This window comes from Procambarus clarkii, chromosome 46 (assembly GCF_040958095.1).
Source record: "Procambarus clarkii isolate CNS0578487 chromosome 46, FALCON_Pclarkii_2.0, whole genome shotgun sequence".
NCBI classification, from domain to species: domain Eukaryota; kingdom Metazoa; phylum Arthropoda; class Malacostraca; order Decapoda; family Cambaridae; genus Procambarus; species Procambarus clarkii.
The window spans coordinates 13,725,209-13,796,563 of NC_091195.1; the positions used below are offsets into that span (position 1 = coordinate 13,725,209).

General features: G+C 50.7%; 1 protein-coding gene across 2 annotated transcripts; it reads right to left on the reverse strand.

Annotated features, from left to right (window-relative positions):
- Positions 1 to 33,133: 33,133 nt before the first annotated feature.
- On the reverse strand, positions 33,134 to 60,629 carry LOC138350648 (uncharacterized). 2 transcript variants are annotated; one of them, XM_069301706.1, is made up of 3 exons: positions 57,472 to 57,640; positions 53,633 to 54,565; positions 33,134 to 34,585 (listed from the first exon to the last, which is right to left on the reverse strand). In XM_069301706.1, exons 1-3 carry the CDS (start codon positions 57,509 to 57,511, stop codon positions 34,422 to 34,424), a joined length of 1,137 nt encoding a protein of 378 aa, XP_069157807.1. In that variant the 5' UTR covers positions 57,512 to 57,640; the 3' UTR covers positions 33,134 to 34,421. The 2 variants fall into 2 exon arrangements, with proteins under 2 accessions (XP_069157807.1, XP_069157806.1); XM_069301705.1 differs by lacking the exon at positions 33,134 to 34,585 and having other exon boundaries at positions 54,431 to 54,565; positions 57,472 to 60,629.
- Between the last annotated feature and the right edge of the window lie 10,726 nt (positions 60,630 to 71,355).

Consider the following 71,355-nt stretch of genomic DNA (forward strand, 5'->3'; position numbering starts at 1 on the left):
GATGCCTTGAGAGTCACGTTGAATTTTGATTACAACAATTGGGATGATTTTATACCCTTAATTCAGTGTGCTATAAATTCTTCAATTAATGTTTCTACTGGTGACACACCTCACGCTATTCTTTATGGTACAGATAAGATCCTCCCTAATGAATTGATTAACGTACCTCCTACTCCCTTATATAACGTAGATGATTTTGTTCAAGTGAAGCGTAGACAAATGCAACTAGTATTCAAGAAAATACGAGAACAACTGTCCAAAGCAACAGCCGAGTTCACTCTAGCAAGGAATGCACGAGCTAAACCCAGTAAAATAACTATTGGATCTGTAGTAATGATACTTAACCAACACAGGTCTGGTCCTATGTACAAGTTAACTAAGAAATTTTTGGGTCCATATAAGGTAATCGAGCTTATTAAAGGTAACAAATACAGACTTAAGAACTTGTTAACAGGAGAGTATATAAATGAACATTTAGACCACATGAAGTTAGCTAAAATGACTGTTGACGAGACTGATGAGGAAGATGACAATGAACTTACCCAGACAGATACTCCTACTCGGACACCACCTTCTGTGGTTGACAGACCACTTGATGTTCAGCAACCCCATACTAGCAATTATAATCTTAGATCTAGACCTCTCGTTTCAACCGTGCACTCACCACATGTCCATTGGCTAGATGTTAACGAGGATATCTCTCAAGATGATAGTTTGTCGCATGAAGTTTCACCTGTTCCGGACCTTCAGTCAGAGCCAGAGTTGTATAGTGCTCTGGATGAGCTAGGTGTAGATATCCGCAGAATTTATAATTGAGTGCACTCTGCAGTTATTCTGTTGTTTTGAAAAAAAAAAAAAAAAAAAAAAAAAACTCATTTGCAGTATTTCTACCACATGTGTCTTATTATTACCATTATATATAATGTATAATTTTTCTCAACTTTATTTGGTTATAAATTAGATGCCATTGTTAAGTCTACTACCATTTGTATTTTTACAGTGCTTGTCATAGGAGTTATCATTGTTCTAGCAACCACATTGTGGCCAGTGAATCCTGACTGCTATCACGCAGATGTTAGTCTTCTTGATCCAGGTCTTGTATATGCTTGTAAATATATTGCACATTATATATATTGTACATTGGTCTTGTAAATATATTGTATATTTCAGAGAAAAAAAAAATGAGAAAAAAAAGAAAATAATTATCTATCTTGAAATTCATTGTGGTTGTTAGGTCAGAACTTTGTTCCATTAATGTAATAATTGTTTAATTTTGTATGGTTTTCAAGCACATGCCATTGACACATGTTAATAATTTTGTTTAGGCAATACCTTGAGTTGTATTGTTCATATCTGATCAGTAGACATACACATGTTCTTAATACTCTGGTTTAATCAAAGCATTGTTACCATGATTTTCACCTATTATGATGAATTTTTTTTTGGTGCATATATGCCGAGTTGTTAGTATTACGCACACCTGATCTTTCAATGTTTTATTATGCAAATTTCACATGTAAGCCATTATTGAATGCCACCGAGGTCCTTTCAGTATCATTGTAACTATATAGCTAGCCAGAGCTTGTCGACAAGGGACGTCGACTTGGTAGCGTGTCCGAGCGGTGTTATACTCAAATTCTGTCAGTTGAAATGTAACCAATAACAGGCGAGTAGGCCTCTGACGTCATGCCAGACAGAGGAGCATCAGCGATGCTCCCAGCAGCCTCAGTTATCCTAACAGACTCAGAGTAGAAGGACCTCGGCTAGGCAGATATATACCTTGCTATCTCAGTCAATAAATATATACAGAAGCGACTACTGTGTCTACCTTTTACCCCGAAAAAGGCAAACGAATACGTTGGTGTATGTCTCACACAAGGTGACCGTTGGTGTATGTCTCACACAAGGTGACTGTTGGTGTATGTCTCACACAAGGGGACAGTTGGTGTATGTCTCACACAAGGTGACCGTTGGTGTATGTCTCACACAAGGTGACCGTTGGTGTATGTCTCACACAAGGTGACCGTTGGTGTATGTCTCACACAAGGTGACCGTTGGTGTATGTCTCACACAAGGGGACAGTTGGTGTATGTCTCACACAAGGTGACCGTTGGTGTATGTCTCACACATGGTGACCGTTGGTGTATGTCTCACACATGGTGACCGTTGGTGTATGTCTCACACAAGGCCACCGTTCGTGTATGTCTCACACAAGGTGACCGTTGGTGTATGTCTCACACAAGATGACCGTTGGTGTATGTCTCACACGAGGCCACCGTTGGTGTATGTCTCACACAAGGCCACCGTTGGTGTATGTCTCACACAAGGTGACCGTTGGTGTATGTCTCACACAAGGTGACCGTTGGTGTATGTCTCACACAAGGTGACCGTTGATGTACGTCTCACACGAGGCCACCGTTGGTGTATGTCTCACACAAGGCCACCGTTGGTGTATGTCTCACACAAGGCCACCGTTGGTGTATGTCTCACACAAGGCCACCGTTGGTGTATGTCTCACACAAGGTGACCGTTGGTGTATGTCTCACACAAGGCCACCGTTGGTGTATGTCTCACACAAGGTGACCGTTGGTGTATGTCTCACACAAGGCCACCGTTGGTGTATGTCTCACACAAGGTGACCGTTGGTGTATGTCTCACACAAGGCCACCGTTGGTGTATGTCTCACACAAGGCCACCGTTGGTGTATGTCTCACACAAGGTGACCGTTGGTGTATGTCTCACACAAGATGACCGTTGGCGTATGTCTCACACAAGGTGACCGTTGGTGTATGTCTCACACAAGATGACCGTTGGTGTATGTCTCACACAAGGTGACCGTTGGTGTATGTCTCACACAAGATGACCGTTGGTGTATGTCTCACACAAGGTGACCGTTGGTGTATGTCTCACACAAGGTGACCGTTGGTGTATGTCTCACACAAGGGGACAGTTGGTGTATGTCTCACACAAGGTGACCGTTGGTGTATGTCTCACACAAGGTGACCGTTGGTGTATGTCTCACACAAGGCCACCGTTCGTGTATGTCTCACACAAGGTGACCGTTGGTGTATGTCTCACACAAGGTGACCGTTGATGTATGTCTCTCACGAGGCCACCGTTGGTGTATGTCTCACAGAAGGCTACCGTTGGTGTATGTCTCACACAAGGCCACCGTTGGTGTATGTCTCACACAAGGCCACCGTTGGTGTATGTCTCACACAAGGTGACCGTTGGTGTATGTCTCACACAAGGCCACCGTTGGTGTATGTCTCACACAAGGTGACCGTTGGTGTATGTCTCACACAAGGCCACCGTTGGTGTATGTCTCACACAAGGTGACCGTTGGTGTATGTCTCACACAAGGCCACCGTTGGTGTATGTCTCACACAAGGCCACCGTTGGTGTATGTCTCACACAAGGCCACCGTTGGTGTATGTCTCACACAAGGCCACCGTTGGTGTATGTCTCACACAAGGCCACCGTTGGTGTATGTCTCACACAAGGCCACCGTTGGTGTATGTCTCACACAAGTGACCGTTGGTGTATGTCTCACACAAGGTGACCGTTGGTGTATGTCTCACACAAAGTGACCGTTGGTGTATGTCTCACACAAGGCCACCGTTGGTGTATGTCTCACACAAGGCCACCGTTGGTGTATGTCTCACACAAGGCCACCGTTGGTGTATGTCTCACAAGTGACCGTTGGTGTATGTCTCACACAAGGTGACCGTTGGTGTATGTCTCACACAAGGCCACCGTTGGTGTATGTCTCACACAAGGCCACCGTTGGTGAATGTCTCACACAAGGCCACCGTTGGTGTATGTCTCACACAAGGTGACCGTTGGTGTATGTCTCACACAAGGCCACCGTTGGTGTATGTCTCACACAAGGCCACCGTTGGTGTATGTCTCACACAAGGTGACCGTTGGTGTATGTCTCACACAAGGCCACCGTTGGTGTATGTCTCACACAAGGCCACCGTTGGTGTATGTCTCACACAAGTGACCGTTGGTGTATGTCTCACACAAGGTGACCGTTGGTGTATGTCTCACACAAGGTGACCGTTGGTGTATGTCTCACACAAGGCCACCGTTGGTGTATGTCTCACACAAGGCCACCGTTGGTGTATGTCTCACACAAGGCCACCGTTGGTGAATGTCTCACACAAGTGACCGTTGGTGTATGTCTCACACAAGGTGACCGTTGGTGTATGTCTCACACAAGGCCACCGTTGGTGTATGTCTCACACAAGGCCACCGTTGGTGAATGTCTCACACAAGGCCACCGTTGGTGTATGTCTCACACAAGGTGACCGTTGGTGTATGTCTCACACAAGGCCACCGTTGGTGTATGTCTCACACAAGGCCACCGTTGGTGTATGTCTCACACAAGGTGACCGTTGGTGTATGTCTCACACAAGGCCACCGTTGGTGTATGTCTCACACAAGGTGACCGTTGGTGTATGTCTCACACAAGGTGACCGTTGGTGTATGTCTCACACAAGGCCACCGTTGGTGTATGTCTCACACAAGGTGACCGTTGGTGTATGTCTCACACAAGGTGACCGTTGGTGTATGTCTCACACAAGGCCACCGTTGGTGTATGTCTCACACAAGGTGACCGTTGGTGTATGTCTCACACAAGGCCACCGTTGGTGTATGTCTCACACAAGGTGACCGTTGGTGTATGTCTCACACAAGGTGACCGTTGGTGTATGTCTCACACAAGGCCACCGTTGGTGTATGTCTCACACAAGGTGACCGTTGGTGTATGTCTCACACAAGGTGACTGTTGGTGTATGTCTCACACAAGGTGACCGTTGGTGTATGTCTCACACAAGGCCACCGTTGGTGTATGTCTCACACAAGGTGACCGTTGGTGTATGTCTCACACACGGTGACCGTTGGTGTATGTCTCACACAAGGTGACCGTTGGTGTATGTCTCACACAAGGCCACCGTTGGTGTATGTCTCACACAAGGTGACCGTTGGTGTATGTCTCACACAAGGCCACCGTTGGTGTATGTCTCACACAAGGTGACCGTTGGTGTATGTCTCACACAAGGCCACCGTTGGTGTATGTCTCACACAAGGTGACCGTTGGTGTATGTCTCACACAAGGTGACCGTTGGTGTATGTCTCACACAAGGTGACCGTTGGTGTATGTCTCACACAAGGCCACCGTTGGTGTATGTCTCACACAAGTGACCGTTGGTGTATGTCTCACACAAGGTGACCGTTGGTGTATGTCTCACACAAGGTGACCGTTGGTGTATGTCTCACACAAGGCCACCGTTGGTGTATGTCTCACACGAGGTGACCGTTGGTGTATGTCTCACACAAGATGACCGTTGGCGTATGTCTCACACAAGGTGACCGTTGGTGTATGTCTCACACAAGATGACCGTTGGTGTATGTCTCACACAAGGTGACCGTTGGTGTATGTCTCACACAAGATGACCGTTGGTGTATGTCTCACACAAGGTGACCGTTGGTGTATGTCTCACACAAGGTGACCGTTGGTGTATGTCTCACACAAGGGGACAGTTGGTGTATGTCTCACACAAGGTGACCGTTGGTGTATGTCTCACACAAGGTGACCGTTGGTGTATGTCTCACACAAGGCCACCGTTCGTGTATGTCTCACACAAGGTGACCGTTGGTGTATGTCGCACACAAGGTGACCGTTGATGTATGTCTCTCACGAGGCCACCGTTGGTGTATGTCTCACACAAGGCTACCGTTGGTGTATGTCTCACACAAGGCCACCGTTGGTGTATGTCTCACACAAGGCCACCGTTGGTGTATGTCTCACACAAGGTGACCGTTGGTGTATGTCTCACACAAGGCCACCGTTGGTGTATGTCTCACACAAGGTGACCGTTAGTGTATGTCTCACACAAGGCCACCGTTGGTGTATGTCTCACACAAGGTGACCGTTGGTGTATGTCTCACACAAGGCCACCGTTGGTGTATGTCTCACACAAGGCCACCGTTGGTGTATGTCTCACACAAGGTGACCGTTGGTGTATGTCTCACACAAGGCCACCGTTGGTGTATGTCTCACTCAAGGCCACCGTTGGTGTATGTCTCACACAAGTGACCGTTGGTGTATGTCTCACACAAGGTGACCGTTGGTGTATGTCTCACACAAGGTGACCGTTGGTGTATGTCTCACACAAGGCCACCGTTGGTGTATGTCTCACACAAGGCCACCGTTGGTGTATGTCTCACACAAGGCCACCGTTGGTGTATGTCTCACACAAGGCCACCGTTGGTGTATGTCTCACACAAGTGACCGTTGGTGTATGTCTCACACAAGGTGACCGTTGGTGTATGTCTCACACAAGGTGACCGTTGGTGTATGTCTCACACAAGGCCACCGTTGGTGTATGTCTCACACAAGGCCACCGTTGGTGTATGTCTCACACAAGGCCACCGTTGGTGTATGTCTCACACAAGTGACCGTTGGTGTATGTCTCACACAAGGTGACCGTTGGTGTATGTCTCACACAAGGCCACCGTTGGTGTATGTCTCACACAAGGCCACCGTTGGTGAATGTCTCACACAAGGCCACCGTTGGTGTATGTCTCACACAAGGTGACCGTTGGTGTATGTCTCACACAAGGCCACCGTTGGTGTATGTCTCACACAAGGCCACCGTTGGTGTATGTCTCACACAAGGTGACCGTTGGTGTATGTCTCACACAAGGCCACCGTTGGTGTATGTCTCACACAAGGTGACCGTTGGTGTATGTCTCACACAAGGTGACCGTTGGTGTATGTCTCACACAAGGCCACCGTTGGTGTATGTCTCACACAAGGTGACCGTTGGTGTATGTCTCACACAAGGTGACCGTTGGTGTATGTCTCACACAAGGCCACCGTTGGTGTATGTCTCACACAAGGTGACCGTTGGTGTATGTCTCACACAAGGCCACCATTGGTGTATGTCTCACACAAGGTGACCGTTGGTGTATGTCTCACACAAGGCCACCGTTGGTGTATGTCTCACACAAGGTGACCGTTGGTGTATGTCTCACACAAGGTGACCGTTGGTGTATGTCTCACACAAGGCCACCGTTGGTGTATGTCTCACACAAGGTGACCGTTGGTGTATGTCTCACACAAGGTGACTGTTGGTGTATGTCTCACACAAGGTGACCGTTGGTGTATGTCTCACACACGGTGACCGTTGGTGTATGTCTCACACAAGGTGACCGTTGGTGTATGTCTCACACAAGGCCACCGTTGGTGTATGTCTCACACAAGGTGACCGTTGGTGTATGTCTCACACAAGGCCACCGTTGGTGTATGTCTCACACAAGGTGACCGTTGGTGTATGTCTCACACAAGGCCACCGTTGGTGTATGTCTCACACAAGGTGACCGTTGGTGTATGTCTCACACAAGGTGACCGTTGGTGTATGTCTCACACAAGGTGACCGTTGGTGTATGTCTCACACAAGGCCACCGTTGGTGTATGTCTCACACAAGTGACCGTTGGTGTATGTCTCACACAAGGTGACCGTTGGTGTATGTCTCACACAAGGTGACCGTTGGTGTATGTCTCACACAAGGCCACCGTTGGTGTATGTCTCACACAAGGTGACCGTTGGTGTATGTCTCACACAAGATGACCGTTGGCGTATGTCTCACACAAGGTGACCGTTGGTGTATGTCTCACACAAGATGACCGTTGGTGTATGTCTCACACAAGGTGACCGTTGGTGTATGTCTCACACAAGATGACCGTTGGTGTATGTCTCACACAAGGTGACCGTTGGTGTATGTCTCACACAAGGTGACCGTTGGTGTATGTCTCACACAAGGGGACAGTTGGTGTATGTCTCACACAAGGTGACCGTTGGTGTATGTCTCACACAAGGTGACCGTTGGTGTATGTCTCACACAAGGCCACCGTTCGTGTATGTCTCACACAAGGTGACCGTTGGTGTATGTCTCACACAAGGTGACCGTTGATGTATGTCTCTCACGAGGCCACCGTTGGTGTATGTCTCACACAAGCCTACCGTTGGTGTATGTCTCACACAAGGCCACCGTTGGTGTATGTCTCACACAAGGCCACCGTTGGTGTATGTCTCACACAAGGTGACCGTTGGTGTATGTCTCACACAAGGCCACCGTTGGTGTATGTCTCACACAAGGTGACCGTTAGTGTATGTCTCACACAAGGCCACCGTTGGTGTATGTCTCACACAAGGTGACCGTTGGTGTATGTCTCACACAAGGCCACCGTTGGTGTATGTCTCACACAAGGCCACCGTTGGTGTATGTCTCACACAAGGTGACCGTTGGTGTATGTCTCACACAAGGCCACCGTTGGTGTATGTCTCACACAAGGCCACCGTTGGTGTATGTCTCACACAAGTGACCGTTGGTGTATGTCTCACACAAGGTGACCGTTGGTGTATGTCTCACACAAGGTGACAGTTGGTGTATGTCTCACACAAGGCCACCGTTGGTGTATGTCTCACACAAGGCCACCGTTGGTGTATGTCTCACACAAGGCCACCGTTGGTGTATGTCTCACACAAGGCCACCGTTGGTGTATGTCTCACACAAGTGACCGTTGGTGTATGTCTCACACAAGGTGACCGTTGGTGTATGTCTCACACAAGGTGACCGTTGGTGTATGTCTCACACAAGGCCACCGTTGGTGTATGTCTCACACAAGGCCACCGTTGGTGTATGTCTCACACAAGGCCACCGTTGGTGTATGTCTCACACAAGTGACCGTTGGTGTATGTCTCACACAAGGTGACCGTTGGTGTATGTCTCACACAAGGCCACCGTTGGTGTATGTCTCACACAAGGCCACCGTTGGTGAATGTCTCACACAAGGCCACCGTTGGTGTATGTCTCACACAAGGTGACCGTTGGTGTATGTCTCACACAAGGCCACCGTTGGTGTATGTCTCACACAAGGCCACCGTTGGTGTATGTCTCACACAAGGCCACCGTTGGTGTATGTCTCACACAAGGTGACCGTTGGTGTATGTCTCACACAAGGTGACCGTTGGTGTATGTCTCACACAAGGCCACCGTTGGTGTATGTCTCACACAAGGCCACCGTTGGTGTATGTCTCACACAAGTGACCGTTGGTGTATGTCTCACACAAGGTGACCGTTGGTGTATGTCTCACACAAGGTGACCGTTGGTGTATGTCTCACACAAGGCCACCGTTGGTGTATGTCTCACACAAGGCCACCGTTGGTGTATGTCTCACACAAGGCCACCGTTGGTGTATGTCTCACACAAGGCCACCGTTGGTGTATGTCTCACACAAGGTGACCGTTGGTGTATGTCTCACACAAGGCCACCGTTGGTGTATGTCTCACACAAGGTGACCGTTGGTGTATGTCTCACACAAGGTGACCGTTGGTGTATGTCTCACACAAGGCCACCGTTGGTGTATGTCTCACACAAGGCCACCGTTGGTGTATGTCTCACACAAGTGACCGTTGGTGTATGTCTCACACAAGGTGACCGTTGGTGTATGTCTCACACAAGGTGACCGTTGGTGTATGTCTCACACAAGGTGACCGTTGGTGTATGTCTCACACAAGGCCACCGTTGGTGTATGTCTCACACAAGGTGACCGTTGGTGTATGTCTCACACAAGGCTACCGTTGGTGTATGTCTCACACAAGGTGACCGTTGGTGTATGTCTCACACAAGGCCACCGTTGGTGTATGTCTCACACAAGGTGACCGTTGGTGTATGTCTCACACAAGGTGACCGTTGGTGTATGTCTCACACAAGGTGACCGTTGGTGTATGTCTCACACAAGGCCACCGTTGGTGTATGTCTCACACAAGTGACCGTTGGTGTATGTCTCACACAAGGTGACCGTTGGTGTATGTCTCACACAAGGTGACCGTTGGTGTATGTCTCACACAAGGCCACCGTTGGTGTATGTCTCACACAAGGTGACCGTTGGTGTATGTCTCACACAAGATGACCGTTGGCGTATGTCTCACACAAGGTGACCGTTGGTGTATGTCTCACACAAGATGACCGTTGGTGTATGTCTCACACAAGGTGACCGTTGGTGTATGTCTCACACAAGATGACCGTTGGTGTATGTCTCACACAAGGTGACCGTTGGTGTATGTCTCACACAAGGTGACCGTTGGTGTATGTCTCACACAAGGGGACAGTTGGTGTATGTCTCACACAAGGTGACCGTTGGTGTATGTCTCACACAAGGTGACCGTTGGTGTATGTCTCACACAAGGTGACCGTTGATGTATGTCTCTCACGAGGCCACCGTTCGTGTATGTCTCACACAAGGTGACCGTTGGTGTATGTCTCACACAAGGTGACCGTTGATGTATGTCTCTCACGAGGCCACCGTTGGTGTATGTCTCACACAAGGCTACCGTTGGTGTATGTCTCACACAAGGCCACCGTTGGTGTATGTCTCACACAAGGCCACCGTTGGTGTATGTCTCACACAAGGTGACCGTTGGTGTATGTCTCACACAAGGCCACCGTTGGTGTATGTCTCACACAAGGTGACCGTTGGTGTATGTCTCACACAAGGCCACCGTTGGTGTATGTCTCACACAAGGTGACCGTTGGTGTATGTCTCACACAAGGCCACCGTTGGTGTATGTCTCACACAAGGCCACCGTTGGTGTATGTCTCACACAAGGCCACCGTTGGTGTATGTCTCACACAAGGCCACCGTTGGTGTATGTCTCACACAAGGCCACCGTTGGTGTATGTCTCACACAAGGCCACCGTTGGTGTATGTCTCACACAAAGTGACCGTTGGTGTATGTCTCACACAAGGCCACCGTTGGTGTATGTCTCACACAAGGCCACCGTTGGTGTATGTCTCACACAAGTGACCGTTGGTGTATGTCTCACACAAGGTGACCGTTGGTGTATGTCTCACACAAGGTGACCGTTGGTGTATGTCTCACACAAGGCCACCGTTGGTGTATGTCTCACACAAGGCCACCGTTGGTGTATGTCTCACACAAGGCCACCGTTGGTGTATGTCTCACACAAGTGACCGTTGGTGTATGTCTCACACAAGGTGACCGTTGGTGTATGTCTCACACAAGGCCACCGTTGGTGTATGTCTCACACAAGGCCACCGTTGGTGAATGTCTCACACAAGGCCACCGTTGGTGTATGTCTCACACAAGGCCACCGTTGGTGAATGTCTCACACAAGGCCACCGTTGGTGTATGTCTCACACAAGGTGACCGTTGGTGTATGTCTCACACAAGGCCACCGTTGGTGTATGTCTCACACAAGGCCACCGTTGGTGTATGTCTCACACAAGGCCACCGTTGGTGTATGTCTCACACAAGGTGACCGTTGGTGTATGTCTCACACAAGGTGACCGTTGGTGTATGTCTCACACAAGGCCACCGTTGGTGTATGTCTCACACAAGGCCACCGTTGGTGTATGTCTCACACAAGTGACCGTTGGTGTATGTCTCACACAAGGTGACCGTTGGTGTATGTCTCACACAAGGTGACCGTTGGTGTATGTCTCACACAAGGCCACCGTTGGTGTATGTCTCACACAAGGCCACCGTTGGTGTATGTCTCACACAAGGCCACCGTTGGTGTATGTCTCACACAAGTGACCGTTGGTGTATGTCTCACACAAGGTGACCGTTGGTGTATGTCTCACACAAGGCCACCGTTGGTGTATGTCTCACACAAGGCCACCGTTGGTGAATGTCTCACACAAGGCCACCGTTGGTGTATGTCTCACACAAGGTGACCGTTGGTGTATGTCTCACACAAGGCCACCGTTGGTGTATGTCTCACACAAGGCCACCGTTGGTGTATGTCTCACACAAGGTGACCGTTGGTGTATGTCTCACACAAGGCCACCGTTGGTGTATGTCTCACACAAGGTGACCGTTGGTGTATGTCTCACACAAGGTGACCGTTGGTGTATGTCTCACACAAGGCCACCGTTGGTGTATGTCTCACACAAGGTGACCGTTGGTGTATGTCTCACACAAGGTGACCGTTGGTGTATGTCTCACACAAGGCCACCGTTGGTGTATGTCTCACACAAGGTGACCGTTGGTGTATGTCTCACACAAGGCCACCATTGGTGTATGTCTCACACAAGGTGACCGTTGGTGTATGTCTCACACAAGGCCACCGTTGGTGTATGTCTCACACAAGGTGACCGTTGGTGTATGTCTCACACAAGGTGACCGTTGGTGTATGTCTCACACAAGGCCACCGTTGGTGTATGTCTCACACAAGGTGACCGTTGGTGTATGTCTCACACAAGGTGACTGTTGGTGTATGTCTCACACAAGGTGACCGTTGGTGTATGTCTCACACAAGGCCACCGTTGGTGTATGTCTCACACAAGGTGACCGTTGGTGTATGTCTCACACACGGTGACCGTTGGTGTATGTCTCACACAAGGTGACCGTTGGTGTATGTCTCACACAAGGCCACCGTTGGTGTATGTCTCACACAAGGTGACCGTTGGTGTATGTCTCACACAAGGCCACCGTTGGTGTATGTCTCACACAAGGTGACCGTTGGTGTATGTCTCACACAAGGCCACCGTTGGTGTATGTCTCACACAAGGTGACCGTTGGTGTATGTCTCACACAAGGTGACCGTTGGTGTATGTCTCACACAAGGTGACCGTTGGTGTATGTCTCACACAAGGCCACCGTTGGTGTATGTCTCACACAAGTGACCGTTGGTGTATGTCTCACACAAGGTGACCGTTGGTGTATGTCTCACACAAGGTGACCGTTGGTGTATGTCTCACACAAGGCCACCGTTGGTGTATGTCTCACACAAGGTGACCGTTGGTGTATGTCTCACACAAGATGACCGTTGGCGTATGTCTCACACAAGGTGACCGTTGGTGTATGTCTCACACAAGATGACCGTTGGTGTATGTCTCACACAAGGTGACCGTTGGTGTATGTCTCACACAAGATGACCGTTGGTGTATGTCTCACACAAGGTGACCGTTGGTGTATGTCTCACACAAGGTGACCGTTGGTGTATGTCTCACACAAGGGGACAGTTGGTGTATGTCTCACACAAGGTGACCGTTGGTGTATGTCTCACACAAGGTGACCGTTGGTGTATGTCTCACACAAGGCCACCGTTCGTGTATGTCTCACACAAGGTGACCGTTGGTGTATGTCTCACACAAGGTGACCGTTGATGTATGTCTCTCACGAGGCCACCGTTGGTGTATGTCTCACACAAGGCTACCGTTGGTGTATGTCTCACACAAGGCCACCGTTGGTGTATGTCTCACACAAGGCCACCGTTGGTGTATGTCTCACACAAGGTGACCGTTGGTGTATGTCTCACACAAGGCCACCGTTGGTGTATGTCTCACACAAGGTGACCGTTAGTGTATGTCTCACACAAGGCCACCGTTGGTGTATGTCTCACACAAGGTGACCGTTGGTGTATGTCTCACACAAGGCCACCGTTGGTGTATGTCTCACACAAGGCCACCGTTGGTGTATGTCTCACACAAGGTGACCGTTGGTGTATGTCTCACACAAGGCCACCGTTGGTGTATGTCTCACACAAGGCCACCGTTGGTGTATGTCTCACACAAGTGACCGTTGGTGTATGTCTCACACAAGGTGACCGTTGGTGTATGTCTCACACAAGGTGACCGTTGGTGTATGTCTCACACAAGGCCACCGTTGGTGTATGTCTCACACAAGGCCACCGTTGGTGTATGTCTCACACAAGGCCACCGTTGGTGTATGTCTCACACAAGGCCACCGTTGGTGTATGTCTCACACAAGTGACCGTTGGTGTATGTCTCACACAAGGTGACCGTTGGTGTATGTCTCACACAAGGTGACCGTTGGTGTATGTCTCACACAAGGCCACCGTTGGTGTATGTCTCACACAAGGCCACCGTTGGTGTATGTCTCACACAAGGCCACCGTTGGTGTATGTCTCACACAAGTGACCGTTGGTGTATGTCTCACACAAGGTGACCGTTGGTGTATGTCTCACACAAGGCCACCGTTGGTGTATGTCTCACACAAGGCCACCGTTGGTGAATGTCTCACACAAGGCCACCGTTGGTGTATGTCTCACACAAGGTGACCGTTGGTGTATGTCTCACACAAGGCCACCGTTGGTGTATGTCTCACACAAGGCCACCGTTGGTGTATGTCTCACACAAGGTGACCGTTGGTGTATGTCTCACACAAGGCCACCGTTGGTGTATGTCTCACACAAGGTGACCGTTGGTGTATGTCTCACACAAGGTGACCGTTGGTGTATGTCTCACACAAGATGACCGTTGGCGTATGTCTCACACAAGGTGACCGTTGGTGTATGTCTCACACAAGATGACCGTTGGTGTATGTCTCACACAAGGTGACCGTTGGTGTATGTCTCACACAAGATGACCGTTGGTGTATGTCTCACACAAGGTGACCGTTGGTGTATGTCTCACACAAGGTGACCGTTGGTGTATGTCTCACACAAGGGGACAGTTGGTGTATGTCTCACACAAGGTGACCGTTGGTGTATGTCTCACACAAGGTGACCGTTGGTGTATGTCTCACACAAGGCCACCGTTCGTGTATGTCTCACACAAGGTGACCGTTGGTGTATGTCTCACACAAGGTGACCGTTGATGTATGTCTCTCACGAGGCCACCGTTGGTGTATGTCTCACACAAGGCTACCGTTGGTGTATGTCTCACACAAGGCCACCGTTGGTGTATGTCTCACACAAGGCCACCGTTGGTGTATGTCTCACACAAGGTGACCGTTGGTGTATGTCTCACACAAGGCCACCGTTGGTGTATGTCTCACACAAGGTGACCGTTAGTGTATGTCTCACACAAGGCCACCGTTGGTGTATGTCTCACACAAGGTGACCGTTGGTGTATGTCTCACACAAGGCCACCGTTGGTGTATGTCTCACACAAGGCCACCGTTGGTGTATGTCTCACACAAGGTGACCGTTGGTGTATGTCTCACACAAGGCCACCGTTGGTGTATGTCTCACACAAGGCCACCGTTGGTGTATGTCTCACACAAGTGACCGTTGGTGTATGTCTCACACAAGGTGACCGTTGGTGTATGTCTCACACAAGGTGACCGTTGGTGTATGTCTCACACAAGGCCACCGTTGGTGTATGTCTCACACAAGGCCACCGTTGGTGTATGTCTCACACAAGGCCACCGTTGGTGTATGTCTCACACAAGGCCACCGTTGGTGTATGTCTCACACAAGTGACCGTTGGTGTATGTCTCACACAAGGTGACCGTTGGTGTATGTCTCACACAAGGTGACCGTTGGTGTATGTCTCACACAAGGCCACCGTTGGTGTATGTCTCACACAAGGCCACCGTTGGTGTATGTCTCACACAAGGCCACCGTTGGTGTATGTCTCACACAAGTGACCGTTGGTGTATGTCTCACACAAGGTGACCGTTGGTGTATGTCTCACACAAGGCCACCGTTGGTGTATGTCTCACACAAGGCCACCGTTGGTGAATGTCTCACACAAGGCCACCGTTGGTGTATGTCTCACACAAGGTGACCGTTGGTGTATGTCTCACACAAGGCCACCGTTGGTGTATGTCTCACACAAGGCCACCGTTGGTGTATGTCTCACACAAGGTGACCGTTGGTGTATGTCTCACACAAGGCCACCGTTGGTGTATGTCTCACACAAGGTGACCGTTGGTGTATGTCTCACACAAGGTGACCGTTGGTGTATGTCTCACACAAGGCCACCGTTGGTGTATGTCTCACACAAGGTGACCGTTGGTGTATGTCTCACACAAGGTGACCGTTGGTGTATGTCTCACACAAGGCCACCGTTGGTGTATGTCTCACACAAGGTGACCGTTGGTGTATGTCTCACACAAGGCCACCATTGGTGTATGTCTCACACAAGGTGACCGTTGGTGTATGTCTCACACAAGGCCACCGTTGGTGTATGTCTCACACAAGGTGACCGTTGGTGTATGTCTCACACAAGGTGACCGTTGGTGTATGTCTCACACAAGGCCACCGTTGGTGTATGTCTCACACAAGGTGACCGTTGGTGTATGTCTCACACAAGGTGACTGTTGGTGTATGTCTCACACAAGGTGACCGTTGGTGTATGTCTCACACACGGTGACCGTTGGTGTATGTCTCACACAAGGTGACCGTTGGTGTATGTCTCACACAAGGCCACCGTTGGTGTATGTCTCACACAAGGTGACCGTTGGTGTATGTCTCACACAAGGCCACCGTTGGTGTATGTCTCACACAAGGTGACCGTTGGTGTATGTCTCACACAAGGCCACCGTTGGTGTATGTCTCACACAAGGTGACCGTTGGTGTATGTCTCACACAAGGTGACCGTTGGTGTATGTCTCACACAAGGTGACCGTTGGTGTATGTCTCACACAAGGCCACCGTTGGTGTATGTCTCACACAAGTGACCGTTGGTGTATGTCTCACACAAGGTGACCGTTGGTGTATGTCTCACACAAGGTGACCGTTGGTGTATGTCTCACACAAGGCCACCGTTGGTGTATGTCTCACACAAGGTGACCGTTGGTGTATGTCTCACACAAGATGACCGTTGGCGTATGTCTCACACAAGGTGACCGTTGGTGTATGTCTCACACAAGATGACCGTTGGTGTATGTCTCACACAAGGTGACCGTTGGTGTATGTCTCACACAAGATGACCGTTGGTGTATGTCTCACACAAGGTGACCGTTGGTGTATGTCTCACACAAGGTGACCGTTGGTGTATGTCTCACACAAGGGGACAGTTGGTGTATGTCTCACACAAGGTGACCGTTGGTGTATGTCTCACACAAGGTGACCGTTGGTGTATGTCTCACACAAGGCCACCGTTCGTGTATGTCTCACACAAGGTGACCGTTGGTGTATGTCTTACACAAGGTGACCGTTGATGTATGTCTCTCACGAGGCCACCGTTGGTGTATGTCTCACACAAGGCTACCGTTGGTGTATGTCTCACACAAGGCCACCGTTGGTGTATGTCTCACACAAGGCCACCGTTGGTGTATGTCTCACACAAGGTGACCGTTGGTGTATGTCTCACACAAGGCCACCGTTGGTGTATGTCTCACACAAGGTGACCGTTGGTGTATGTCTCACACAAGGCCACCGTTGGTGTATGTCTCACACAAGGTGACCGTTGGTGTATGTCTCACACAAGGCCACCGTTGGTGTATGTCTCACACAAGGCCACCGTTGGTGTATGTCTCACACAAGGCCACCGTTGGTGTATGTCTCACACAAGGCCACCGTTGGTGTATGTCTCACACAAGGCCACCGTTGGTGTATGTCTCACACAAGGCCACCGTTGGTGTATGTCTCACACAAAGTGACCGTTGGTGTATGTCTCACACAAGGCCACCGTTGGTGTATGTCTCACACAAGGCCACCGTTGGTGTATGTCTCACACAAGTGACCGTTGGTGTATGTCTCACACAAGGTGACCGTTGGTGTATGTCTCACACAAGGTGACCGTTGGTGTATGTCTCACACAAGGCCACCGTTGGTGTATGTCTCACACAAGGCCACCGTTGGTGTATGTCTCACACAAGGCCACCGTTGGTGTATGTCTCACACAAGTGACCGTTGGTGTATGTCTCACACAAGGTGACCGTTGGTGTATGTCTCACACAAGGCCACCGTTGGTGTATGTCTCACACAAGGCCACCGTTGGTGAATGTCTCACACAAGGCCACCGTTGGTGTATGTCTCACACAAGGTGACCGTTGGTGTGTGTCTCACACAAGGCCACCGTTGGTGTATGTCTCACACAAGGCCACCGTTGGTGTATGTCTCACACAAGGTGACCGTTGGTGTATGTCTCACACAAGGCCACCGTTGGTGTATGTCTCACACAAGGTGACCGTTGGTGTATGTCTCACACAAGGTGACCGTTGGTGTATGTCTCACACAAGGCCACCGTTGGTGTATGTCTCACACAAGGTGACCGTTGGTGTATGTCTCACACAAGGTGACCGTTGGTGTATGTCTCACACAAGGCCACCGTTGGTGTATGTCTCACACAAGGTGACCGTTGGTGTATGTCTCACACAAGGCCACCATTGGTGTATGTCTCACACAAGGTGACCGTTGGTGTATGTCTCACACAAGGCCACCGTTGGTGTATGTCTCACACAAGGTGACCGTTGGTGTATGTCTCACACAAGGTGACCGTTGGTGTATGTCTCACACAAGGCCACCGTTGGTGTATGTCTCACACAAGGTGACCGTTGGTGTATATCTCACACAAGGTGACCGTTGGTGTATGTCTCACACAAGGTGACCGTTGGTGTATGTCTCACACAAGGCCACCGTTGGTGTATGTCTCACACAAGGTGACCGTTGGTGTATGTCTCACACACGGTGACCGTTGGTGTATGTCTCACACAAGGTGACCGTTGGTGTATGTCTCACACAAGGCCACCGTTTGTGTATGTCTCACACAAGGTGACCGTTGGTGTATGTCTCACACAAGGCCACCGTTGGTGTATGTCTCACACAAGGTGACCGTTGGTGTATGTCTCACACAAGGCCACCGTTGGTGTATGTCTCACACAAGGTGACCGTTGGTGTATGTCTCACACAAGGTGACCGTTGGTGTATGTCTCACACAAGGTGACCGTTGGTGTATGTCTCACACAAGGCCACCGTTGGTGTATGTCTCACACAAGTGACCGTTGGTGTATGTCTCACACAAGGTGACCGTTGGTGTATGTCTCACACAAGGTGACCGTTGGTGTATGTCTCACACAAGGCCACCGTTGGTGTATGTCTCACACAAGGCCACTGTTGGTGTATGTCTTACACAAGGCCACCGTTGGTGTATGTCTCACTCAAGGTGACCGTTGGTGTATGTCTCACACAAGGCCACCGTTGGTGTATGTCTCACACAATGCCACCGTTGGTGTATGTCTCACACAAGGTGACCGTTGGTGTATGTCTCACACACGGTGACCGTTGGTGTATGTCTCACACAAGGTGACCGTTGGTGTATGTCTCACACAAGGTCACCGTTGGTGTATGTCTCACACAAGGTGACCTTTGGTGTATGTCTCACACAAGGCCACCGTTGGTGTATGTCTCACACAAGGTGACCGTTGGTGTATGTCTCACACAAGGCCACCGTTGGTGTATGTCTCACACAAGGCCACCGTTGGTGTATGTCTCACACAAGGTGACCGTTGGTGTATGTCTCACACAAGGCCACCGTTGGTGTATGTCTCACACAAGGCCACCGTTGGTGAATGTCTCACACAAGGCCACCGTTGGTGTATGTCTCACACAAGGTGACCGTTGGTGTATGTCTCACACAAGGCCACCGTTGGTGTATGTCTCACACAAGGTGACCGTTGGTGTATGTCTCACACACGGTGACCGTTGGTGTATGTCTCACACAAGGTGACCGTTGGTGTATGTCTCACACAAGGCCACCGTTGGTGTATGTCTCACACAAGGTGACCGTTGGTGTATGTCTCACACAAGGCCACCGTTGGTGTATGTCTCACACAAGGTGACCGTTGGTGTATGTCTCACACAAGGCCACCGTTGGTGTATGTCTCACACAAGGTGACCGTTGGTGTATGTCTCACACAAGGTGACCGTTGGTGTATGTCTCACACAAGGTGACCGTTGGTGTATGTCTCACACAAGGCCACCGTTGGTGTATGTCTCACACAAGTGACCGTTGGTGTATGTCTCACACAAGGTGACCGTTGGTGTATGTCTCACACAAGGTGACCGTTGGTGTATGTCTCACACAAGGCCACCGTTGGTGTATGTCTCACCCAAGTGACCGTTGGTGTATGTCTCACACAAGGCCACCGTTGGTGTATGTCTCACACAAGGTGACCGTTGGTGTATGTCTCACACAAGGCCACCGTTGGTGTATGTCTCACACAAGGCCACCGTTGGTGTATGTCTTACACAAGGCCACCGTTGGTGTATGTCTCACTCAAGGTGACCGTTGGTGTATGTCTCACACAAGGCCACCGTTGGTGTATGTCTCACACAAGGCCACCGTTGGTGTATGTCTCACACAAGGTGACCGTTGGTGTATGTCTCACACAAGGCCACCATTGGTGTATGTCTCACACAAGGCCACCGTTGGTGTATGTCTCACACAAGGCCACCGTTGGTGTATGTCTCACACAAGGTGACCGTTGGTGTATGTCTCACACAAGGCCACCTTTGGTGTATGTCTCACACAAGGGGACCGTTGGTGTATGTCTCACACAAGGCCACCGTTGGTGTATGTCTCACACAAGATGACCGTTGGTGTATGTCTCACACAAGGTGACCGTTGGTGTATGTCTCACACAAGATGACCGTTTGTGTATGTCTCACACAAGGTGACCGTTGGTGTATGTCTCACACAAGGTGACCGTTGGTGTATGTCTCACACAAGGGGACAGTTGGTGTATGTCTCACACAAGGTGACCGTTGGTGTATGTCTCACACAAGGTGACCGTTGGTGTATGTCTCACACAAGGCCACCGTTCGTGTATGTCTCACACAAGGTGACCGTTGGTGTATGTCTCACACAAGGTGACCGTTGATGTATGTCTCACACAAGGTGACCGTTGGTGTATGTCTCACACAAGGTGACCGTTGATGTATGTCTCACACGAGGCCACCGTTGGTGTATGTCTCACACAAGGCTACCGTTGGTGTATGTCTCACACAAGGCCACCGTTGGTGTATGTCTCACACAAGGCCACCGTTGGTGTATGTCTCACACAAGGTGACCGTTGGTGTATGTCTCACACAAGGCCACCGTTGGTGTATGTCTCACACAAGGTGACCGTTGGTGTATGTCTCACACAAGGCCACCGTTGGTGTATGTCTCACACAAGGTGACCGTTGGTGTATGTCTCACACAAGGCCACCGTTGGTGTATGTCTCACAGAAGGCCACCGTTGGTGTATGTCTCACACAAGGCCACCGTTGGTGTATGTCTCACACAAGGCCACCGTTGGTGTATGTCTCACACAAGGCCACCGTTGGTGTATGTCTCACACAAAGTGACCGTTGGTGTATGTCTCACACAAGGCCACCGTTGGTGTATGTCTCACACAAGGCCACCGTTGGTGTATGTCTCACACAAGTGACCGTTGGTGTATGTCTCACACAAGGTGACCGTTGGTGTATGTCTCACACAAGGTGACCGTTGGTGTATGTCTCACACAAGGCCACCGTTGGTGTATGTCTCACACAAGGTGACCGTTGGTGTATGTCTCACACAAGGCCACCGTTGGTGTATGTCTCACACAAGTGACCGTTGGTGTATGTCTCACACAAGGTGACCGTTGGTGTATGTCTCACACAAGACCACCGTTGGTGTATGTCTCACACAAGGTGACCGTTGGTGTATGTCTCACACAAGGTGACCGTTGGTGTATGTCTCACACAAGGCCACCGTTGGTGTATGTCTCACACAAGGTGACCGTTGGTGTATGTCTCACACAAGGCCACCGTTGGTGTATGTCTCACACAAGGTGACCGTTGGTGTATGTCTCACACAAGGCCACCGTTGGTGTATGTCTCACACAAGGTGACCGTTGGTGTATGTCTCACACAAGGCCACCGTTGGTGTATGTCTCACACAAGGTGACCGTTGGTGTATGTCTCACACAAGGTGACCGTTGGTGTATGTCTCACACAAGGCCACCGTTGGTGTATGTCTCACACAAGGTGACCGTTGGTGTATGTCTCACACAAGGTGACCGTTGGTGTATGTCTCACACAAGGCCACCGTTGGTGTATGTCTCACACAAGGTGACCGTTGGTGTATGTCTCACACACGGTGACCGTTGGTGTATGTCTCACACAAGGTGACCGTTGGTGTATGTCTCACACAAGGCCACCGTTGGTGTATGTCTCACACAAGGTGACCGTTGGTGTATGTCTCACACAAGGCCACCGTTGGTGTATGTCTCACACAAGGTGACCGTTGGTGTATGTCTCACACAAGGCCACCGTTGGTGTATGTCTCACACAAGGTGACCGTTGGTGTATGTCTCACACAAGGTGATCGTTGGTGTATGTCTCACACAAGGTGACCGTTGGTGTATGTCTCACACAAGGCCACCGTTGGTGTATGTCTCACACAAGTGACCGTTGGTGTATGTCTCACACAAGGTGACCGTTGGTGTATGTCTCACACAAGGTGACCGTTGGTGTATGTCTCACACAAGGCCACCGTTGGTGTATGTCTCACACAAGGCCACCGTTGGTGTATGTCTTACACAAGGCCACCGTTGGTGTATGTCTCACGCAAGGTGACCGTTGGTGTATGTCTCACACAAGGCCACCGTTGGTGTATGTCTCACACAAGGCCACCGTTGGTGTATGTCTCACACAAGGTGACCGTTGGTGTATGTCTCACACAAGGCCACCATTGGTGTATGTCTCACACAAGGCCACCGTTGGTGTATGTCTCACACAAGGCCACCGTTGGTGTATGTCTCACACAAGGCCACCGTTGGTGTATGTCTCACACAAGGTGACCGTTGGTGTATGTCTCACACAAGGCCACCGTTGGTGTATGTCTCACACAAGGCCACCGTTGGTGTATGTCTCACACAAGGGTACCGTTGGTGTATGTCTCACACAAGGTGACCGTTGGTGTATGTCTCACACAAGGTGACCGTTGGTGTATGTCTCACACAAGGCCACCGTTGGTGTATGTCTCACACAAGGTGACCGTTGGTGTATGTCTCACACAAGGCCACCGTTGGTGTATGTCTCACACAAGGGGACCGTTGGTGTATGTCTCACACAAGGGGACCGTTGGTGTATGTCTCACACAAGGTGACCGTTGGTGTATGTCTCACACAAGGGGACCGAGATCATGAGGCACAAGCCGTCATATACAAACTTGCAACCCTCGCATGTGGTTGGATGTTTGGACCTGGGCCCCACAGCACAATTACACTGGTCACATTTATCATAACTTCCTGCCATCTCTGCTACATAGCTGGCGCTCTGGGAGGATACTCACCCAAAAGAATATATCTTACTTCTCTGTTTATATATATATTTTCTTTATTGTTTGTTGATTAATAATATTAGTACACGATAATATTCATGTTGCCCAGCACACTAATCCACTTAGCTATAAATACTGGGAAAGGCCTTGAGCCTGTAGTATAGCCTTCTATTCCTCCTTTAACTCTTTGAATGCCCCTGAATAGGGCCTAACAGCTGGGTGGACAGCGCTTCGTAATCGTAGTCTTAAGGTTCGGTGTTCGATCCCCGGTGGAGGCGGAAACAAATGGGCAGAGTTTCTTACACCCTGATGCCCCTGTTACCTAGCAGTAAATACGTACTTGAGAGTTAGACAGCTGCTATGGGTTGCTTCCTAGGGGAGTATAACATAAAGGAGGCTTGGTCGAGGACTGGGCCACGGGGACACTAAGCCCAGAAATCATTTCAAGATAACACCAAGATAGCCGCCAGCTATGGTTAGCACCACACTTGAATTCCAAAACGTAGGCCTCCTTCTACCACTTGTATATCACTTCTGCAACCCGTTCTCGCACTTGCTTATAGTCAATATCTTGCTTATGAATAAGTGCATATGTGACATACTAATTTATTGTGAATAATTGAGTTTACCTTGAAAAGCTGAATATATATCCACAACCTAACCTAACCTTCTTAGTATGTTAAGATATACAATTAGTACTGAACCTGTACCTATATTGATATTACAGTTTTATAAAAATAATAAAACAAAATTAAAATATTTAAATAAATTTTAAAGTAACCTAGGATATAGTAAAATTTTTTTATAAAATCTCTATTGTTTAATAAAACTGAGAAAAAGTTAGTCCCTTGAAAGGAAAAAATATGGCTTGGAATATATCACATATGTATTTATTTATAAGCGAAATAGTGACTATAAGCAATAAGTCATATAGGTGCTGTCTTGTGCGAGAGTATTTTGATTTCTGATGATATTGTGTTGCTGTGTCGCAGGTTCGTTAGTTACGCTTTAGTCTGCCACTTAATATTTGTGTCGTGCCCTTAACACCCGGGAAATTGGAACTCTAACTATGAGCTCTAGCACCCACCACCTACCATCTCATCAGTATGATGCTTACATCAGTAGCATCATAATATGATACTTAAGATGCACACTCATGTAAGCCACAAAGAGGTCTACACTGCTACACTGAGGTGTGGAGGCAACCAGACTGGGATATGTCTACCAACTGATGTCCTCACTTACTCTGTTGATGTACCCTCGGCTTCCATTGGATCACCGCCCAGTCTGACGTGCAGGACAGAACTACCTTCCGTCAATTGCTCCAGCCAAATGTCAACTCCCAAATCCACATCTGTCATATATGTCCTCTGGCCCTCCACACAACCAGCCCTTGTGCGCTTCCGGCCACCCTGTGTCCTTGAAGTACCGCCTTCCTTATTGCAGCCATAACTGGCGGATGATTCTTAGATGGTACCGACATTCTGGCGTCCCAGATGTCTCCACTAGCTTGCTTCCACACACACACACACCCATTCATACACATAAGGTGGATATGTGATAGGGTAGTGTTATGATCCCAGGTAGCCGAAAAACGAGTCTCCCCTTTGAGAATTATTCTATCAAGCCTGACCTGACTAGAAGGTCCAGGAAATATAGAGGTGAAGATACAGATGTAAAATAGTTGGTTGGATATGATGAACAATTTGAGATTATGGGCAGTGAATAAGAAAATAGATAAATGACTGGTTAGGAGATGTGGATAATTTGCTGGAGGCATGAGGCTCGCTTCTGGAGGGCTTTGAGTTCACTTGAGTGCCAGACATCACAGGGGGAAGCCGTGCCCCGTTTGAGCTCCCGTCAGTAAGGAACCCCTAGTGATATATCTCCAAGAGAGGAGAAGTGTGCAGACGTTCCAGCTGTGGAATGGAGCTGGGAGCGTTGTGGTCTCAACTCCTGGACGGCGAGGAGTGTTTATTAAGCCACCCAGAGACGTTATCGTGGGCCGTGGGAGCACCCTGACCAGGCTCTGTCAGAGGGAGGAGCGCCCTCGACCAGACAATCTGTGGTAAGCACGATTTAAGCCAGTTCATAGTGATTACTTGTAGTTGGTCGTGTGCCCAGCGACAGTAGCAATGTTTATTAATAAGTTAGACATGTTTTGATAAGGCAGAAGGCCTAAAATAAGAGTGTGGAGAGGGAGGAACATCCTGGAGGACGGAGAGACGTCCGTCTACTCTGAGCGGTGGCAGGTGACTGAGGGAGCCCAGCTCCTGACAGCTGAGGATTCCTCCCAGAGTGAGGACCACCGGGCGAGGCGGAGCATGGACCAGCCCAAAACGGGAGAGTCCACTCTCACAGTATGTAGAGAGCAGATAGATGTTGGAGGCAAACATATTGTGTGGTTATTTTTGTTTATGTGTTTAAGGGGAAACATTTTTATTGGAGTATCAGTGGGTTGCAGGTTTGTCTTTGGGGAAGAAGTTGCTGAGAACTTCGAAGCCAGCACAGAGGGAGTAGTTGATGAGACTCCAAGGTAGTGGAGGAGAGGACCTCGAGCTGTGAGAAGAAGCAGTGAAGAGGAGTGTCACGTGCTTCTGTAGAAGTGGCGAAGCACCATAGTTGCCCAAGGGAAACTTCATGGTGTAGCAGCCTGGAGGAGCTGCAGAGGATCCTGCTGGTTAAACCCGGAAGAACCTGAAGAGGTCAGGGTAGTGAACTTCCAGATGTGGAAGGAAAGTTCTAAATGATTACGTGTAGGGAGGTGATAGAGTGTTTGGTTGTCATTAGCGTGCAAGACGCAGTGAAAGGTGAGTGATTGTTTGCCATTCTTGTGCCGAGGAGTGTTTATAATGAAGTTTAGAGTTACAGTCGTAGGCTGGATTACCTACAGGTGTAAGTGTTCTAGGACTGATAGGGTGATCGATTGATCATTGTTATAAATCAAGGAACATTTATACTGATATATATGTGTTATTGCATACATACACCAATTTTCCTTGCACATGTTTATAAATATATATTCTCTTGCTGACAGTGCAACATTGTATTATAAGACTTGATCAACTTGAGGAGGTTGGTAGTATTAGGTGGTGAATCCGGAGATAGGATACCACTTGATAAGCAGATGATAGAGTTCTGATAGTGTTGGAGTGCAACCTGACTGAAATAGTATGGAGTGTAGCATTCATTATTATTATGTGTGTGTAGGTATTGTGTATGTGCTTTGTCCAGTAAATGTATTCAAATTTGCTGGTGTTTGCCCTTGTCCTAGTGAGGCTTCCCAGGAAGTAGTAAAGAAGGAGAGAGAGAGAGAGAGAGAGAAAGAACCAAGAACCACTGCTGTGGACAGGGTAGGACGGAAAACTAATAAGTCAAAGGGGATTGAGGAGATTATATCACATAAGGAGAGAGTGGGGAGGCACAGCGGCTCGAGTGGGTGTGTGCACGTGACAACGAGGCTAAGTATTGGAGCCGTATCCCCTAAACGTGTGACGTTGAGCCCCTCTCCAAGAGCCAGAAGCGCCCAGGGTGATCTCCTGGTAAAGTATAAGCACTCTACCGAGTTGTGGGTTGGGTTGTCCAGAAAGAAGGATCAACGACGACAACACCACCAACCCACGCTACAACAGTAGATAAAGACAGGCTATTTAACACAAGGGGCACACGCACAAGGGGACACAGGTGGAAACTGAGTGCCCAAATGAGCCGCAGAGATATTAGAAAGAACGTTTTTAGTGTCAGAGTGGTTGACAAATGGAATGCATTAGGAAGTGATGTGGTGGTGGCTGACTCCATGCACAGTTTCAAGTGTAGATATGATAGAGCCCAATAGGCTCAGGAATCTGTACACCTGTTGATTGACGGTTGAGAGGCGGGACCAAAGAGCCAGAGCTCAACCCCCGCAAACACAACTAGGTGAGTACACACTTCCCTTGCCCCATACTCTGAGAGAGATTTTCGAATTTATTCACTCCTTCACTTTGGGTCACAACAATAGCCTTCTTAAAAATAAATCATGCCTAACAAACTGCTCTAGGTTTTGGAAATGGTAACCAGCAATTCAGACAAGGACTTCCAGTACATGTAGTATACATAAACTTTGCTAAAGCTTTTGATAATGTACCACATGAAAGACTGACATGAAAAGTACAAGCACATGGAATATATTGTAGAATACTAGAATGGATCAAACAGTGATTAAAACGAAGAAAGCAAAGTGTCGTCCTAAACGGAAATATCTCTGAGCTACCTCCAGGGTGAGGAGGTATCTGTTGTTGAAGTAGTGTCTGATATTCACTTGAAGAATGGTGATCCTCATTATTGGTTGTGAGTCGTATGTGTTTGTTTGGCTCGAGTGTCAGTGTTGTTAACTTCGGTTTGTCTTCTGATGTGTGTGTAGGTGGAGGATACGTCTTTTGGGCCAGGGATCATGTTCATGGTTCCTGCCGGGGGGGATGGATGAGGTTTTCCACACGTTGCTGTACAATTGAGGGGTCTTTGTTGTCGCTACTGTTCTCAATGTCCACGTCTGTAGTGCTAGAGTCACTCACAGATGGAGTATTAGGGGGGTTGCTTGCCCTTACCCTGTCCTCAGGGGATGAGCTTCGGCTGCGAGTGTTGGCCCTGAGCCTCTTAGAACAATGGTGTGTGGAACTGCGGTGTGTGAGGCACTGATTGCGTCTAGGGTTTCTTATGGCAAGGGTGCGTGTGAAGGCTTTGAGTACAATCCTGTCTGGGACTACTGTAGGAAGGGTGGACCTGGGTGTTTGCTAGTTTGTCGGGGTGGAGGGGCCGGGGTGATTCTGGGAGTTTAGTGTCTCTTGAGCGTTGATGAGGCCTGGGGGTGGAGAGTATTTGGGTTGGAGTTGTTGGGTTGTGCTTAGGCCTGGCCGGCGGCTGTTGTGTTGTTAGGAGACAGGTAGGCCAGCGAGTCCTCGGGCATGTGGACAGGGGACAGGCCATTGTCCATCCTGAGTGAGTTCCAGAAATCCAGGAGCTTCACCGGGTTGTTTGGAAATGTGATTTGGGCAAATGTTAGGGGTTTAGCTCCTAAGCTGGGATTAGGATCGGGGTTTGTTGCGAGGAGGTTAGATGTTGAGGCCTGTTGTGGATGGTTCTGGGTTTGCCCTGGTATAACCGTGGGGTCATTGAGGTGTTGGTTGCTTTGGTGTTTCCCTTGGGCGACCGACTGGGCCTGCAACCCTGGGAATTGGGCCTGTTATTGGTTGGGGTTACCCCAGGCGTTTACTGGTGGAGGAGGGGCAGGAATGGTGATTGTTGCTTGTTGACGGGCTGTGGTCACCGTTTCCCTTGCTTGCTTGATTGCATCCTGTCTTTGAGGACACAAATAAGATATAGCAATGTGTGCACCATTGCATTGTGCACACTTGGGTGTTTGGCTTGTGCATTCCTTGTAGTTGTGTTCCCCTGCACACCTGCTGCAGTTGGGGATTTCAATGTTGCATGCACTAGAATAGTGGTCATACTGGAAGCATTGTTTGAGCTTGTGAAACCTCTGTAGGGTGATTTGGTCAGGGCCAGACTTGATGCCAAATGCAGAAAAACCAAGGTAGCAGACTTGTGCTGCTTGCTCCGGTGAAGCCAGAGTTAGCTTCAGTACTTGGTTGTTGTGGGACTGAGTTGTAAACCAGTGGGCCTGAATTAATTTAATATCCCTGTTTTTTCTCCAGATTTCTGCAGATATCTCGTCAACTGAGTGATCCATGATGATGTCATAGATCCTATGTACAAAGATAGTGCGTTTGGCTTGGAAGTTGGCCGGGGGGTAGACTGTGATCCACCTTCTCCAATAGTTTGTTCAGACTGCCGGTCGAAAGGAGTTCTGGAAGGTCTGCATTGTGTACCAACAAGATGGCTCCAGTAGTTATTTTGAACACATTTTTTGTAGGTAATCTGGGTGATCTCATGAATTACTTCAAGTAGTTGGGCTGGAGAACGAATCTGGCCAGATTCGTCAGGGAAGCTGACTTTGGCCACCATGACCTTGTGGGGCCAGGAAGCCTAGTCTAATCTGTACTAAGGTGGATGTTTGTGTTGTGTCTTGGAAGACTAAGTGGCTGATGGGTGTTAGTTCGGCCGAGGCCGTTAACTTCTAGTTGTTAGGCAACTAGAGCTACTTGAACCGTTGGTAATTGAACCTATCGATAGCCTAAGCCTGCTACAAGGCTGTTAGTTGCCCGATCAAACCTTCGCGAGAATTTCAAGAACCCAGTTTTGGCTACCGCTCGGGAATGATCGTTTGGAATGGCGAAAAACAAGAGGTAGAAACAGTTTAGAAAGACAGCCTTATGCACATCTTAATTCTATGATTAGTAGGTTGTGTATTGTGTGAGTGTGTGTGTGGAGTGTTGTGGTACAGGCAGGGAGAGAATGAGGAGGAGGTGGAGGGGGGAAGGATGAGGATGGGTTTATTTGGACATCATTTTGCTGTAAGGTCAGGTTAAGTCTCGTGTCCTGTATACAGCGCTGCTGTATAGTGTAGAATACTTATCTCTGAAAGTATTACATGTAATACAGGCCCAGAGAAATCTTCAACGACGTTCCTTTCTCTCTCATAATTTTATAATTTCTTCGCGAAATTCATAAACCGTTTTGTCTTTTAAGGCAATCAGAAATCCTTTGATTGTAAAATATTTGTTTTGTCTTAAATCCTGTTGATAATATGATGGTTAGAGCACTAGTTCTTGGTCTGGTCTGGGACAGGCAGCCATCTCTGGGACACCCAGCATCTTGCCACAGAGTATCCCAGCCATCTCTGGGGCACCCAGCATCTTGCCACAGGGTATCCCAGCCATCTCTGGGGCACCCAGCATCTTGCCACAGAGTATCCCAATAATAGATGTAATTTGGAATTCTTTAACGTGACAATTCCAACCAGGCATACTACTTCTATTAGTTTTTTAGAAGGATTCTCTCTCCCATTCCTTAAACAGCACTGACAACAGATGAAAAAAAAGAGTAATTGAAACTGTTTTGATAGATATTACACTGAAGATTTGTGTTGACAGTTGCAATAATTGATATATGAATATTATCAAGTTTTCTGTTAAACAGACACTAAGCTTTTTTAGGTCAGCAATAGTGGCTTTCTGCCAGTTTAAATGTTTTAAGGTTGGTTACTGTTCTCACTGTCAGCAGCAACAGTTTGATAGTGAGGTATAATGAAGGTGAAGAATTTGAGAAAATTATCAAAATGAGACTTTCCTCTCCAGTCATTTAAAGGAAAGTCAACGTAATATTAAACTGAGCATAAACAGTTTTGACCAGCACATGCAAAAGTTTTGTCAAATTTTAAAAGCCTAAGTCTTCTTGTATCGTATTAAGTTTTTCTTAATTTATTAAGAAAATTAATTTATTTTTTAAATTTAAACAAGACAGGTCTCAGGCCAGAGTCCTGAGGACCATTGACAACGTTTACCACCCGGATTTGTCTTACTCTGTTTCTGTTGAAAAAGTCATATCATATACCACTAGCAAGTTAATACCTCCAAACAACAGGCCTCAGAAAATGAGGGCAAATAAAAGTGTTTATATTGTTTAAAGTTATATGTTACTGTATTTCAAATAATGCATGTATTGACTTTAATAGTTGTAGTACTTTACTATATAAAATATAGTACAGTACTACTTACAGTATCAAAGCAGGCGTACATATGGTAGTTTCTTTACTAAAGAAATTGTTCATTTAAGTGTGTAGAAGGACACTTACTGTATTAAACTACTTGAACAGTAAGCTGCTTACTGTACAAAAGATCTTGTACAGTACGTTACTTACTGTAATAAAGTAAGTGCCCAAAAGGCTTCCTACTGTATTAGAGCAAGTTTACAATAGGATACTGATAATATGAAAGTACATATACGGTAAGCTGCTTAATGCATAATTGTAAGTTACAGTCGGCAACTTACTGTATTTAGTTGTACATTAAGCAACTTACAATAACACAGGTGTTTATATGCTCCTGCTTGATCTTGAGGATAATATGGTTAAGACAGACTAAAGTCAGACAAAAATTCCCAAATGTCTAAAATCCCTAAAATGTTACAATACCTAGGATCTCGTAACAAATAAAGACCCAAAACTAATAATAGTGATCCAATAAACAATAGTAAAGAAAGTCATATTGATAATAAAGTGTAGAAAATGGTAATATATCAATTACATACCAAAACTTATTCATAAAATCAGGAGACAAATGCTTATCTATACCTTCCACTACAGACTGGAAGGCTGCTTATCTATATCTTCCACTACAGACTGGAAGGCTGCTTATCTATACCTTCCACTACAGACTGGAAGGCTGCTTATCTATACCTTCCACTACAGACTGGAAGGCTGCTTATCTATACCTTCCACTACAGACTGGAAGGCTGCTTATCTATACCTTCCACTACAGACTGGAAGGCTGCTTATCTATACCTTCCACTACAGACTGGAAGGCTGCTTATCTATACCGTCTACACATAAGGGGTATAACTACCCGATCTCTCACAGTGTTCAAGAGAGAACTTGATAAGCTCTGATCAACCAGGCTGTGATTCATACGACAGTCTGCTAGCAGCCGCGTCCAAACACCTGGTTAACCAGTCCAGCAACGAGGAGGCCTGGTCGAGGACCGGGCCGCGGGGACGGTAAGGCCCTAAACGGCCGAAGGTAACCTCAAGGAAGGTACCACCAGCACAATAAAATACATTCATACCTCCAACATGCCAAAACTCATACAAACAACGTATACCAAAACTCATTCTCACTATCATCAAAACAAAAACTCATTCATTCCACCAGCATACAAAAACTCATTCATTCCACCAGCATACAAAAACTCATTCATTCCACCAGCATACTAAAACTCATTCATTCCACCAGCATACAAAAACTCATTCATTCCACCAGCATACTAACACTCATTCATTCCACCAGCATACTAAAACTCATTCATTCCACCAGCATACAAAAACTCATTCATTCCACCAGCATACAAAAACTCATTCATTCCACCAGCATACAAAAACTCATTCATTCCACCAGCATACAAAAACTCATTCATTCCACCAGCATACTAAAACTCATTCATTCCACCAGCATACAAAAACTCATTCATTCCACCAGCATACAAAAACTCATTCATTCCACCAGCATACAAAAACTCATTCATTCCACCAGCATACTAAAACTCATTCATTCCACCAGCATACAAAAACTCATTCATTCCACCAGCATACAAAAACTCATTCATTCCACCAGCATACAAAAACTCATTCATTCCACCAGCATACAAAAACTCATTCATTCCACCAGCATACAAAAACTCATTCATTCCACCAGCATACAAAAACTCATTCATTCCACCAGCATACTAAAACTCATTCATTCCACCAGCATACAAAAACTCATTCTTTCCACCAGCATACAAAAACTCATTCATTCCACCAGCATACTAAAACTCATTCATTCCACCAGCATACAAAAACTCATTCATTCCACCAGCATACAAAAACTCATTCATTCCACCAGCATACTAAAACTCATTCATTCCACCAGCATACAAAAACTCATTCTTTCCACCAGCATACAAAAACTCATTCATTCCACCAGCATACTAAAACTCATTCATTCCACCAGCATACAAAAACTCATTCATTCCACCAGCATACTAAAACTCATTCATTCCACCAGCATACAAAAACTCATTCTTTCCACCAGCATACAAAAACTCATTCATTCCACCAGCATACTAAAACTCATTCATTCCACCAGCATACAAAAACTCATTCATTCCACCAGCATACTAAAACTCATCATTCCACCAGCATACAAAAACTCATTCATTCCACCAGCATACAAAAACTCATTCATTCCACCAGCATACAAAAACTCATTCATTCCACCAGCATACTAAAACTCATTCATTCCACCAGCATACAAAAACTCATTCATTCCACCAGCATACAAAAACTCATTCATTCCACCAGCATACTAAAATGCAAACACTGGAACATCAAGGCCGTTGGGTACTGTCAACTGGGTGCCAAGTCACATGGGAATAACTGGAAGTGACATTGCAGACGATGCTGCAAAACTTGCAACTAAGAGAAGAAATGTAGACATTTACATACCACAGAGTCTATCACAGATTAAGAAAGTAATTAGCAATAGAGCAATGCAGAAGATATATAGTGACCAGTACACAGCAGTTGCAACATCAAGATCTGCGGGTTGCCACAAGAATTACACCAAATACCAACCACATATTTTGATGAAAGGAGTACATCTGGAGTACATCATGTACATCTTACTGTACATCTACACATGTACATCTGTAGATTACTGTACATCTACACGTGTACATCTATAGATTACTGTACATCTACACATGTACATCTGTAGATTACTGTACATCTACACATGTACATCTGTAGATTACTGTACATCTACACATGTACATCTGTAGATTACTGTACATCTACACATGTACATCTGTAGTTTACTGTACATCTACACATGTACATCTGTAGATTACTGTACATCTACACATGTACATCTAATCGTTGATGAGATGTAATCATCTCATTGAGAGATGTACATCATAATCATTGTTATATAATGTACATCTACATTGGACTCGTGAGGCTGGTCTCAACAACCAGCTCCTCGTAGATGTGTCCTTGTACATTATTGGTCTCGTGAGGCAGGTCTCAACAACCAGCTCCTCGTAGATGTGTCCTTGTACATTATTGGTCTCGTGAGGCTGGTCTCAACAACCAGCTCCTCGTAGATGTGTCCTTGTACATTATTCGTCTCGTGAGGCTGGTCTCAACAACCAGCTCCTCGTAGATGTGTCCTTGTACATTATTGGTCTCGTGAGGCAGGTCTCAACAACCAGCTCCTCGTAGATGTGTCTTTGTACATTATTGGTTTCGTGAGGCTGGTCTCAACAACCAGCTCCTCGTAGATGTGTCCTTGTACATTATTGGTCTCGTGAGGCTGGTCTCAACAACCAGCTCCTCGTAGATGTGTCCTTGTACATTATTGGTCTCGTGAGGCTGGTCTCAACAACCAGCTCCTCGTAGATGTGTCCTTGTACATTATTGGTCTCGTGAGGCTGGTCTCAACAACCAGCTCCTCGTAGATGTGTCCTTGTACATTATTGGTCTCGTGAGGCAGGTCTCAACAACCAGCTCCTCGTAGATGTGTCCTTGTACATTATTGGTCTCGTGAAGCAGGTCTCAACAACCAGCTCCTCGTAGATGTGTCCTTGTATATTATTGGTCTCGTGAGGCTGGTCTCAACAACCAGCTCCTCGTAGATGTGTCCTTGTACATTATTGGTCTCGTGAGGCAGGTCTCAACAATCTACAATATATCAACAATATTAAAATTGTTAAGCGACGCACTGAGCCGTTGGAGGTACTTCTTGTTCTCCTCACTGTCCTCACTGTACCGGATCCCAATCACAAGGTAATCACCAGTGACGCCCCTCCGGTGAAGTCCTCGCAGGAATCTCTCCCCTCCCACACCTGTAGACGAGAGGGAACACTGAAGCCCACACCTGGCTACTCTCCACACCCACACCTGTAGATGAGAGGGAACATTGAACCCCACACCTGGCAACTCTCCACACCCACACCTGTAGATGAGAGGGAACATTGAAGCCCACACCTGGAAACTCTCCAAACCCACACCTGTAGACGAGAGGGAACACTGAAGCCCACACCTGGCTACTCTCCCCACCCACACCTGTAGATGAGAGGGAACATTGAAGCCCACACCTGGCTACTCTCCCCACCCACACCTGTAGATGAGAGGGAACATTGAAGCCCACACCTGGCTACTCTCCCCACCCACACCTGTAGATGAGAGGGAACATTGAAGCCCACACCTGGCTACTCTCCACACAGACGCCTGCAGATTACTGGTTACTCCTAACACCCATCTCTTATGGAGGAGGAGGAGGGTAGTGCTGCAGAGGAGGAGGAGGGTAGTGGTGCAGAGAAGAAGGAGGGAAGTGGTGCAGAGGAGGAGGAGGGTAGTGGTGCAGAGGAGGAGGCGGGAAGTGATGCAGAGGAGGAGGAGGGTAGTGGTGCAGAGGAGGAGAAAAGTGGTGCAGAGGAGGAGGAGGAGGGTAGTGGTGCAGAGGAGGAGGGTAGTGGTGCAGAGGAGGAGGAGGGTAGTGGTGCAGAGAAGGAGGAGGGTAGTGGTGCAGAGGAGGAGGAGGGTAGTGGTGCAGAGGAGGAGGATAGTGGTGCAGAGGGGGAGGAGGAGGGTAGTGGTGCAGAGGAGGAGGGTAGTAATGCAGAGGAGGAGAAGGAGGGTAGTGATGAAGAGGAGGAGGAGGGTAGTGATGAAGAGGAGGAGGAGGGTAGTGGTGCAAAGGAGGAGGGTAGTGCTGCAGAGGAGGTGGGTAGTTGTGCAGAGGAGGAGGAGGGTATTGGTGCAGAGGAGAAGGGTAGTGGTGCAGAGGAGGAGGGTAGTGGTGTAGAGGAGGAGGAGGGTAGTGGTGCAGAGGAGGAGGAGGGTAGTAGTGCGGAGGAGGAGGCGGGTAGTGGTGCAGAGGAGGAAGGTAGTGGTGCAAAGGAGGAGGAGGGTAGTGGTGCAGAGGAGGAGGAGGGTAGTAGTGCACAGGTGGAGGGTAGTGGAGCAGAGGAGGAGGATGGTAGTGGTGCAGAGGAGGAGGAGAGTAGTGGTGCAGAGGAGGAGGTAGTGGTGCAGACGAGGAGGAGGGTAGTGGTGCGGAGGAGGAGGAGGGTAGTGGTGCAAAGGAGGAGGAGGGTAGTGGTGCAGAGGAGGAGGGTAGTGGTGCAGAGGAGGAGGAGGGTAGTGGTGCAGAGAAGGAGGAGGGTAGTGGTGCAGAGGAGTAGGAGGGTAGTGGTGCAGAGGAGGAGGAGAGTAGTGGTGCAGAGGAGGAGGAGAGTAGTGGTGCAGAGGAGGAGGAGGGTAGTGGTGCAGTGGAGGAGGAGGGTAGTGGTGCAGAGGAGGAGGAGGGTAGTGGTGCAGAGGAGGAGGAGGGGGGAAGTGGTGCGGAGGAGAAGGAGGGTAGTGGTGCGGAGGAGGAGGAGGGTAGTGGTGCGGAGGAGGAGGAGAGTAGTTGTGAAGAGGACGAGGGTAGTGGTGCAGAGGAGGAGTAGGGAAGGTGTTCGGAGGAGGAGGAGGGTGGTGGTGAAAAGGAGGAGGGTAGTGGTGCAGAAGAGGAGGAGGGTAGTGGTGCGGAGGAGGAGGAGGGTAGTGGTGCAGAAGAGGAGGAGGGTAGTGGTGCGGAGGAGGAGGAGGGTAGTGGTGCAAAGGAGGAGGAGGGTAGTGGTGCAGAGGGAGAGGGTAGTGGTGTAGAGGAGGAGGGTAGTGGTGCAGAGGAGGAGGAGGGTAGTAGTTCAGAGGAAGAGGAGGGTAGTGGTGCAGAGGAGGAGGAGGGGAGTGGTGCGGAGGAGGAGGAGGGTAGTGGTGCAGAGGAGGAGGAGGGTAGTGGTGCGGAGGAGAAGGGTAGTGGTGCAGAGGAGGAGGAGGAGGGTAGTGGTGCAGAGGAGGAGGAGGGTAGTGGTGCAGAGGAGGAGGAGGGTAGTGGTGCAGAGGAGGAGGGTAGTGGTGCAGAGGAGGAGGGTAATAGTGCAGAAGAGGAGGAGGGTAGTGGTGCAGAGGAGGAGGGAAGTGGTGCAGAGGAGGGTAGTGGTGCAGAGGAGGAGGAGGGTAGTGGTGCAGAGGAGGAGGAGGGTACTGGTGCAGAGGAGGAGGAGGGTAGTGGTGCAGAGGAGGATGAGGGTAGTTGTGCAGAGGAGGAGGGTAGTGGTGCAGAGGAGGAGGAGGGTAGTGGTACAGAGGACGAGGAGGGTAGTGGCACAGAGGAGGAGGCGGGTAGTGGTGCAGAGGAGGAGGGTAGTGGTGTAGAGGAGGAGGAGGGTAGTAGTGCAGAGGAGGAGGAGGATGGTAATGGTGTGGAGGAGGAGGGAAGTGGTGCAGAGGAGGAGGGTAGTGATGCAGAGGAGGAGGAGGGTAGTGGTACAGTGGAAGAGGAGGGTAGTGGCACAGAGGAGGAGGCGGGTAGTGGTGCAGAGGAGTGTAACACCCATGACCTCTCCCCCCCCTTAGAGTTCTGTCCCAGGGAAGCCTTCTCCAAGAGGTCAGCCCAGATGACCTCCGGATTATCTTGTATGTTGATTAAAAAAACTCCTGGGTTAGTTTTAGTCAGCATAGTTTCAAGTATGTAATATTTAATGATACTCTTGTCAAACATTGCCAGGGAATTAGACCCCAGATTGTTATGTGTAAACATCCTTGGATCTCCCCTTTTTGGCCAGGTCAGAGGTCAGTCACACACGTAATTAATAACTCCTCTCTTGAAGAGTGTACGGTGAATGTCAAACAAGCTTATTGAAATATTTTTTAAGTGTTTGTGCACGTGTGGCCCGACCCCCCTCCCCCTAGCAATTCTGATCTAGGTAGCAACAGTAAATCTCCCCACCCCCCTTTTGGGGTATATATATTGGTCCTGTAGAGATTCAAGGACAGAGTGCGGTACACCGGGATCGAGAGCGGGTCTGTGAAGAACATCTCAGCCAGGGAGAAACAGAGGTTTTAAGTTAATGTGTGTGATCTCTGAGGTTTTGTTCCATGTCCAAATTTCTTAACTTTTTGCCAGTGTTAGAGTAGGATTTATAAGTGGTGATTGACATAATTTTGGTCTTAATAAACTCATGTTAAATTTCCCGTCTGTGTCAATTGTTGAATCCTCTTAGCCTTTTGGATATAGTGGCTGACAACCGTTTTCATAATTAATGACAGTCATAAAAAGTACTCTCCAAGTCAAGCAATGTTTCTTGCCACGTTGCTTGATATAGTCTCAATGGTCAAAGGCAGGTGGTGGCAGCGTATTTAATCCTGTGTTAGTATTTCCTTGTTGGTAGTGTACCTTTGGTTCCGGTGTAACCATCATATGTCAGCTCATAACAGTGTTACCAAGTGCTCCGATGGGGAAGTGTTACTCAGGATAAGTAGTGTTTACATTATTAGTTTAGTGTCCTTTATAGTGGTGTTACAGGAGGAGGAGGGTAGTGGTGCAGAGGAGGAGGAGGGTAGTGGTGCTGAGGTGGAGGAGGGTAGTGGTGCAGAGGAGGAGGAGGGTAGTAGTGCAGAGGAGGAGGAGGGTAGTGGTGCAGAGGAGGAGGGTAGTGGTGCAGAGAAGGAAGAGGGTAGTAGTGCAGAGGAGGAGGAGGGTAGTGGTGCAGAGGAGGAGGAGGGTAGTGGTGCAGAGGAGGAGGAGGGTTGTGGTGCAGAGGAGTAGGAGGGTAGTAGTGCAGAGGAGGAGGGTAGTGGTGCAGAGGAGGAGGAGGGTAGTGGTGCAGAGGAGGAGGAGGATAGTGATGCAGAGGAGCAGGAGGGAAGTGGTGCAGAGGAGGAGGAGGGTTGTGGTGCAGAGGAATAGGAGGGTAGTAGTCCAGAGGAGGAGGAGGGTAGTGGTGCAGAGGAGGAGGAGGGATGTGGTGCAGAGGAGTAGGAGGGTAGTAGTGCAGAGGAGGAGGAGGGTAGTGGTGCAGAGGAGGAGGAGGGTAGTGGTGCAGAGGAGGAGGAGGGTAGTTGTGCAGAGGGGGGAGGGTAGTGGTGCAGAGGAGGAGGAGGGTAGTGGTACAGAGGAAGAGGAGGTTAGTGGTGCAGAGAAGGAGGAGGGTAGTGGTGCAGAGGAAGAGGAGGGTAGTGGTGCAGAGGAGAAGGAGGGTAGTGGTGCAGAGGAGGAGGAGGGTAGTGATGCAGAGGAGGAGGAGGGTTGTGGTGCAGAGGAGTAGGAGGGTAGTAGTGCAGAGGAGGAGGAGGGTAGTGGTGCAGAGGAGGAGGAGGGTAGTGGTGCAGAGGAGGAGGGTAGTGGTGCAGAGGAGTAGCAGGGGTAGTGGTGCAGAGGAGAAGCAGGGTAGTGGTGCAGAGGAGGAGGGTTGTGGTGCAGAGGAGGAGGAGGGTTGTGGTGCAAAGGAGGAGGAGGGTAGTGGTGCGGAGGAGGAGGAGGGTTGTGGTGCAGAGGAGGAGGAGGACACTGGTTCGGAGGAGGAGGGTAGTGGTGCAGAGGAGGAGGAGGGTAGTGGTGCGGATAAGGAGGAGGGTTGTGGTGCAGAGGAGGAGGAGGGTAGTGGTGCGGAGGAGGAGGGTTGTGGTGCAGAGGAGGAGGAGGATACTGGATCGGAGGAGGAGGGTAGTGGTGCAGAGGAGTAGGAGGGTAGTGGTGCGGAGGAGGAGGAGGGTTGTGGTGCAGAGGAGGAGGAGGGTAGTGGTGCAGAGGAGGAGGAGGGTAGTGGTGCAGTGGAGGAGGAGGGTAGTGGTGCAGAGGAGGAGCGTAGTGATGCAGTGGAGGAGGAGGGTTGTGGTGCAGAGGAGGAGGGTAGTGATGCAGAGGAGGAGGAGGGTAGTGGTGCAGAGGAGGAGGAGGGTAGTGGTGCAGAGGAGGAGGGTAGTGGTGCAGAGAAGGAGGAGGGTAGTGGTGCAGAGGAGGAGGAGGGTAGTGGTGCAGAGAGGGGAGGGTAGTGGTGAAGAGGAGGAGGGTAGTGGTGCAGAGGAGGAGGAGGGTAGTTGTGCAGAGGGAGGAGGGTAGTGGTACAGAGGAGGAGGGTAGTGGTGCAGAGGAGGAGGAGGAGGGTAGTGGTGCAGTGGAGGAGGAGGGTAGTGGTGCAGAGGAGGAGGAGAGTAGTGGTGCAGAGGAGGAGGGTAGTGGTGCAGAGGAGGAGGAGGGTAGTGGTGCAGAGGACGAGGAGGGTAGTGGTGCCGAGGAGGAGCAGGGTAGTGGTGCAGAGGAGGAGGAAGGTAGTGGTGCAGAGGAGGAGGAGGGAAGTGGTGCAGAGGAGGAGGAGGGTAGTGATGCAGAGGAGGAGGAGGGTAGTGGTGCAGAGGAGGAGGAGGGTAGTGGTGCAGAGGAGGAGGGTAGTGGTGCAGAGAAGGAGGAGGGTAGTGGTGCAAAGGAGGAGGAGGTTAGTGGTTCAGAGGAGTAGGAGGGTAGTGGTGCAGAAGAGTAGGAGGGTAGTGGTGCAGAGGAGGAGGGTAGTGGTGCAGAGGAGGAGGAGGGTTGTGGTGCAGAGGAGGAGGAGGTTAGTGGTGCAGAGGAGGAGGAGGGTAGTGGTGCAGAGGAGTAAGAGGGTAGTGGTGCAGAGGAGGAGGAGGGTTGTGGTGCAGAGGAGGAGGAGGTTAGTGCTGCAGAGGAGGAGGAGGGTTGTGGTGCAGAGGAGGAGGAGGGTAGTGGTGCAGAGGAGTAGCAGGGTAGTGGTGCAAAGGAGTAGGAGGGTAGTGGTGCGGAGGAGGAGGAGTGTAGTGGTGCAGAGGAGTAGGAGGTTAGTGGTGCAGAGCAGGAGGAGGGTATTGGTGCAGAGGGGGGAGGGTAGTGGTGCAGAGGAGTATCAGGGTAGTGGTGCAGAGGAGTAAGAGGGTAGTGGTGCAGAGGAGGAGGAGGGTAGTGGTGCAGAGGGGGAGGAGGTTAGTGGTGCAGAGGAGGAGGAGGGTTGTGGTGCAGAGGAGTAGCAGGGTAGTGGTGCAGAGGACTAGCAGGGTAGTGGTGCAGAGGAGGAGCAGGGTAGTGGTGCAGAGGAGTATCAGGGTAGTGGTGCAGAGGAGTAAGAGGGTAGTGGTGCAGAGGAGGAGGAGGGTAGTGGTGCAGAGGAGGAGGAGGTTAGTGGTGCAGAGGAGGAGGAGGGTAGTGGTGCAGAGGAGTATCAGGGTAGTGGTGCAGAGGAGTAAGAGGGTAGTGGTGCAGAGGAGGAGGAGGGTAGTGGTGCAGAGGAGGAGGAGGTTAGTGGTGCAGAGGAGGAGGAGGGTAGTGGTGCAGAGGAGTAGCAGGGTAGTGGTGCAGAGGACTAGCAGGGTAGTGGTGCAGAGGAGGAGGAGGGTAGTGGTGCAGAGGAGTATCAGGGTATGGGTGCAGAGGAGTAAGAGGGTAGTGGTGCAGAGGAGGAGGAGGGTAGTGGTGCAGAGGAGGAGGAGGTTAGTGGTGCAGAGGAGGAGGAGGGTTGTGGTGCAGAGGAAGAGGAGGGTAGTGGTGCAGAGGAGAAGGAGGGTAGTGGTGCAGAGAAGGAGGAGGGTAGTGATGCAGAGGAGGAGGAGGGTTGTGGTGCAGAGGAGTAGGAGGGTAGTAGTGCAGAGGAGGAGGAGGGTAGTGGTGCAGAGGAGGAGGAGGGTAGTGGTGCAGAGGAGGAGGGTAGTGGTGCAGAGGAGTAGCAGGGGCAGTGGTGCAGAGGAGAAGCAGGGTAGTGGTGCAGAGGAGGAGGGTTGTGGTGCAGAGGAGGAGGAGGGTTGTGGTGCAAAGGAGGAGGAGGGTAGTGGTGCGGAGGAGGAGGAGGGTTGTGGTGCAGAGGAGGAGGAGGATACTGGTTCGGAGGAGGAGGGTAGTGGTGCAGAGGAGGAGGAGGGTAGTGGTGCAGAGGAGGAGGAGGGTAGTGGTGCGGATAAGGAGGAGGGTTGTGGTGCAGAGGAGGAGGAGGGTAGTGGTGCGGAGGAGGAGGGTTGTGGTGCAGAGGAGGAGGAGGATACTGGATCGGAGGAGGAGGGTAGTGGTGCAGAGGAGTAGGAGGGTAGTGGTGCGGAGGAGGAGGAGGGTTGTGGTGCAGAGGAGGAGGAGGGTAGTGGTGCAGAGGAGGAGGAGGGTAGTGGTGCAGTGGAGGAGGAGGGTAGTGGTGCAGAGGAGGAGCGTAGTGATGCAGTGGAGAAGGAGGGTTGTGGTGCAGAGGAGGAGGGTAATGATGCAGAGGAGGAGGAGGGTAGTGGTGCAGAGGAGGAGGAGGGTAGTGGTGCAGAGGAGGAGGGTAGTGGTGCAGAGAAGGAGGAGGGTAGTGGTGCAGAGGAGGAGGAGGGTAGTTGTGCAGAGGGAGGAGGGTAGTGGTACAGAGGAGGAGGGTAGTGGTGCAGAGGAGGAGGAGGAGGGTAGTGGTGCAGTGGAGGAGGAGGGTAGTGGTGCAGAGGAGGAGGAGAGTAGTGGTGCAGAGGAGGAGGGTAGTGGTACAGAGGAGGAGGGTAGTGGTGCAGAGGAGGAGGAGGAGGGTAGTGGTGCAGTGGAGGAGGAGGGTAGTGGTGCAGAGGAGGAGGAGAGTAGTGGTGCAGAGGAGGAGGGTAGTGGTGCAGAGGAGGAGGAGGGTAGTGGTGCAGAGGAGGAGGAGGGTAGTGGTGCCGAGGAGGAGCAGGGTAGTGGTGCAGAGGAGGAGGAAGGTAGTGGTGCAGAGGAGGAGGAGGGAAGTGGTGCAGAGGAGGAGGAGGGTAGTGATGCAGAGGAGGAGGAGGGTAGTGGTGCAGAGGAGGAGGAGGGTAGTGGTGCAGAGGAGGAGGGTAGTGGTGCAGAGAAGGAGGAGGGTAGTGGTGCAAAGGAGGAGGAGGTTAGTGGTTCAGAGGAGTAGGAGGGTAGTGGTGCAGAAGAGGAGGAGGGTAGTGGTGCAGAGGAGGAGGGTAGTGGTGCAGAGGAGGAGGAGGGTTGTGGTGCAGAGGAGGAGGAGGTTAGTGGTGCAGAGGAGGAGGAGGGTAGTGGTGCAGAGGAGTAAGAGGGTAGTGGTGCAGAGGAGGAGGAGGGTTGTGGTGCAGAGGAGGAGGAGGTTAGTGCTGCAGAGGAGGAGGAGGGTTGTGGTGCAGAGGAGGAAGAGGGTAGTGGTGCAGAGGAGTAGCAGGGTAGTGGTGCAAAGGAGTAGGAGGGTAGTGGTGCGGAGGAGGAGGAGTGTAGTGGTGCAGAGGAGTAGGAGGTTAGTGGTGCAGAGCAGGAGGAGGGTATTGGTGCAGAGGGGGGAGGGTAGTGGTGCAGAGGAGTATCAGGGTAGTGGTGCAGAGGAGTAAGAGGGTAGTGGTGCAGAGGAGGAGGAGGGTAGTGGTGCAGAGGGGGAGGAGGTTAGTGGTGCAGAGGAGGAGGAGGGTTGTGGTGCAGAGGAGTAGCAGGGTAGTGGTGCAGAGGACTAGCAGGGTAGTGGTGCAGAGGAGGAGGAGGGTAGTGGTGCAGAGGAGTATCAGGGTAGTGGTGCAGAGGAGTAAGAGGGTAGTGGTGCAGAGGAGGAGGAGGGTAGTGGTGCAGAGGAGGAGGAGGTTAGTGGTGCAGAGGAGGAGGAGGGTAGTGGTGCAGAGGAGTATCAGGGTAGTGGTGCAGAGGAGTAAGAGGGTAGTGGTGCAGAGGAGGAGGAGGGTAGTGGTGCAGAGGAGGAGGAGGTTAGTGGTGCAGAGGAGGAGGAGGGTAGTGGTGCAGAGGAGTAGCAGGGTAGTGGTGCAGAGGACTAGCAGGGTAGTGGTGCAGAGGAGGAGGAGGGTAGTGGTGCAGAGGAGTATCAGGGTATGGGTGCAGAGGAGTAAGAGGGTAGTGGTGCAGAGGAGGAGGAGGGTAGTGGTGCAGAGGAGGAGGAGGTTAGTGGTGCAGAGGAGGAGGAGGGTTGTGGTGCAGAGGAAGAGGAGGGTAGTGGTGCAGAGGAGAAGGAGGGTAGTGGTGCAGAGAAGGAGGAGGGTAGTGATGCAGAGGAGGAGGAGGGTTGTGGTGCAGAGGAGTAGGAGGGTAGTAGTGCAGAGGAGGAGGAGGGTAGTGGTGCAGAGGAGGAGGAGGGTAGTGGTGCAGAGGAGGAGGGTAGTGGTGCAGAGGAGTAGCAGGGGCAGTGGTGCAGAGGAGAAGCAGGGTAGTGGTGCAGAGGAGGAGGGTTGTGGTGCAGAGGAGGAGGAGGGTTGTGGTGCAAAGGAGGAGGAGGGTAGTGGTGCGGAGGAGGAGGAGGGTTGTGGTGCAGAGGAGGAGGAGGATACTGGTTCGGAGGAGGAGGGTAGTGGTGCAGAGGAGGAGGAGGGTAGTGGTGCAGAGGAGGAGGAGGGTAGTGGTGCGGATAAGGAGGAGGGTTGTGGTGCAGAGGAGGAGGAGGGTAGTGGTGCGGAGGAGGAGGGTTGTGGTGCAGAGGAGGAGGAGGGTAGTGGTGCGGAGGAGGAGGAGGGTTGTGGTGCAGAGGAGTAGGAGGGTAGTGGTGCGGAGGAGGAGGAGGGTTGTGGTGCAGAGGAGGAGGAGGGAAGTGGTGCAGAGGAGGAGGAGGGTAGTGGTGCAGTGGAGGAGGAGGGTAGTGGTGCAGAGGAGGAGCGTAGTGATGCAGTGGAGAAGGAGGGTTGTGGTGCAGAGGAGGAGGGTAATGATGCAGAGGAGGAGGAGGGTAGTGGTGCAGAGGAGGAGGAGGGTAGTGGTGCAGAGGAGGAGGGTAGTGGTGCAGAGAAGGAGGAGGGTAGTGGTGCAGAGGAGGAGGAGGGTAGTTGTGCAGAGGGAGGAGGGTAGTGGTACAGAGGAGGAGGGTAGTGGTGGAGAGGAGGAGGAGGAGGGTAGTGGTGCAGTGGAGGAGGAGGGTAGTGGTGCAGAGGAGGAGGAGAGTAGTGGTGCAGAGGAGGAGGGTAGTGGTACAGAGGAGGAGGAGAGTAGTGGTGCAGAGGAGGAGGGTAGTGGTGCAGAGGAGGAGGAGGGTAGTGGTGCAGAGGAGGAGGAGGGTAGTGGTGCCGAGGAGGAGCAGGGTAGTGGTGCAGAGGAGGAGGAAGGTAGTGGTGCAGAGGAGGAGGAGGGAAGTGGTGCAGAGGAGGAGGAGGGTAGTGATGCAGAGGAGGAGGAGGGTAGTGGTGCAGAGGAGGAGGAGGGTAGTGGTGCAGAGGAGGAGGGTAGTGGTGCAGAGAAGGAGGAGGGTAGTGGTGCAAAGGAGGAGGAGGTTAGTGGTTCAGAGGAGTAGGAGGGTAGTGGTGCAGAAGAGGAGGAGGGTAGTGGTGCAGAGGAGGAGGGTAGTGGTGCAGAGGAGGAGGAGGGTTGTGGTGCAGAGGAGGAGGAGGTTAGTGGTGCAGAGGAAGAGGAGGGTAGTGGTGCAGAGGAGTAAGAGGGTAGTGGTGCAGAGGAGGAGGAGGGTTGTGGTGCAGAGGAGGAGGAGGTTAGTGCTGCAGAGGAGGAGGAGGGTTGTGGTGCAGAGGAGGAGGAGGGTAGTGGTGCAGAGGAGTAGCAGGGTAGTGGTGCAAAGGAGTAGGAGGGTAGTGGTGCGGAGGAGGAGGAGTGTAGTGGTGCAGAGGAGTAGGAGGTTAGTGGTGCAGAGCAGGAGGAGGGTATTGGTGCAGAGGGGGGAGGGTAGTGGTGCAGAGGAGTATCAGGGTAGTGGTGCAGAGGAGTAAGAGGGTAGTGGTGCAGAGGAGGAGGAGGGTAGTGGTGCAGAGGGGGAGGAGGTTATTGGTGCAGAGGAGGAGGAGGGTTGTGGTGCAGAGGAGTAGCAGGGTAGTGGTGCAGAGGACTAGCAGGGTAGTGGTGCAGAGGAGGAGGAGGGTAGTGGTGCAGAGGAGTATCAGGGTAGTGGTGCAGAGGAGTAAGAGGGTAGTGGTGCAGAGGAGGAGGAGGGTAGTGGTGCAGAGGAGGAGGAGGTTAGTGGTGCAGAGGAGGAGGAGGGTAGTGGTGCAGAGAAGTATCAGGGTAGTGGTGCAGAGGAGTAAGAGGGTAGTGGTGCAGAGGAGGAGGAGGGTAGTGGTGCAGAGGAGGAGGAGGTTAGTGGTGCAGAGGAGGAGGAGGGTAGTGGTGCAGAGGAGTAGCAGGGTAGTGGTGCAGAGGACTAGCAGGGTAGTGGTGCAGAGGAGGAGGAGGGTAGTGGTGCAGAGGAGTATCAGGGTAGTGGTGCAGAGGAGTAAGAGGGTAGTGGTGCAGAGGAGGAGGAGGGTAGTGGTGCAGAGGAGGAGGAGGTTAGTGGTGCAGAGGAGGAGGAGGGTTGTGGTGCAGAGGAAGAGGAGGGTAGTGGTGCAGAGGAGAAGTAGGGTAGTGGTGCAGAGGAGGAGAAGGGTAGTGATGCAGAGGAGGAGGAGGGTTGTGGTGCAGAGGAGTAGGAGGGTAGTAGTGCAGAGGAGGAGGAGGGTAGTGGTGCAGAGGAGGAGGAGGGTAGTGGTGCAGGTGAGGAGGGTAGTGGTGCAGAGGAGTAGCAGGGGTAGTGGTGCAGAGGAGAAGCAGGGTAGTGGTGCAGAGGAGGAGGGTTGTGGTGCAGAGGAGGAGGAGGGTTGTGGTGCAAAGGAGGAGGAGGGTAGTGGTGCGGAGGAGGAGGAGGGTTGTGGTGCAGAGGAGGAGGAGGATACTGGTTCGGAGGAGGAGGGTAGTGGTGCAGAGGAGGAGGAGGAGGGTAGTGGTGCAGAGGAGGAGGAGGGTAGTGGTGCGGATAAGGAGGAGGGTTGTGGTGCAGAGGAGGAGGAGGGTAGTGGTGCGGAGGAGGAGGGTTGTGGTGCAGAGGAGGAGGAGGATACTGGATCGGAGGAGGAGGGTAGTGGTGCAGAGGAGTAGGAGGGTAGTGGTGCGGAGGAGGAGGAGGGTTGTGGTGCAGAGGAGGAGGAGGGAAGTGGTGCAGAGGAGGAGGAGGGTAGTGGTGCAGTGGAGGAGGAGGGTAGTGGTGCAGAGGAGGAGCGTAGTGATGCAGTGGAGAAGGAGGGTTGTGGTGCAGAGGAGGAGGGTAATGATGCAGAGGAGGAGGAGGGTAGTGGTGCAGAGGAGGAGGAGGGTAGTGGTGCAGAGGAGGAGGGTAGTGGTGCAGAGAAGGAGGAGGGTAGTGGTGCAGAGGAGGAGGAGGGTAGTTGTGCAGAGGGAGGAGGGTAGTGGTACAGAGGAGGAGGGTAGTGGTGCAGAGGAGGAGGAGGAGGGTAGTGGTGCAGTGGAGGAGGAGGGTAGTGGTGCAGAGGAGGAGGAGAGTAGTGGTGCAGAGGAGGAGGGTAGTGGTACAGAGGAGGAGGGTAGTGGTGCAGAGGAGGAGGAGGAGGGTAGTGGTGCAGTGGAGGAGGAGGGTAGTGGTGCAGAGGAGGAGGAGAGTAGTGGTGCAGAGGAGGAGGGTAGTGGTGCAGAGGAGGAGGAGGGTAGTGGTGCAGAGGAGGAGGAGGGTAGTGGTGCCGAGGAGGAGCAGGGTAGTGGTGCAGAGGAGGAGGAAGGTAGTGGTGCAGAGGAGGAGGAGGGAAGTGGTGCAGAGGAGGAGGAGGGTAGTGATGCAGAGGAGGAGGAGGGTAGTGGTGCAGAGGAGGAGGAGGGTAGTGGTGCAGAGGAGGAGGGTAGTGGTGCAGAGAAGGAGGAGGGTAGTGGTGCAAAGGAGGAGGAGGTTAGTGGTTCAGAGGAGTAGGAGGGTAGTGGTGCAGAAGAGGAGGAGGGTAGTGGTGCAGAGGAGGAGGGTAGTGGTGCAGAGGAGGAGGAGGGTTGTGGTGCAGAGGAGGAGGAGGTTAGTGGTGCAGAGGAGGAGGAGGGTAGTGGTGCAGAGGAGTAAGAGGGTAGTGGTGCAGAGGAGGAGGAGGGTTGTGGTGCAGAGGAGGAGGAGGTTAGTGCTGCAGAGGAGGAGGAGGGTTGTGGTGCAGAGGAGGAGGAGGGTAGTGGTGCAGAGGAGTAGCAGGGTAGTGGTGCAAAGGAGTAGGAGGGTAGTGGTGCGGAGGAGGAGGAGTGTAGTGGTGCAGAGGAGTAGGAGGTTAGTGGTGCAGAGCAGGAGGAGGGTATTGGTGCAGAGGGGGGAGGGTAGTGGTGCAGAGGAGTTTCAGGGTAGTGGTGCAGAGGAGTAAGAGGGTAGTGGTGCAGAGGAGGAGGAGGGTAGTGGTGCAGAGGGGGAGGAGGTTATTGGTGCAGAGGAGGAGGAGGGTTGTGGTGCAGAGGAGTAGCAGGGTAGTGGTGCAGAGGACTAGCAGGGTAGTGGTGCAGAGGAGGAGGAGGGTAGTGGTGCAGAGGAGTATCAGGGTAGTGGTGCAGAGGAGTAAGAGGGTAGTGGTGCAGAGGAGGAGGAGGGTAGTGGTGCAGAGGAGGAGGAGGTTAGTGGTGCAGAGGAGGAGGAGGGTAGTGGTGCAGAGAAGTATCAGGGTAGTGGTGCAGAGGAGTAAGAGGGTAGTGGTGCAGAGGAGGAGGAGGGTAGTGGTGCAGAGGAGGAGGAGGTTAGTGGTGCAGAGGAGGAGGAGGGTAGTGGTGCAGAGGAGTAGCAGGGTAGTGGTGCAGAGGACAAGCAGGGTAGTGGTGCAGAGGAGGAGGAGGGTAGTGGTGCAGAGGAGTATCAGGGTAGTGGTGCAGAGGAGTAAGAGGGTAGTGGTGCAGAGGAGGAGGAGGGTAGTGGTGCAGAGGAGGAGGAGGTTAGTGGTGCAGAGGAGGAGGAGGGTTGTGGTGCAGAGGAAGAGGAGGGTAGTGGTGCAGAGGAGAAGGAGGGTAGTGGTGCAGAGGAGGAGAAGGGTAGTGATGCAGAGGAGGAGGAGGGTTGTGGTGCAGAGGAGTAGGAGGGTAGTAGTGCAGAGGAGGAGGAGGGTAGTGGTGCAGAGGAGGAGGAGGGTAGTGGTGCAGGTGAGGAGGGTAGTGGTGCAGAGGAGTAGCAGGGGTAGTGGTGCAGAGGAGAAGCAGGGTAGTGGTGCAGAGGAGGAGGGTTGTGGTGCAGAGGAGGAGGAGGGTTGTGGTGCAAAGGAGGAGGAGGGTAGTGGTGCGGAGGAGGAGGAGGGTTGTGGTGCAGAGGAGGAGGAGGATACTGGTTCGGAGGAGGAGGGTAGTGGTGCAGAGGAGGAGGAGGGTAGTGGTGCGGATAAGGAGGAGGGTTGTGGTGCAGAGGAGGAGGAGGGTAGTGGTGCGGAGGAGGAGGGTTGTGGTGCAGAGGAGGAGGAGGATACTGGATCGGAGGAGGAGGGTAGTGGTGCAGAGGAGAAGGAGGGTAGTGGTGCGGAGGAGGAGGAGGGTTGTGGTGCAGAGGAGGAGGAGGGTAGTGGTGCAGAGGAGGAGGAGGGTAGTGGTGCAGTGGAGGAGGAGGGTAGTGGTGCAGAGGAGGAGCGTAGTGATGCAGTGGAGAAGGAGGGTTGTGGTGCAGAGGAGGAGGGTAGTGATGCAGAGGAGGAGGAGGGTAGTGGTGCAGAGGAGGAGGAAGGTAGTGGTGCAGAGGAGGAGGGTAGTGGTGCAGAGAAGGAGGAGGGTAGTGGTGCAGACGAGGAGGAGGGTAGTGGTGCAGAGAGGGGAGGGTAGTGGTGAAGAGGAGGAGGGTAGTGGTGCAGAGGAGGAGGAGGGTAGTTGTGCAGAGGGAGGAGGGTAGTGGTACAGAGGAGGAGGGTAGTGGTGCAGAGGGGGAGGAGGAGGGTAGTGGTGCAGTGGAGGAGGAGGGTAGTGGTGCAGAGGAGGAGGAGAGTAGTGGTGCAGAGGAGGAGGGTAGTGGTGCAGAGGAGGAGGAGGGTAGTGGTGCAGAGGAGGAGGAGGGTAGTGGTGCCGAGGAGGAGCAGGGTAGTGGTGCAGAGGAGGAGGAAGGTAGTGGTGCAGACGAGGAGGAGGGAAGTGGTGCAGAGGAGGAGGAGGGTAGTGATGCAGAGGAGGAGGAGGGTAGTGGTGCAGAGGAGGAGGAGGGTAGTGGTGCAGAGGAGGAGGGTAGTGGTGCAGAGAAGGAGGAGGGTAGTGGTGCAAAGGAGGAGGAGGTTAGTGGTTCAGAGGAGTTGGAGGGTAGTGGTGCAGAAGAGGAGGAGGGTAGTGGTGCAGAGGAGGAGGGTAGTGGTGCAGAGGAGGAGGAGGGTTGTGGTGCAGAGGAGGAGGAGGTTAGTGGTGCAGAGGAGGAGGAGGGTAGTGGTGCAGAGGAGTAAGAGGGTAGTGGTGCAGAGGAGGAGGAGGGTTGTGGTGCAGAGGAGGAGGAGGTTAGTGCTGCAGAGGAGGAGGAGGGTTGTGGTGCAGAGGAGGAGGAGGGTAGTGGTGCAGAGGAGTAGCAGGGTAGTGGTGCAAAGGAGTAGGAGGGTAGTGGTGCGGAGGAGGAGGAGTGTAGTGGTGCAGAGGAGTAGGAGGTTTGTGGTGCAGAGCAGGAGGAGGGTATTGGTGCAGAGGGGGGAGGGTAGTGGTGCAGAGGAGTATCAGGGTAGTGGTGCAGAGGAGTAAGAGGGTAGTGGTGCAGAGGAGGAGGAGGGTAGTGGTGCAGAGGGGGAGGAGGTTAGTGGTGCAGAGGAGGAGGAGGGTTGTGGTGCAGAGGAGTAGCAGGGTAGTGGTGCAGAGGACTAGCAGGGTAGTGGTGCAGAGGAGGAGGAGGGTAGTGGTGCAGAGGAGTATCAGGGTAGTGGTGCAGAGGAGAAAGAGGGTAGTGGTGCAGAGGAGGAGGAGGGTAGTGGTGCAGAGGAGGAGGAGGTTAGTGGCGCAGAGGAGGAGGAGGGTAGTGGTGCAGAGGAGTATCAGGGTAGTGGTGCAGAGGAGTAAGAGGGTAGTGGTGCAGAGGAGGAGGAGGGTAGTGGTGCAGAGGAGGAGGAGGTTAGTGGTGCAGAGGAGGAGGAGGGTAGTGGTGCAGAGGAGTAGCAGGGTAGTGGTGCAGAGGACTAGCAGGGTAGTGGTGCAGAGGAGGAGGAGGGTAGTGGTGCAGAGGAGTATCAGGGTAGTGGTGCAGAGGAGTAAGAGGGTAGTGGTGCAGAGGAGGAGGAGGGTAGTGGTGCAGAGGAGGAGGAGGTTAGTGGTGCAGAGGAGGAGGAGGGTTGTGGTGCAGAGGAGGAGGAGGATAGTGGTGCAGAGGAGTAGCAGTGTAGTGGTGCAGAGGAGTAGGAGGGTAGTGGTGCGGAGGAGGAGGAGTGTAGTGGTGCAGAGGAGTAGGAGGTTAGTGGTGCAGAGCAGGAGGAGGTTAGTGGTGCAGAGGAGGAGGAGGGTAGTGATGCAGAGGAGTAAGAGGGTAGTGGTGCAGAGGAGGAGGAGGGTAGTGGTGCAGAGGAGGAGGAGGTTAGTGCTGCAGAGGAGGAGGAGGGTTGTGGTGCAGAGGAGGAGGAGGGTAGTGGTGCAGAGGAGTAGCAGGGTAGTGGTGCAGAGGAGTAGTAGGGTAGTGGTGCGGAGGAGGAGGAGTGTAGTGGTGCAGAGGAGTAGGAGGTTAGTGGTGCAGAGCAGGAGGAGGGTATTGGTGCAGAGGGGGGGAGGGTAGTGGTTCAGAGGAGTATCAGGGTAGTGGTGCAGAGGAGTAAGAGGGTAGTGGTGCAGAGAAGGAGGAGGGTAGTGGTGCAGAGGGGGAGGAGGTTAGTGGTGCAGAGGAGGAGGAGGGTTGTGGTGCAGAGGAGGAGGAGGGTAGTGGTGCAGAGGAGTAGCAGGGTAGTGGTGCAGAGGACTAGCAGGGTAGTGGTGCAGAGGAGGAGGAGGGTAGTGGTGCAGAGGAGTATCAGGGTAGTGGTGCAGAGGAGTAAGAGGGTAGTGGTGCAGAGGAGGAGGAGGGTAGTGGTGCAGAGGAGGAGGAGGTTAGTGGTGCAGAGGAGGAGGAGGGTTGTGGTGCAGAGGAGGAGGAGGGTATTGGTGCAGAGGAGTAGGAGGTTAGTGGTGCGGAGGAGGAGGAGTGTAGTGGTGCAGAGGAGTAGTAGGGTAGTGGTGCAGAGGAGGAGGGTAGTGGTGCAGAGGAGGAGGAGAGAAGTGGTGCGGAGGAGGAGGAGGGTAGTGGTGCAGAGGAGGAGGAGGGTAGTGGTCCAGAGGAGTAGGAGGTTAGTGGTACAGAGGAGGAGGAGGGTAGTGGTGCAGAGGGGGAGGAGGGTAGTGGTGCAGAGGAGGATGAGTGTAGTGGTGCGGAAGAGGAGGAGGGTAGTGGTGCAGAGGAGGAGGGTAGTGGTGCAGAGAAGGAGGAGGTTAGTGGTGCAGAGGAGGAGGAGGGTAGTGGTGCAGAGGGGGAGGGTAGTGATGCAGAGGAGGAGGAGGGTAGTGGTGCAGAGGAGTAGGAGGGTAGTGGTGCAAAGGGGGAGGAGGGTAGTGGTGCTGAGGAGGATGAGGGTAGTGGTGCAGAGGAGGAGGAGGGTAGTGTGCAGAGGAGGATGAGTGTAGTGGTGCAGAGGAGGAGGGTAGTGGTTCAGAGGAGGAGGAGAGAAGTGGTGCGGAGGAGGAGGAGGGTAGTGGTGCAGAGGAGGAAGAAGGTAGTGGTGCAGAGGGGGACGGTAGTGGTGCAGAGGAGGAGGAGGGTAGTGTTGCAGAGGGGGGCGGTAGTGGTGCAGAGGAGGAGGAGGGTAATGGTGCAGAGGGGGACGGTAGTGGTGCAGAGGAGGAGGAGGGTAATGGTGCAGAGGGGGACGGTAGTGGTGCAGAGGAGGAGGAGGGTAGTGGTGCAGAGGTGGAGGAGGGTAGTGGAGCAGAGCCAGATTCCATAAACCACGACAACCACGACCACTACTAACATTAACGACCACTAACACTAATCACAGCCATCAGCCACCACAATTACCAACCACAACAACCAACTACCAGCACCACCAACCACAACTATTAACCACCACCACCAACCACAACTATTAACCACCACTAGAACCAACCACTACCACCAACAATAAACATCACCCACCACTGCCACCAATCACAACCTACCACCACAGCCACCAACCACAACCCAGCAACAATTCCACCACCACTACCATGGATTCTCCATTAAGTGAAAGTAATGAATAAAATATTTTTAACTTTCCTTTTATTATGCTTTAATTTTATTTCTAGTATTTGTAAAAATATATTTTTAATATATTTCTACATTTTTTATATATATTCTATCAATCAGGAAAACGATTTTTATGCAACATTTAAGGTTTCGACACGGTCTCAAAATTGTTTAGCCAAAGTTGTGCAGTAAGTTGTGGAAACTTATTTACAACCACACAATAACGTAGCTAATACATGAAAACAAACGTTGTCACACCTGGCTACTCTCCCGACCCACACCTGTAGATGAGAGGGAGCACGGAAACCCACACCTGGCTACTCTCCCCACCCACACCTGTAGATGAGAGGGAGCACGGAAGCCCACACCTGGCTACTCTCCCCACCCACACCTGTAGATGAGAGGGAGCACGGAAGCCCACACCTGGCTACTCTCCCCACCCACACCTACAGAAGGAGCCCCACACCAGCATATTCTCCTCATCCAAACCTGCATATCAGAGTAAATACTGAATTCTACAGCTGGGACCACTGCCAGCGCCCACTTGTAGATGAGACGGAACAGTAAACCAACACCTGTCTCCTTCACACCTGATTACTTTCCCCACCCACACCTGCAGATGAGAGAGAAAACTGAAGTATACACCTGGTAACTCTCCACCCCCACACCTGCACATGAGAGGGAACACTGATGCCCACACCTGCTACTCTCCCTCCCCACACCTGCAGATGGGAAGGAACACGGAAGCCCACACCTGGCTACTCACCCGACCCATACCTGCACATGAGAGGTAACACTAAAGCCCATACCTGGCTACTCTCCCCACCCACACCTGTACATGAGAGGGAACACGGAAGCCCACACCTGGCTACTCTCCCGACCCACACCTGCACATGAGAGGGAACACTAAAGCCCACACCTGGCTACTCTCCCGACCCACACCTGCACATGAGAGGGAACACTAAAGCCCACACCTGGCTACTCTCCCCACCCACACCTGTCTATGTCACACACTCATGCCAAAGAAAACTTATATCAAGTAAATCTAGCTTGTATTAAGCAAGACAATGTTGGGCTAAATATTGATCAGTGTTATCTTATAAGCAGTGAAGCTTGCTTAATGAATATTCTTGGTCGCTAAACGGTGCTCAAAGTTACTCAAGAAGCCTTATAAGTTCTCTAATTCATGACTTTTATTGTAAAAATATTTTTGAAACCACTGGAAGCACTGTGAATTAAACAACTGAGTTACAGATATTCACGTGTTAAAATGTAGTCAATACGTACTGGTGAGATGCGTGTTAGGGAAGTACAGGCGACTATACCCTCCTCTTGAGGGAGGACACAGCTGAGCCGCCAGGTGGCAGCACCAGTCTATGGCGGGGTCGTCATCAGTGAGGCGCCGCCTGATGGTCAGGATGAGCGTCCTTCCCTGGTACGGCAGAGTGTCCAGGGTGTCCGGGTCCACGTAGCCCCTGATGTCCAGGGTGTCCGGGTCCACGTAGCCCGTGGCGTCCAGGGTGTCCGGGACCACGTAGCCCGTGGCGTCCAGGGTGTCCGAGTCCACGTAGCCCGTGGCGTCCAGGGTGTCCGGGTCCACGTAGCCCCTGATGTCCAGGGTGTCCGGGTCCACGTAGCCCGTGGCGTCCAGGGTGTCCGGGTCCACGTAGCCCGTGGCGTCCAGGGTGTCCGAGTCCACGTAGCCCGTGGCGTCCAGGGTGTCCGGGTCCACGTAACCCGTGGCGTCCAGGGTGTCTGGGTCCACGTAGCCCGTGGCGTCCAGGGTGTCCGGGTCCACGTAGCCCGTGGCGTCCAGGGTGTCCGGGTCCACGTAACCCGTGGCGTCCAGGGTGTCTGGGTCCACGTAGCCCGTGGCGTCCAGGGTGTCCGGGTCCACGTAGCCCGGGGCGTCCAGGGTGTCCGGGTCCACGTAACCCGTGGCGTCCAGGGTGTCCGGGTCCACGTAGCCCGTGGCGTCCAGGGTGTCCGGGACCACGTAGCCCGTAGCGTCCAGGGTGTCCGGGTCCATGTAGCCCGTGGCGTCCAGGGTGTCCGAGTCCACGTAGCCCGTGGCGTCCAGGGTGTCCGGGTCGACGTAGCCCGTGGCGTCCAGGGTGTCCGGGTCCACGTAGCCCGTGGCGTCCAGGGTGTCCGGGTCCACGTAACCCGGGGCCTCCAGGGTGTCCGGGACCACGTAGCCCTTGTCGTCCAGGGTAATGACTGAAGACATACACTGAGATACAGTCACGGTCGTTACTGGTATGTTCTAAGATATAACAAGAAGACATACTGAGCCATCCACTCACCTTACTGCTGGGTTTATTACCTGATGACAAGTCCGTATTTTGGACAGTATTAATAGCATCTAAACTATGTATTAATAGCTTTTAAAAGCCACGGTCAAGGTCATCTGTATCAATGGTCAAGGTCATCTGTATCAATGGTCAAGGTCATCTGTATCAATTGTCAAGGTCATCTGTATCAATGGTCAAGGTCATCTGTATCAATGGTCAAGATCACAGTCAAGGTCATCTGTATCAATGGTCAAGGTCACAGTCAAGGTCATCTGTATCAATTGTCAAGGTCACAGTCAAGGTCATCTGTGTCAATGGTCAAGGTCATCTGTATCAATGGTCAAGGTCATCTGTGTCATGATCAAGGTCACAGTCATGGTCATCTTTATCAATGGTCAAAGTCTCATTAGAAGGTCATATAAACTAAGTCAGGGTCACAGTGAAAGGTCATCTGGACCAAGTATCAAGGTCACAGGGATAGATGGGTCACCTGAATTAAGGATCAAAGTTACGGAAGGTCAAATTAACCAAGGGATTAAGGTCACAGGAAAGGTCATCTTAAACAGGAATTAGGTCACAGTGAAAGGTAATCTTGAACAGGAATTAGGTCACAGTAAAAGGTAATCTTGAACAGGAATTAGGTCAGTGTGAAAGGTCGTCTTGAACAGGAATTAGGTCAGTGTGAAAGGTCATCTTGAACAGGAATTAGGTCACAGTGAAAGGTCATGTTGAACAGGAATTAGGTCACAGTGAATGGTCATCTTGAAGAGGAATTAGGTCACAGTGAAAGGTCATCTTGAACAGGAATTAGGTCACAGTGAAAGGTCATCCTGAACAGGAATTAGGTCACAGTGAAAGGTCATGTTGAACAGGAATTAGGTCACAGTGAATGGTCATCTTGAAGAGGAATTAGGTCACAGTGAAAGGTCATCTTGAACAGGAATTAGGTCACAGTGAAAGGTCATCTTGAACAGGAATTAGGTCACAGTGAAAGGTCATCCTGAACAGGAATTAGGTCACAGTGAAAGGTCTTCTTAAACAGGAATTAGGTCACAGTGAAAGGTCATCCTGAACAGGAATTAGGTCACAGTGAAAGGTCATCCTGAACAGGAATTAGGTCACAGTGAAAGGTCATCCTGAACAGGAATTAGGTCACAGTGAAAGGTCATCCTGAACAGGAATTAGGTCACAGTGAAAGGTCATCTTGGACAGGAATTAGGTCAGAGTGAAAGGTCATCCTGAACAGGAATTAGGTCACAGTGAAAGGTCATCCTGAACAGGAATTAGGTCACAGTGAAAGGTCATCCTGAACAGGAATTAGGTCACAGTGAAAGGTCTTCTTAAACAGGAATTAGGTCACAGTGAAAGGTCATCCTGAACAGGAATTAGGTCACAGTGAAAGGTCATCCTGAACAGGAATTAGGTCACAGTGAAAGGTCATCCTGAACAGGAATTAGGTCACAGTGAAAGGTCTTCTTAAACAGGAATTAGGTCACAGTGAAAGGTCATCCTGAACAGGAATTAGGTCAGAGTGAAAGGTCATCCTGAACAGGAATTAGGTCACAGTGAAAGGTCATCCTGAACAGGAATTAGGTCACAGTGAAAGGTCATCCTGAACAGGAATTAGGTCACAGTGAAAGGTCATCTTGGACAGGAATTAGGTCAGAGTGAAAGGTCATCCTGAACAGGAATTAGGTCACAGTGAAAGGTCATCCTGAACAGGAATTAGGTCACAGTGAAAGGTCATCCTGAACAGGAATTAGGTCACAGTGAAAGGTCATCTTGGACAGGAATTAGGTCAGAGTGAAAGGTCATCCTGAACAGGAATTAGGTCACAGTGAAAGGTCATCCTGAACAGGAATTAGGTCACAGTGAAAGGTCATCCTGAACAGGAATTAGGTCACAGTGAAAGGTCTTCTTAAACAGGAATTAGGTCACAGTGAAAGGTCATCCTGAACAGGAATTAGGTCACAGTGAAAGGTCATCCTGAACAGGAATTAGGTCACAGTGAAAGGTCATCCTGAACAGGAATTAGGTCACAGTGAAAGGTCTTCTTAAACAGGAATTAGGTCACAGTGAAAGGTCATCCTGAACAGGAATTAGGTCACAGTGAAAGGTCATCCTGAACAGGAATTAGGTCACAGTGAAAGGTCATCCTGAACAGGAATTAGGTCACAGTGAAAGGTCATCCTGAACAGGAATTAGGTCACAGTGAAAGGTCATCCTGAACAGGAATTAGGTCACAGTGAAAGGTCATCTTGAACAGGAATTAGGTCACAGTGAAAGGAGATGTGTACCACGAGTCAAAGTCAAAGTGGTAAGTCATCTGAACCAAAAGTTTGGCGTCGCTAAATACTTCATGAAATTATTTATGCACAAGAATATATACAGCAGCGGAATGTTTCGAAAATTTATTATTCATGGAGTAGTCGCCCTTAATAAGTCTATATTTGTAATCAAAGTAGAAGGTTTGTCACCCTTAAGGTGACTATATTTGTAAACAATGTAAGGTGTTTGTCACCCTTAAGGTGACTATATTTGTAAACAATATATGGTGTTTGTCGTCAATAAGATGAATATATTTTTAAACAATATAAGGTATTTGTCGCTCTTAAGGTGACTATATTTGTAAACAATATAAGGTGTTTGTCTCACTTAAGGTGATTATGTTTGTAAACAATATAAGGAATCTTTCGTCCATAAGGTTGTAAACATATATGTAAACAATGTAAATCAGAATTACTATATTAAACATGACGAATGAAGCCCTTTGCGTAATTTTGGTATTAATAAATAACCCTAAAAATTATGGTGGAAAATATGAATATTTACCAAGAGTCTGCAGGTGAGGAAGGTGAGGCAGGTGACGCATGAGGACGGACAGTTGGACGGTCAGTTGCTGTAGTGTGAGGCGCAGGAATCTCTCTCGAGGGTGGGAGGCAGGAGGGGTATGGCTGCCTCAGACAAGTCACCAACAAACTCCTTTAAGGTACACTTACTGCCGGGGGCTGTCAGCCTCTCCAAACATTGTTTTGATTTATCAATATTTCCGTCTTTGCTGTATAAACTATAGTGAAGACCTAAGGATATGGTTACCTTCATTTTTGCCAGCACTGACAGTGTAGACAGGCGCTGCTTTAGTTGGGGTGTATTGTATATGATTAGGTAAATGTTCTTAGGTGTCACCTTCTTAAGAACAAGCGGCAGGACAACCCACGAGTCAACACTCTCTATTTTCCACTCTTGTTCTGTACGCAGCTTCTCACACACGGCTTGGATGACGTGCTCACTCCCGCGGGACTCTGCTGCATGCTTCAACAGCTCGTCAGTCGAATTTTTAACCATCTTGCACAGGGCAATTATGTGAGTAATGAACCTGTGCTCTACTCCCCGGGCACACAGCACCCCGGTAGTGCTGACTAAAATACTTTGCCATCTGGGGCACTCCCAAAGCTCATGTTGCACGACTCTAATATCAAACTTTGACCCTCTCAGGTGATCTCCCAAGGAACCCTTTTTCTTACGTACAACATCCACCAAGAGGTCAATGATTATAGACCTTTCCCCTGACACACGGTGTGATGCTGGATCACCTCGGTCTTGCTCAGCCTTCAACAAGAGAGCGACCAGCCTCCTGCTGGCACAATACTCCTGGTACCTGGCGTGAAAATAGCCAAACACCCACACCACATTGAGGCCCCGACGGTAGCTGGTTCTTGTGAAATAGTTGGACAAGACCTCCTCCTGCGGCAGTCCCAGAGTGTCACACTTCTCCCTAATCTCCGCTTCCGTCTCCGGCCAAATGTCGTACTCCTGCCTCTGGATCCCTCTTAAACTAATCTCTTCTAAGAACCTCAAAAACTTTTTCACATTTTCGTCACATTTTCCTTTGGGTTCGGTCACGTGTTTGTCTGTGAGTCTGGACACTAGTTTGTTGGTTATGAAGTCATGAATCTTCTCGTAGACTTGAGTGTTTGTGGTGAGGTTGTTAAATTCTTCTGGAGCCTCGACACACAGCAGCGCCAACAAGGTCAAGGTGAGTGGAGTGTTGAGGTACTCACCCAGGAACTGACTCATCTGCTCCAGCTGCTGGGTAAACCTCCCTGTGATGTCACTCCGTTGGCTCTCTTCCTCCACCAGCACCTTGATGGTTCTCTCGGCGAACTCCACGCGACGTTCTGGAGTGATGCCCAAGACGAGGATGTTGCAGCGAGGTCTGGTGTGTGGGACGAGCTGTGACAGTTGTTGGTCCCACCCCGGCCGTGTGGTTATCACCAACCTCACATCCTTGCCAGGCAGGTGCAACAGCTCCTCCACCAGCCTTCCTGAATGGTCGTTGACCTCGTCGTAGCCGTCAATCAGGACTAATATATTTAAGCTCAAGATTATCTCCTTAAACAGCTGGAAGTCAGGGTCAGAATCACGAAGTGTTTGAGGCAGTAACTGGCGGAGTAGATCTTCGAAGGTATTAAGATGTGTGTCCCTGCACTGTACATAGAAAACGAGGTCCACAGTGCCCAGGTGACGTATGGCAGCAGGGTCCTCTACCCACTTCTCGAGGATGAGCTTGAGTAAAGTTGTCTTGCCCATACCACCTTCCCCCGTCAGGAGGACACACTCAGGGACTCTTCCGTTCTCTCGTCTCATACTCAAGATGTCTTCATAGTTTATATCCTGACCCTTGGCAGCGTGGGAGGGTCTTGCCCCTATGACGGGATCTTCAAGGAGTCGCAGTCGTGTAAAAGCAAGACTTGGGTTGTAGTTAATGTTGAGGAGGAGCCAGGGTGCGGGAATAATCTGGTACAGCAGTGTATACCCGTCAGTTAGCTCCTGCTTGCTAATCTGCTTAACCTCTTCTGTGATGTGGCTTTTGAACATCTTAATCTCCTGGCGGAGCTGAGGCAAGTGCGCCACATCTGAGGGATCCAGCGGCTCTCTGACCTTCGCTAGCAGACCACCAATATACTTGGTGGCATCTCTGGTCACGTGGTCCACATCCTGGCTGTTTGTCCCACACCGGACGCCGGCCTCAGCCAGCACCTTAGCCAATAAGTCACTGAACTCCGTCAGTGTTGAGGTAAGATCTTGCTCTGACATTCTTACATTATCATGGGCTAACGTGTTTCGGTGTTGCTTCAGGCTGTAAATGAGGTGTTCAAGTGATGGTCCCTGAGGCCCTGGAGTGGTCCACGTGGGGTCATTCATCTCAGCCAGACCACACACACGTTGCAGGAGTTTATACAACAGGGTGATGTCAAAAGTAGCCGCGTCAGAGGAAACTTCGAGTTTATCCCTCTGGTGAGCATCGAAGACACGCCTGTACTGAGCATTGGTGTACCCCAAGTCCTGAGTGAGGTAAGTCACTACTGGGAAGGTGCCCCGGTACGACCACATAAACACACTTGCTAGCGCGTCTCGTCCTGCCTTAGTCACAGCCAGTCCATACCGCAGTCTGTTCACATCTTCCGGTTGGATAACAGGACTCGAGGCCGCCATATTGGGCCGTATGATTCTCACCTCACACAACTGTTGTCAAGTTTCACACAAGCAGTAAATGTCCCACGCTGGTTTTGTTATTATATTATGTTTAAAAACATAACATTGTTTCTCACTGTCGGAGACGGGCAGCTTGTTAGGCTTGTGTAGGCCTTTCTAAGCCAACGACAGACCTTCCTCAGGATGCATCCCTCAACAGTTGACTAATTTCCAGGTTAATGTTTACTGCTAGGTGAACAGAGGTATCAGGAGGCTGAGCATCTCACACTGCCAGGGAATCAAACTCGGATGTAATCGGTGATGATCCGACTGCATTAACCACAATACAGTCACTTAATTGACCAAAAATATAAGTGATTTCCAAATAAACCAAATTTTACAAAATGTGTTCACATGTTAATGCAATATTCGGTTCCAGCTTTATTTGTTATTTTCAATTTGTTCTTTAACTAGTTAATTTCTTCTGTCTTTATACTCTTCAGATTTCTGTCATCTGGAAGAACAATTTAACGTTATTAAAACAAGATGTTAGTGTTAAACATTGGGTCAGAAATACATTTTTGAGATCATTAAAACAAATAAAATTCCAAAGTCTGCCTCCTGCATTTTGTTATATTTTATAACTTAAAACTTGTCAATATTTTGACCTAACTCCTGTGATCATTGTGGTGTTGGCTTCTGGTTTAGGTAGAGTAATGGTGCTCATTTTCTCACACAGAAATATACGGTGTAGCATTTAGTAATGTTATTCTCTGCCTTTATCTTGCTCTTGTAAGGACCTATTTAGATTATGCAGTTCAGTTTGGTCACCATACAATATACTGGACATAATTTAACTTGATCCCGTAAAGAGAAGAATGACAAAGTTGATCTCAGGAATTAGAAATCTCCCTTATTAAGAGAGATTAAGGAAGCTATGTTTACACATTCTTCGGAAAGTATAGTTGATATTATTGATGTTGTCAAAAGGATGAAAAGTTATATCGAAGGTAGTAATAATAAGTTGTTAACTATATCAACACAAAATAGAACAAGAAATGATAAATCTGTATCAATAAGAAATAATGTCTGCTTCTCTGTCTATGCGAGCTAGAAGACCCTACTCAGGGAGCTAGCCTCACCTAATTTCTAACAGTAATTCCTGCTGGGTATGTGCCCAACAGGGAATGACATATATGTAGGGAGTACAACTTTAAAGAGTACCAAAGCTACCCCCCTACCACGAACTTTGCTATATCATATTAATTAGGCTTTGAATTATTTATTTATTTTCTTGCAAGGGTTCCCAGCTGAGCTTCTGTGTAGATCGCCCTCTCCCCCTCCGCTCTCTTGTGGACAATATTCACAGTATAATGTTAACAACTTACATGGAGTTTACTACAAGTAAACTTCCGTCCCCTGAGAGTCTCTTATAGGAGCAATGATGGCGGGCCGCGTAGAGGCTCATCATATAAAATGGCCGCCTAGAGGCACATAAAATGGCCGCCTAGAGGCACATAAAATGGCCGCCTAGAGGCACATAAAATGGCCGCCTAGAGGCACATAAAATGGCCGCCTAGAGGCACATAAAATGGCCGCCAGGAGGCACATAAAATGGCCGCCAGGAGGCACATAAAGGGCCGCCTAGAGGCACATAATGGGTCGCTTGTAGGTACATAAAGGGGCCGCCTAGAGGCACACAAAGGGTCGCCTAGAGGAACATAATGGGTCGCCTAGAGGCAAATAAAATGGCCGCCTAGAGGCAAATAAAATGGCCGCCTAGAGGCAAAAAAAATGGCCGCCTAGAGGCTCTTAAAATTGGCCCCATAAAAGCCCATAAACGGGTCGCCTACAGGCACAAAAAGGGCCTCCTAGAGGCACATAAAATGGCCGCCATGAGGCCAAAAAAAGTCCGCCTTGACGCACATAAAATGGCCACCTGGAGGCCCATAAAATGGCCGCCTCGAGGCACAAAAAGGGCCGCCTTGAGGCACATAAAATGGCCGCCAAGAGGCACATAAAATGGCCGCCTAGAGGCCCAAAAAAAAGCCGCATAGAGACACAAAAAAGGGCCGCCTAGATGCACATAAAGGGGCCGCCTAGAGGTACATAAAGGGCCGCCTAGATGCACATAAAGGGCCGCCTATAGGCACATAAAGGGGCCGCCAAGAGGTGCATAAAGGGGCCGCCTAGAGGTACATAAAATGGCAGCTTAGAAGCCCAAAAAAAGGCCGCCTAGAGGCACATAAAGGGCCGCCTTGAGGTACATAAAGGGCCGCCTAGAGGTACATAAAGGGCCGCCTAGAGGTGCATAAAGGGCCGACTAGAGGTACATAAAGGGCCGCCTAGAGGTACATAAAGGGCCGCCTAGAGGTGCATAAAGGGGCCGACTAGAGGTACATAAAGGGGCCGCCTAGAGGTACATAAAGGGGCCGCCAAGAGGTGCATAAAGGGGCCGCCTAGAGGTACATAAAGGGCCGCCTAGAGGCACATTAAGGGCCGACTAGAGGCACATAAAGGGGCCGACTAGAGGTACATAAAGGGGCCGCCAAGAGGCACATAAAGGGGCCGCCTAGAGGCACATTAAAGGCCGACTAGAGGCACATAAAGGGGCCGACTAGAGGCACATAATGGGCCGCCTAGAGGTACATAAAAGGCCGCCGAGAGGTGCATAAAGGGCCGCCTAGAGGTATATAAAGGGCCGCCTAGAGGCACATAAATGGCCGCCTAGAGGCACATAAAGAGCCACCTAGAGGTACATAAATGGACCGCTTAGAGGCACATAAAGGGCCCCCTAGAGGCACACAAAGGGCCGCCTAGAGGCATATAAAGGGGCCGCTTAGAGGTACATAAAGTGCCCGACTAGAGACACATAAAAAGGCCGCGTAGAGGCACATAAAGGGGCCGTTTAGAGGCACACAAAAGGACCGCATAGAGGTACATAATGGGCCGCCTAGAGGCACATAAAGGGCCGCTTGGAGGCACATAATGTGTCGCTTGGAGGCACATAAAGGGCCGCCTAGAGACACATAAAGGGCCGCTTGGAGGTACATAAAGGGCCGCGTGGAGGTACATAAAGGGCCGCCAGGAAGTATATAAAGGGCAGCTTTGAGGCACATTAAAGGGCCGCCTGGAGGTATATAAAGGGCCACATGGAGGTACATAATGGGCCGCCTAAGGTGCATAAAGGGCCGCCTAGAGGCACTTAAAGGGCCACATTTAGGTACATAATGGGCCGCCTAGAGGTGCATAAAGGGGCCGCCTAGAGGTACATAAAGAGGCCACCTGGAGGTACATAAAGGGCCGCCTAGAGGTACATAAAAGGGCCGCCTAGAGGCACATAAAAGGTCCGCCTTGAGGTACATAAAGAGGCCGCCTAGAGGCACATAAAAGGCCGCCTAGAGGCACATAAAAAGGCCGCCTAGAGGTACATAAAGAGGCCGCCTAAATGCACATAAAAGGCTGCCTGGAGGTACATAAAGGTGCCGCTTAGAGGTACATAAAGGGCCGTCTAGAGGCATATAAAGGGGCCGCTTAGAAGCACATAAAGTGGCCGCCTAGAGATACATAAAGAGACCGCCTGGAGGTACATAAAGAGGCCGCCTAGAGGCGCATAAAGGGGCCGCCTAGAGGCACATAAAGGGGCCGCTTAGAGGCGTTTAAAGGGGCACCTAGAGGTATATAAAAGGCCGCCTAGAGGAACATAAAGGGCCGCCTAGTGGTACTTAAAAGGCCACATAGAGGAACATATAGGGCCGCCTAGAGGTAGATAAAGGGGCCGCCCTGAAGCACATAAAGGGCCACCTGGAGGTGCATAAAAAGGCTGCATAGAGGCACATAAAGGGCCGCCTAGAGGTACATAAAGGGCCGCCTGGAGGTACATAGAGGGCCGCCTAGAGGCACATAAAGGGCCGCCTAGAGGCACATAAAGGGCAGCCTAGAGGTACATAAAGGGCCGCCTAGAGGCACATAAAGGGCCGCCTAGAGGCACATAAAGGGCCGCCTGGAGGTACATAAAGGGCCGCCTAGAGGTACATAAAGGGGCCGCCTAGAGGCACATAAAGGGCCGCCTAGAGTTACATAAAGGGCTGCATAGAGGCACATAAAGGGGCGCCTAGAGACATATGAAAGGCCGCCTAGAGGCACATAAATGGCCGCCTAGAGGTGCATAAAGGGCCGCCCTAGAGGTACATAAAGGGCCTCCTAGAGGCACATTAGGGGCGACTAAAGGCACATAAAGGGCCGCCTAGAGGTTCATAAAGGGGCCACCTATGGGTATATAAAGGGCCGCTTAGAGGCACATAAAAGGCCGCCTAGAGGTACATAAAGGGCCGCCTAGAGGCACATAAAGGGCCACCTAGAGGTACATAAAGGGGCCACCTATGGGTTTATAAAGGGCCGCCTAGAGGCACATAAAAGGCCGCCTGGAGGTACATAAAAGGCCGCCTAGAGGTGCATAAAGGGCCGCCTAGAGGTACATAAAAGGCCGCCTAGAGGTATATAAAGGGGCCGCCTAGAGGTATATAAAGGGCCGCCTAGAGGTATATAAAGGGCCGCCTAGAGGCACATAAATGGCCGCCTAGAGGCACATAAAGGGCCACCTAGAGGTACATAAATGGACCGCTTAGAGGCACATAAAGGGCCCCCTAGAGGCACATAAAAGGCTTCCTAGAGGCACATAAAGGGCCGCCTAGAGGTATATAAAGGGGCCGCCTAGAGGTCCATAAAGGGCCGCCTAGAGGCATATAAAGGGGCCGCCTAGAGGTACATAATGGAGCAGCCAAGAGGCACATAAAGGGGTCGCTTAGAGGCACATAATGGGCCGCCTAGAGGCACATAAAGGGGCCGCTTGGAGGTACATAAAGGGCCGCTTGGAGGTACATAAAGGGCCGCTTGGAGGTACATAAAGGGCCGCGTGGAGGTACATGAAGGGCCGCTTGGAGGTACATAAAGGGCCGCCTAGAGGTACATAAAGGGGCCGCCTAGAGGCACATAAAGGGCCGCCTAGAGTTACATAAAGGGCTGCATAGAGGCACATAAAGGGGCGCCTAGAGACATATGAAAGGCCGCCTAGAGGCACATAAATGGCCGCCTAGAGGTGCATAAAGGGCCGCCCTAGAGGTACATAAAGGGCCTCCTAGAGGCACATTAGGGGCGACTAAAGGCACATAAAGGGCCGCCTAGAGGTTCATAAAGGGGCCACCTATGGGTATATAAAGGGCCGCTTAGAGGCACATAAAAGGCCGCCTAGAGGTACATAAAGGGCCGCCTAGAGGCACATAAAGGGCCACCTAGAGGTACATAAAGGGGCCACCTATGGGTTTATAAAGGGCCGCCTAGAGGCACATAAAAGGCCGCCTGGAGGTACATAAAAGGCCGCCTAGAGGTGCATAAAGGGCCGCCTAGAGGTACATAAAAGGCCGCCTAGAGGTATATAAAGGGGCCGCCTAGAGGTATATAAAGGGCCGCCTAGAGGTATATAAAGGGCCGCCTAGAGGCACATAAATGGCCGCCTAGAGGCACATAAAGGGCCACCTAGAGGTACATAAATGGACCGCTTAGAGGCACATAAAGGGCCCCCTAGAGGCACATAAAAGGCTTCCTAGAGGCACATAAAGGGCCGCCTAGAGGTATATAAAGGGGCCGCCTAGAGGTCCATAAAGGGCCGCCTAGAGGCATATAAAGGGGCCGCCTAGAGGTACATAATGGAGCAGCCAAGAGGCACATAAAGGGGTCGCTTAGAGGCACATAATGGGCCGCCTAGAGGCACATAAAGGGGCCGCTTGGAGGTACATAAAGGGCCGCCTGGAGGCACATAAAGGGCCGCCTGGAGGTACATAAAGGGGCCGCCTGGAGGTACATAAAGGGCCGCCTAGAGGTACATAAAGAGGCCGCCTAGAGGCACATAAAGGGGCCGCCTAGAGGCATATAAAGGGGCCGCCTAGAGGCACATAAAGGGCCACCTAGTGGAACGTAAAGGGCCGCCTTGAGGTACATAAAGGGTCACCTAGAAGCACATAAAGGGACACCTAGAGGCACATGAAGGGCCGCCTAGAGGCACATGAAGGGGCCGCCAAGAAGTACATATAAGGGCCGTCTAGAATCGCGTAAAGGGCCGCCTACAAAAAAGAAAAAGGGACCGCCTAGAGGCCCATAAAGGGCTTCTTAGAGGTCCATAATAGGTCGCCTAGAGGTACATAAAGGGGCATCCTAGAGGCACATAAAGGGCCGCCTAGACGCACTTAAAGGGGCCACTAGATGCAAATAAAGGGCCGCCTAGAGGCACATAAAGGTCCACCTAGAGGCACATAAAGGGGCCGACAAGAGGCACATAAAGGGCCACCTAGAGGTATATAAAGAGCCGCCTAGAGGCACATAAAGGGCCGCCTAGAGGTATATGAAGGGCCGCTTATAGGAACATAAAGGGCCGCCTAGATGTATATAAAGGGGCCGCCTAGAGGTACATAAAGGGAGCCTCCTATAGGTGCATAAAGTGACCGCCTAGAGGTACATAAAGGGGGCCGCCTAGAGGCACATAAAGGGGGCCGCCTAGAGGCACATAAAGGGCCGCCTAGAGGCAAATAAAGAGCCGCCTAGAGGTGTATAAAGTGACCGCCTAGAGGCACATAAAGGGCCGCGTAGAGGCACATAAAGGGCCGCCTAGAGGCAAATAAAGAGCCGCCTAGGGGTATATAAAGAGCCGCTTAGAGGTACATAAAAGGGCAGCCTAAAGGTACATAAAGGGCCGCCTAGAGGTAAATAAAAGGGCCGCCTAGAGGTAAATAAAGGGGCCGCCTAGAGGTAAATAAAAGGCCGCTTAGAGGTACAGAGGAGCCGGTCGGCCAAGCGGACAGCACGCTGGACTTGTGATCCTGTGGTCCTGGGTTCGATCCCGGGCGCCGGCGAGAAACAATGGGCAGAGTTTCTTTCACCCTGATGCCCCTGTTACCTAGCAGTAAAATAGGTACCTGGGAGTTAGTCAGCTGTCACGGGCTGCTTCCTGGGGGTGGAGGCCTGGTCAAGGAAAGGGCCGCGGGGACACTAAAGCCCCGAAATCACTTCAAGATAACCTCAAGACAGAGATACATAAAGGGCCGCCTAGAGGTACATAAAGGGACCACCTAGAGGCCCATAAAGGGCTTCCTAGAGGCCCATAAAGGGCTTCCTAGAGGCACATAAAGGGGCCACTTAGCGGTATATAAAGGGCCGCCTAGAGGTACATAAATGTACCGCCTAGAGGTACTTAAATGGGCCGCCTAGAGGTAAATAGAGCGCAGCCTAACGGTACACAGAGGGCCGCCTTGAGGTACATAAAAGGCCGCTTAGAGGTACATAATGAGACCGCCTAGAGGTACATAAAGGGCCGCCTAGAAGTACATAAAGGGCCGCTTAGAGGTACATAAATGGGCCGCCTAGAGGTACATAAGGAGCCGCCTAGAGGTATATAAAGAGGCGCCTAGTGGTACATAATGGGGCCGCCTAGAGGCACATAAAAGGCAGCTAGAGGTACATAAAGGGCCGCGTAGAGGTGCATAAAGGGCCTACCTTACCTTGAGGTTACCTTGAGGTTACCTTGAGGTGCTTCCGCGGCTTAGCGTCCGGTCGTCGACCAGGCCTCCTGGTTGCCGTACTGATCAACCAGGCTGTTGGACGCGGCTGCTCGCAGCCTGACGTATGAGTCACAGCCTGGTTGATCAGGTATCCTTTGGAGGTGCTTATCCAGTTCTCTCTTGAACACTGTGGGGGGTCGGCCAGTTATGCCCCTTATGTGTAGTGGAAGCGTGTTGAACAGTCTCGGGCCTCTGATGTTGATAGAGTTCTCTCTCAGAGTACCTGTTGCACATCTGCTTTTCAACGGGGGTATTCTGCACATCCTGCCATGTCTTCTGGTCTCATGTGATGTTATTTCTGTGTGCAGGTTTGGGACCAGGCCCTCTAATATTTTCCACGTGTAAATTATTATGTACCTCTCCCGCCTGCGCTCAAGGGAGTTCAGTTTTAGGCTCTTTAGTCGGTCCCAATAGTTTAGATGTTTTACTGAGTGAATTCTAGCAGTAAAGGTTCTCTGCACGCTCTCCAGGTCAGCAATTTCTCCTGCTTTGAAAGGGGCTGTCATTGTGCAGCAGTACTCCACTCTAAAGAGCACAAGCGTTTTGAAAAGTGCAATGTATAGCATCTCTTGTGTGAAAAGTTCTTGTTATCCAACCTGTCATTTTTCTTGCAGTTGTGACGGCTACTTTATTGTGTTCTTTAAAGGTAAGGTCTTCCGACATGAGTACACCCAGATCCTGTACATTGCCTTTTCGTTCTATGTTATGATTTGCCGGAGTTTTGTACGTGGTTTCCCTTTTTATATTTTCATTTTTTCCATAGCGAATGAGCTGGAACTTATCTTCGTTAAACACCATATTATTTTCCGGAGCCCATAGAAAGACCTGATCTACATCTGACTGGAGGTACATAAAGGGCCGCCTAGAGGTACATAAAGTGCCGCTTAGAGATACATAAAGAGACCGCCTAGAGGCACATAATGGGCCGCCTAGAGGTATATAAAAAGGCCGCCTAGAGGTACATATTGGGCCACCTAGAGGTACATAAAGAGCCGCCTAGAGGAATATAAAGAGGCGCCTGGTGGTACATAATGGGGCCACCTACTGGTACATAAAGGACTGCCTAGAAGTACATAGAGGACAACCTAGAGGTACATAAAGGACCGCCTAGAGGTACATAAAGAGGCGCCTAGAGGTACATAAAGGGTCTTCTGGAGTTACACAAAGGGCCACCAAGAGGTGCATAAAGGGCCGTCTAGAGGTACATAAAGGGCCGCCTAGAGGTACATAAAGGGCCGCCTAGAGGTACATAAAGGGCCGTCTAGAGGTACATAAAGGGACCGCCTATAGGCACATAAAGGGCCGCCTAGAGACACATAAAAAGCCGAATTTAGGCACATAAAGGCAGCCTAGAGATACATAAAGTGCCAAATTTAGGTACATAAAAGGCAGCCTAGAGGTACATAAAGGGCCACCTAGTGGCACATAATTGGCCGCCTAGAGGAACATAAAAGGGCCGTCTAAAGGTAAATAAAGGGCCGACCAGAGGTACTTAAAGGGGCGCCTAGAGGTACATAAAGGGGCTGCCTAGAGGTACATAAAGGGTCGCCTAGTGGCATATAAAGGGCCGCCTAGAGTCACATAAAGGGCCGCCTAGAAGCACATAAAGGGGCCGCCTAGAGGCACATTAAGGGCCGCCTAGAGGTACATAAAGGGCAGCCTAGAGGTATATAAAAGGGCCGCCTAGAAGCACATAAAGGGCCGCCTAGAATCACATAAAGGGCCGCCTAGAGGCACATAAAGGGCCGCCTAGAAGCACATAAAGGGCCGCCTAGAGGCACATTAAGGGTCGCCTAGAGGTGCATAAAGGGGCCGCCTAGAGGTACATAGAGGGCCGCCTTGAGTCACATAAAGGGCCGCCTAGAGGCACACAAAGGGCCGCCTAGAGGCACATAAAGGGCCGCCTAGAGGCACACAAAGGGCCGCCTAGAGGCACATAAAGGGGCCGCCTAGAGGCACATAAAGGACCGCCTGGAGGCACATAAAGGGCCGCCTAGAGGCACATAAAGGGCCGCCTAGAGGCACATAAAGGGCCACCTAGAGGCACATAAAGGGGCCGCCTAGAGGCACATAAAGGGCCGCCTGGAGGCATATAAAGGACGAATAAGAGAATGTGAATTTAGTTTTTCTTAATCTCTCTTCATAAAGGAGGTTTCTAATTCCTGTTATTGATTGTTATTATTCTCTGAACAAGACCAAGTGAACTTATGTTCATTCTGTAATACAGAGACCAACAATGAACAGTATAATCCAACTGGGGCTCAACAAGGGCAGGAGCAAGGTGAACAATTCTATTAGATATATTGGTGCTACAACATCTAGAAATATATCCCAGAATACTCTTACCTTTATTCAATATATTTATGTACTAAACTGAAACTTCCAGTCTTTCAAGTAACTTGAATAACCTTTCTTCCTTCTGAACTATCAACAGTCTTCCTTCTGAACTAGCAACAGTCTTCCTTCTGAACTAGCAACAGTCTTCCTTCTGAACTAGCACCAGTCTTCCTCCTGAACTAGCAACAGTCTTCCTTCTGAACTAGCAACAGTCTTCCTTCTGAACTAGCACCAGTCTTCCTCCTGAACTAGCACCAGTCTTCCTTCTGAACTAGCAACAGTCTTTCTTCTTAACTAGCAACAGTCTTCCTTCTGAACTAGCACCAGTCTTCCTTCTGAACTAGCAACAGTCTTCCTTCTGAACTAGCAACAGTCTTCCTTCTGAACTAGCACCAGTCTTCCTCCTGAACTAGCAACAGTCTTCCTTCTGAACTAGCAACAGTCTTCCTTCTGAACTAGCACCAGTCTTCCTCCTGAACTAGCACCAGTCTTCCTTCTGAACTAGCAACAGTCTTTCTTCTTAACTAGCAACAGTCTTCCTTCTGAACTAGCACCAGTCTTCCTTCTGAACTAGCAACAGTCTTCCTTCTGAACTAGCAACAGTCTTCCTTCTGAACCAGCAACAGTCTTCCTTCTGAACTAGCAACAGTCTTCCTTCTGAACTAGCAACAGTCTTCCTTCTGAACTAGCAACAGTCTTCCTTCTGAACTAGCAACAGTCTTCCTTCTGAACTAGCAACAGTCTTCCTCCTGAACTAGCACCAGTCTTCCTTCTGAACTAGCAACAGTCTTTCTTCTGAACTAGCAACAGTCTTCCTTCTGAACTAGCACCAGTCTTCCTCCTGAACTAGCACCAGTCTTCCTTCTGAACTAGCAACAGTCTTCCTTCTGAACTAGCAACAGTCTTCCTTCTGAACTAGCACCAGTCTTCCTCCTGAACTAGCACCAGTCTTCCTTCTGAACTAGCAACAGTCTTTCTTCTGAACTAGCAACAGTCTTCCTTCTGAACTAGCACCAGTCTTCCTTCTGAACTAGCAACAGTCTTCCTTCTGAACTAGCAACAGTCTTCCTTCTGAACTAGCAACAGTCTTCCTTCTGAACTAGCACCAGTCTTCCTCCTGAACTAGCACCAGTCTTCCTTCTGAACTAGCAACAGTCTTTCTTCTGAACTAGCAACAGTCTTCCTTCTGAACTAGCACCAGTCTTCCTTCTGAACTAGCAACAGTCTTCCTTCTGAACTAGCAACAGTCTTCCTTCTGAACCAGCAACAGTCTTCCTTCTGAACTAGCAACAGT

What these genes read in the sequence shown, in the direction of transcription:
- LOC138350648 (XM_069301705.1), bottom strand. Translation starts at nt 60,135, where the DNA reads ATGGCGGCCTCGAGTCCTGTTATCCAACCGGAAGATGTGAACAGACTG.